At 34.2% G+C, this 69,614-nt stretch overlaps 3 protein-coding genes, 3 long non-coding RNA genes and 1 pseudogene across 8 annotated transcripts; 3 read left to right on the forward strand and 4 right to left on the reverse strand.

Moving 5' to 3' along the window:
• Positions 1–2,574: 2,574 nt before the first annotated feature.
• On the reverse strand, positions 2,575–3,901 carry LOC145609032 (uncharacterized). The gene is made up of 3 exons (XM_081664606.1): positions 3,788–3,901; positions 3,071–3,441; positions 2,575–2,963 (listed from the first exon to the last, which is right to left on the reverse strand). The coding sequence occupies exons 2-3, from the start codon at positions 3,431–3,433 to the stop codon at positions 2,805–2,807; spliced, it is 522 nt and encodes a 173-aa protein (XP_081520732.1). The 5' UTR covers positions 3,434–3,441; positions 3,788–3,901; the 3' UTR covers positions 2,575–2,804.
• Positions 3,902–5,999: 2,098 nt separating this feature from the next.
• Positions 6,000–14,638, reverse strand: LOC145606799 (putative methyltransferase PMT7; annotated as a pseudogene). The gene is made up of 7 exons (XR_014105436.1): positions 14,371–14,638; positions 11,377–11,782; positions 9,999–10,288; positions 8,991–9,374; positions 7,670–7,916; positions 7,431–7,569; positions 6,000–6,412 (listed from the first exon to the last, which is right to left on the reverse strand). The product of XR_014105436.1 is annotated as a putative methyltransferase PMT7 (transcript).
• Positions 14,639–18,030: 3,392 nt separating this feature from the next.
• Positions 18,031–18,390, reverse strand: LOC145609619 (uncharacterized). The gene has a single exon (XM_081665068.1). The coding sequence runs from the start codon at positions 18,388–18,390 to the stop codon at positions 18,031–18,033; it is 360 nt and encodes a 119-aa protein (XP_081521194.1).
• Positions 18,391–22,531: 4,141 nt separating this feature from the next.
• LOC145609620 (uncharacterized) lies at positions 22,532–24,256 on the forward strand. Its single transcript, XM_081665069.1, has one exon. The coding sequence runs from the start codon at positions 22,532–22,534 to the stop codon at positions 24,254–24,256; it is 1,725 nt and encodes a 574-aa protein (XP_081521195.1).
• Positions 24,257–37,891: 13,635 nt separating this feature from the next.
• On the reverse strand, positions 37,892–40,124 carry LOC145609224 (uncharacterized). 2 transcript variants are annotated; one of them, XR_014105988.1, is made up of 7 exons: positions 39,697–40,124; positions 39,453–39,539; positions 39,312–39,373; positions 38,890–39,011; positions 38,637–38,732; positions 38,243–38,311; positions 37,892–38,126 (listed from the first exon to the last, which is right to left on the reverse strand). It is a non-coding gene; the product is annotated as an uncharacterized LOC145609224 (long non-coding RNA). The 2 variants fall into 2 exon arrangements; XR_014105989.1 differs by lacking the exon at positions 38,890–39,011.
• Positions 40,125–54,658: 14,534 nt separating this feature from the next.
• Positions 54,659–57,131, forward strand: LOC145608565 (uncharacterized). The gene is made up of 4 exons (XR_014105839.1): positions 54,659–55,269; positions 56,139–56,264; positions 56,758–56,819; positions 57,028–57,131. It is a non-coding gene; the product is annotated as an uncharacterized LOC145608565 (long non-coding RNA).
• A 1,113-nt stretch (positions 57,132–58,244) lies between these two features.
• LOC145608566 (uncharacterized) lies at positions 58,245–60,277 on the forward strand. Its single transcript, XR_014105840.1, has 3 exons — positions 58,245–58,439; positions 59,418–59,493; positions 59,962–60,277. It is a non-coding gene; the product is annotated as an uncharacterized LOC145608566 (long non-coding RNA).
• Positions 60,278–69,614: the final 9,337 nt, after the last annotated feature.

Consider the following 69,614-nt stretch of genomic DNA (forward strand, 5'->3'; position numbering starts at 1 on the left):
TAACCAGGTTATGACAAGTGTCATTTCTGGTTTCGCCTTTAGTATAGGTATATTGATTCTTCTTTTTTATTAATTTTTGAAAATTATGTAATATCATTCAATTAATATATTTCTTTGTGCTATTTACATGATTATGATTAATTGTTTACTTTTTTTTTTAGAAAGTGATTAATTGTTTACTTGCTTAATATGTTTATTTATTTAATAATTTTGGGTAATTTTTAATTTATTGAATGGACCTTTAGGACCAAATGTTAGGGTTATATGCTACTTAATATGAGAATTGTAGTTTTTGTTATTGATAACGGTTAAATCATGAAATCAAAAACATTAGATTTTTGGAAAAATATTTTTACAAAAAGTTAATAATCAACAAGAAGAGGGTCTTTTCTACAATGAATATCGTCAAAACTCAACTAAGGAGTAAAATGGAGGATTATTTTCTTAAAGATGTTTTGGTTGTATACATAGAACAAAATATCGTAGATTTTAGTGTTTAATCTTTGATTGATGATTTTGCTACTATGAAAAATCATCGAGTATGATTTAAATTAGCTAATGTTTTTTGGTGACAATAAAATATTAGTACACTTTAATTTTTTCCATCAATCTGTTGTCTAATAAGTCCGGCCCCCGGGACTTGAAAATCCTGGCTTCGCCCTTGGGTCTAAGACTGGATCAACCCAGATCGGACCAAAGATCGAAAATTAGAATTTTAAGAATCGAAGACCGTACCGATTTAGCTAGGATCGAACTCGGTCTGGACCACTTTGGACCTATTTAAAAATCTTTAAAAAAAGAATACTAAACTTTTAATAAAGTTATGACAAACAAGAAAAAAGTAAAGGAAAAACTATATTTTAACGTCATTATTTTTAAGTCTTTTTTTTTATTTATATTTAGCACAAAAAAACTTATAAGCTTAAAGTTTTCTAAGCTTATTAAGGATAATTTTAACCATTATTTAAGATTTCACGCATATTTTTAAGGAAATTTTGTGGACAACTACCATTTAAATGACCACTTTTGAGAACAACTACCATTTAAAATTTTCTTTTGAAAAAACTACCACAAAAACACAAAAAGTTTGAGTAGCACTACCATATTTATTGTTTCCGGCAAGAATATCCGTTTTTGGGGCATATTTTATTAAATTTCTCTCAAAAAACCCAAATAAAATGACAATATTTCACTACATTAACCCTTAATTGGATTATACACTTCATTTGCCCCAATTCCTCCAATTTCGTAAAGTCCTAAATTCAATTTTTTGACCATAAACCCTAATTTTAAGATTTAATTGAGAAATTAAATAAACTATAATGCAAAATTAAAGATAATTGACCTATAATTGTGTTTTACATCGAAATCTCTTGTTTTCTATACCATAATTGATTGAAATTTTATAAACTAGGCTTTTTCAATCGGAAATTTTTGCCGGAAAATAAAACGTGGTAGTGCTACTCAAAGTTTTTGTGACTTTGTGGTAGATTTTTTTACAGAAAATTTTAAATGGTAGTTGTTCTCAAAAGTGGTCATTTAAAGGGGAGTTGTTAGCAAAATTTCCTATTTTAAAAAAAAAATCAGTCCGTCTCAAGAATGGTTTTTATAGGGTTTTGGATCGGACCGGACCTAAGACCGGAAAAATGAATTTCAAGACCCGAACACCGGATCGATTAATTCGGTTCAGTCCGGGGTGGTCTGGTCCATTTTTTCGGTCCGGACCGATTTATGAACACCCCTTGTTGTATAAGCATTGGAAGAATATAAAAAGCTTGAGGCTTTTGTCTCTTAGAAGAGTTGATCAATGGTCCAATGGATAGGGGATAAATTGGGGTGATAATTGATACTTATTGATATCTCTTTTTTTTCCTTTCTTTTTTTTTTTCTTTTTTTTTCTGTAATAAAGACAGATTCATAGATAAAAAAAAAAAAAAAAACTTAACATTTACAATTTACAAAGAGCGAGGTTTATATGTAATAAATACATGACAATTGAATCAAATAAAACCATGTGTTTGGTTTAATTCTGGAATGGAATATCTCACTATTCTCTTCTTCTATTTGATACCTAAGGGAATGGAATGAGCCAAACCCACCTCCCCCCCCCCCAAGGTTTCTAAACCCCATACCTCATGGGTTTGAGGTATAGGTTTGAAATTCATATTTTTGACAACCAAACATATGGTATGAGTTTTAGTCATTCTAAACCCATACCTCATACCTATATTTCGTGAACCAAACACCCCCTAACTCAACAAAGCTATGATTGCCGTTATTGCAAATTGTATATTCTTAATACTCTATTTTATATCGTTGTGGTTTACTGCATTTTTTGACGAGGGGGTCTATCTGTCTGTTTTAGCCATGAAATTTTTTTTGTCTAATTAGTCTAATTGTAATTGAAGGATTAATTATAGTTGTAATTATTTTGTTAGATTCCTGTTGTAATATGTAATTAAATAAATGACTTAAACAGAGATTCATGTATATAGGGAGAGTGGTGCACGGAGGATATAAAATGACATCAAATGCCAGTTAACTATTCAAGTATATATGAAATCAAATACGGAGTACCAAGAAAATTAAGACAGTTTATTTCATATATGGATTGTCTAGATGACATATACATTACAACCATAAACAACCATACATTATTGGAATACTAGATGCATAATAGCATCATTACTTTTTATTGCACAATTAAAATGCACTTATTTAAAAAGCAAGGAAAGTAAGGATTGTAGTTCTTGATTAACTGCAACAGCAATGCAGCTAACTAATTAACCTAGCTAGCATGCTAGCTAATAGAGAGTTGATATTGCTTGGAGACCAGTAATCCTAGCAGTGATCTTGCCTCCAAGAATAGGATCAACATACTCGCAACTGCTTCCAGACGCATTCAACTTAACTTCAACTACGTTCCAGTCAACTGGACCTGTAGGTCCGGCTTCACAATATGCCTAAAACACATATGATTGGAAAAAATTAGTTAAGGTAAATACATATTCCTGGACTTCAACCATCAGCTTAAGATTTTGGTTGAGATGAGTAACATTGTTTAATTTACCTTGCCAGCAGCGGAATCAAAAGCAGCTACCCACTTACGAGCAGTGGAGTCAGTACCAGAAGCGTAGCAATAGCCCCACTTGACACCTCGAGGAAGAGGTCCTTTCTGCCTAAAATAGTAAGTTGTGAATCTGTTCATATCAGGAAAGCTAGTGAGCGTATATCCAGACCAAAAATGAACGTCGAGTTTCGTGAGCTTGCTATCGGTGAAGTTGGTGGTAGGGCTGGTCAGTTCCACATCTCCAGCAAGTAGCCGAGCATTATCGGCCTCGGCCTGGCCCTTAACCTCCAACTCTTTCATCAGCTTCTCATAGTGAGCTTCTGGATCCTGCAAATTCACCACAATTGGCTCGATGGCTGCCATGTTCAATCCTGCAAAACCAAGCGTGTGCGCGCGCTATGTTTTAGTAACAACACTTAAACAAGATGAGTAGAATCATACATAAATTAAATCAAATACGTACTAACTACTAAAATGAATCACGATGATATAATCTACTAGTAGATTATACCTTTATTTAAAAAGAAATGTATGTTCAAGCTTATTTAATCTTGTGGTGTTATTCGGATCACTAGATTTGATTTGATTGGTTTAGTTTGGGTTTGAGTGATGCATGTTTGAATATAATTATAGATATCACGTAGATTATTACTTGAAAGAAGAGGGAAATATTATTGAAGTGAGAGAGAGAGAGAGAGAGAGAGAGAGAAGGATTACCTGAAAACAAATATTCTTGAGTTACGTTGTATTGTTGGGAAGTATGGAGAAGGAAAATTTTATTTGGTTATTTATAGGCAAGATGAGGTAAATTTTTTTTATTTTTCAAAAAAAAAATAAATTAAGGGGACTGTTAAACGAACCGTTTATCGAATTTACAAAATAAAAAGAAATAGATATATTTGAGAAAAGAAAAACACGTTTTTTTTAGTTACTTATCCTTTTGTATACCTAATACTTGGACTTATCTCTCCTTTTGTCATCTTCAATTCTGAATTTGCCCAAACAAAAGGAAAAAAATAAAAATAAATTTGTCGTCCATAACTTTTGTTGTATCTAAGCTACGAGTGTAAATGAATTGAGCCGAATAATACTTTATACAATTCATTTAATTTAGGCGAGTCTGAACATGATCCGAGCTTTCAAGCGAACTCAAAAATCTGTTCAAGCTCAGCTCATTTAGTATAATATATGTTCACGAACGGTTCGTGAACGACTCGTTTACTAAACGAGTTGATAAACGAGTGTTTCATGAACAACTTAAACGAGCTTCACTAATAAGCGAGCTTTGTACTTTTGTCATTTGAAAATCTCAACATTAGCATAATAACTAAATCCTAATTACAGACCTAAAAATTAATCTTAATATTAAAAAACTTAAGAGTCAAATTAACAATAATTGTGAATAAATCAATAATTTATGAATATAAATAAACGAGTAGCTCGCAAACATAAATAAACGGGTTGTTCATGAACTTATTTGAACGAGCATATCTATGTTTGTGTTCAAGCTCATTTATTAAACGATTTTCAAAATTTATTCAAGCACGGCTCATTTATCAAATAAACGAATATGAACGAGCTTCAACCGAGCTCAAATCCAAATAGTATTGCGATCGGCTTGGTTCATAACTCCATTTACACCCCTTTTGTATCCTAGCTAGCTTTCTTTCTCTCAATAGGTATTAATCGATAACAATTTGGTACGGAAGCACTATATTGGTAGCATCAAGTTGAGCTGTATTGGATGTTGATAATGTTACTACGTACGACGACCCAACTTCAAATTGTACTAAGAATAGTCATATACTACCTCCGTTAACATTTACTTACAACTTTGGGGTATTATTTGAGAGACATAAAATATTCCAAAGTTGCAAGTATATGTTAACAGAGGTAGTATAACACATGTATAATATGATACCCACTTGCATATTTCTATGGTCATATGAAAGGGAGCCTAATTGGCACATAAATGGTCCTAGTACGATTTGTTGTCAATAGGATGAGATTATATGTCTTGTTCTCTTGTTGTATAGCTTTTACGGAGTACTATTTAGAGTGCTGTACTTGTAAGAAGAAAATTCCTCACAAGTATTTTTATTTTTCCCCACGAGGAAATCCAAATTTCCTCGCTTTATAAGGAAAATAGGAATGTGATTCATAGTTGACTGGACCACCCACAGCTGCAAATCTATTGCAATAATTCCTTATCCTAGCATGACTTCCTCTTAAAACTTATCATGATTTTTTGGGTGTTTGGAGAGCCCTTAGGGCGAGTGATGGGAATCGATCCCAAGATCACCTGACACCTGAAAGAGAGTTCTAACCAATTGTGCTTTCCCTCACTATCTGATAACTAGAGACAACAATTTAGTCGGGATTCGACCCTACTTTGCCCGATTCGAGGAAAAAAATTCGCTCTGAGTCCAACTCTGTTAAAATAATATGACTCCAAGTCAAAGGAGGGTCGGAGTCGAATCCTACAAAAAATTCGTGAAAAAAAATCCAACTATTGTCCGACTCCTACCCTGATGGATTGTGGATTTGGGTGTGGATCGTGGTGGTAGTAGGTTTGGGTTGCGAGGAACCAAATAGCTCAATTTGTCAAAGTATATTGAGAAAAAAAAAAAAAAAAAAAAAAAAAAAGAAAAAAAAACTCAAAGTCGGCTCATTTCGGAGTTGGAGGTTGGTTATTGAAGTTGGGTCGAAGTCAAAGTTGGGTGTCAGATTTAGCCTCTGACTTCCTCTAGGGTCAGAGTCGGATTTAGTATAATCCGCTTCAAGTACGACCCATTGCAATCTTTACTTATAACTTACCATGATCAATGGTCTTGACTTACCATGTCATTGCTCATATGCACCAAGTCATACTAGGGTAAGGATACCACATGTTGTACCTTTGAGACAAATTGTAAATGAATATAGATCTAGACATAGATTAAGCGAAGGCAAAAGTCTTGTTTACAATATTGATCTTCTTACCTAGATTGCCTTGATTTATGTAAAGAGGAAAGATAAATTAATTAAATGTTATTCATACACCCAATTACAAAATGCTTCTTTGTCTACTCTTCCTTAATCCCAAATCTCACACCTATTATATACTTCGACTTGAAATATCCAGGGCGTTCTGGGGAGTATTTGTATTAACGACCAGTCCGTATTTCGTTTAACACAAATCTTTCAAACAATTGCCCAGAATTTTTTCTGGCAAACGAGTACAGATTCGTTTTCATTTTGTTTGTTTTGCATCTGGTATGAACTCACATCCCAAAGGAACTTCGGTGCAAGATCCTTTATTCTCGAAATGATTAATTCTCCATCCCTGATAATTATAAATCCCTGCATATAAAACATTCCACTTCAGGACTTGAGTTGGTAACAAAATCTAAAGGATGTTTGTGTAGTTATGCTTTCTTCCCATCATCAATATATATTCTTTCCCCTAAATGACATATCAAGCCCTAAACGCCTTACAAATTGTCTACCCACAAGAATGGACACAAAACAGATTGCCCTGAGCAAAGTTTGGCATGAAATAGGCTAACTAACTGTACACAAGACCAGCCTATTTCTGTACTGTACATACAAAACACATTGCTATAGAAGTGCATAAACAATGAGTGTAAAAGCCCTCGGTTCAATGTTGAAGGTGAGAGGATATTTTCAATAGACCCCCTAAAAGATACAAGTACAATCAACAGAAAGAAGATATTACATGTTCTTTGACTTGAGTATTTAGAATGATGCTCAATACCCAGCTGGGCATGCTCAAAGATTTCTCAAGTGTGTGCTTTTGGTCGGGAAGGGTTTGGTTTGTGAGTTCTCCTTTTTACAGAATTGTAAAGGACCCCCATCTTCTCTAATATGTCTGGTAACCAAAAAATAGATTCTTATTGAATTGCAATTTCATTTTTATAGAAAACAAAATGTTATCCTCCGACCCAAACACTGGACCCTGCAGGATTTTTAAATCTATCCTGTCAAGCCAACATAGATGAGATTTCACTTGATGAGCACCCAGGATCTTTATGGCTTGGTACAAGTATTTTGTTTGTAGGTGTCATGTCCAAGGGAAGGTGGAATATTTGAACAGTCTTATACGTCTTTAATCACCAAACCATGTTACTTGTATGTGCTATGCATGCTTTATTAGGATCAGTTACATGTTTGAGCAATCTCATAAGACCGTCACTAATCACTAAACCATGTTACTTGTATGTGCTATGCATGCTTTATTTTGTAAAAAGTTATGATCATAGGACCTTTTATGACGCGTGTATAACTCACTTTCAGAAAGGTGTACCAGAAAATTAAAGTGGAGAATATTGTAAAAATTGAGACAATAATTAAATGGTACCTCAGGTCTCAGAATACGATCCATCTCCAGCATGATATCCTCAAGCAAACAATTCTTGTTGTGATCTTTGTAATGAGAGAAAAGATAACTCGAGTGCAAAAGATCATAAGATCGAGGATAAGTTGAAAATGGCTCACACCTAAACAAAAAGCATTTATAAACTTTGGTTAAAAATTGCTGATCTACAAACTCACCATTGAGTTGATAACAACAGCAGATGTAGTATACTAGTTTCTTACCAATCATGAAAAGCACCGAGCAAACCTCTACTGTAAATAGCAGTCAACGTATCATCCGCGGTTGAAGGAACCACATTCATAACCCAAACAGGATATGAGTTTAAAGCTGCAGCAAAACCACCCCAGAGGGCATTCATATCCATGACATTTCGAATCTGTGTCTTGCTAACATTCATCAACATCCAATACTGCTCAACTTGATTCTTCCAAAATACTGAGTCCATAGTAAATTGCTCTCGATTAACACCTATTGAAGTCATGCAAAAGGGGTCAAGTCACCCATACACATACATAGATGATGACTTGTCCTAATTACCAAGAAAGAAAATGGTTATCTATATAACTACAATTTTTCACTGGGAAGTTTTTATTGCTACTAGCCCTATTTCTTGTACATTGTTAGAAATATTTGGCAGTCACGAAAAAAAAAATAATAAGTAAACAAACAAAATCAATCAATCAAAGCCTTAATTCCATAATAAATAAACAAAAAATAAAGGAAATTTTTTTATTAGACCTGTATCTGTTAAAACAAAGTTGCAATATTTGTTATATTTTGTTAAAAAATGTTAAATGAGTATCATCTAAGGCTTTGTTCTCTTAGTCTAAAATAAGGTGTACTGAATTTTCTAAAGTCTTGTCTGCTCTGGTTTGAACTTTTGTAATCTGTTCTGGTCTAGTCTAATCTGATTGTCTAATATGACTGAACTTTGACCTTAGTTGTACATCAAAGTGTAAGAAAAATTATCATCAATTGGGATCTTGTTAGATTCGTCTCAATGTGTATTTTTCAAATATCTAATATCTTTCTATAATTTTTACAAATACAAAAATGAAGATGTTATTTTTAAGCAAACCGAAATAAGATCTGGTCCGGTCTAGTTTGACGTTTTCTGGTAATTTATACAGTTATCAAAAAGAGATGATTTAGTTGCATGAGAAAAAGTACACAAGTTAATTATACTTTACACCCTAATCCACTGAAAAATGTAAAGAAATCAATTAAGTCATTCAATATATCTTAACAAAATGGGCTTTAAAAACTGCACCAAGTAATTCAAGCTATTTCTTTATATCTAGCTACCTGATACACCTGATAGGTCTTCATACACGGTGTGGTAAGATTCTCCAGTCTAGTCTGCCTTACAACTTAACCAATGCAAGCATTCATTTATTTCTACGATATCACCCTAGTTAATTTATTCCAAAAGTTGACAAAAAAATTTAGGAAGCACATTTTTTTGAGACATTAACTGAGAAAAGCAAGACATCATTAATTTATTCGATTTTAATAGATTATAGAATTAGATGAATAACATACCTAGTCTACTGAGACTCTCAGAATACACAGAAAGACGCTCTGGCTGTGGAGGAAGTTTATCAGAATTTGCTAGTTCACCACTCAAGGTTACACAATTCTTCAGTGGTTTATTCCATTATGGCTTTGAATCATTGGTTGTGTCACATATTTGTACCAGGTTTTGTTCCGCATTCTGCTGGACACATGTTTGATCCCCTGGTTTAACCCAGATTGCTGTTTGAACCTTTTTAGCTATGAGTTTCCAACACATGGCTGTTGTTATATTCACCAACTTATCCCATATCATGGGGTAATCTTTATCTTTTCTGTATGCTGGTGGGGCAGAGTATACAAAGTATCCATTTGGCCTTAAAAGGCGGTCAACTTCTCTCAGCAGGATGCCATCTGCATATATTGTACAAAGTAAATTATTTCATTGTATTGTGAAAGCATAGTTAGGATAATAAATTGGCACAACAAAATTTCAGTAAATAAAACGCTTTACAATTGTATCTACCACAGTTAAACATTCATTATATAACACGCTTGCTCCAACAAAGACAAAATGATATGAATTACCAAGACAACATGGTTTATTCTTGTTCTGTCACTAGGCACTAGGCAGGGATTGGAATCATGGGATACTTTTAGTAAATGAGAGAGTTAAGTGATTCTAGTTGAGGGTGTAAGAGCATAAACAACCTTGACAAGCCTAACATACTACACCAAAAACCAAAAATCTAAAAGAATTTTACAAAAAAAGCAAAGAATTCAGCACTCACTAACAGGCCCAACATCTTTCATAAGAAACAAATAGAGAACTTCACGTAATGTTATTGAAATATTGAACAAAGAAGATCAACGAATATCTTCCACTTCTTTCACCAAAAATTAATCCGCTAGATACCACTTATTGACAACGGAATACAATCTAACTACATGTATGTATGACGTGATTCCATACATAGACATCAGATATATGTCTCAAAAGAAATGTGAGAGCCAGAAAAGAAATATTAAGTAACTAACCATTTTCATGCCAATCAACACGGCATCTTGAACAATGTATCATTTCGAATGAGCTTGTGGGATAAGGAAGTTGTTTTGTAGATATGGCAGCAATCATTGCACCAATTCCTCGTTCTAAAGCAAACTGAATCTGGTTCTCATGCCCATCTTTGGGGGCAAAGGACATTGTTTGTATATCTAATGGCAGTAGATATGCTCCAAAGCTGGCAACACCACAGCCAACATCTAGAACCTGAAACACCCCTGCATTACGGAGATCACCTGTCTCATTAGTGGTCATATTTCCTAACCTGCATAAAGAATTAAGTCAGCAGATCAATTATCTGCAAGACAGCACTGAAGGCCTTAAACCATTACATAGTCATGGTGCGGAGGTCTTGGCAGATGAAGCACTAGAAATATAAGGACATGAACAAAAATTGACAGTAAAACCATAATAAACAATTTCTATACCCAATACTAGGCCTATTCAACTAGGTGGGTCAGGGGACGGGCACATAGGGGCAGACCTTGATAAACATTAGTATGGAGTTATGGACTGAGGCAAGATATCTGACCCAGGCTTGCTTGAACTTAAAGGGCCACCCAAATAAATACAAACAAGGGATATGTCAGCACTTAAATGGGCCCTAATATACTATTTTCAAGGTTCATGCTCCTCACCACCGTCCACCGATAAATTCAAGAATCTCTTTGACCATCTTCTCTCTCTCTCTCTCTCTCTTCTTTCTTTCTTTCTTTTTTTTTTTTTCCCCGCTTTCTCATATTTCCAACGGCTCCATTTTTGCTCTCCTCCTATACTCTTCATAGTTTACCCCCTTCCTTCAGTAATATCCAGGATTCTTTAAGTCACCTAACTTCTCTCTGATTCTGAGTATGAGAGAGAGTGAGTTGAAGACTTCTATACATTCATCTAAACATCTGTACAAAATGAGATATTGATGAAATTGGCTTATGAATATGTGTAGATTCATGAGTTTATAATGTTTGTCCCTCAATTTTAATTTTTTTAGATTTTGAGTTGATATGTTGATTTGTTCTGGATGAATAAGAAAAGCTACGGGTTCAAGGGAAAGAAGGCAAGGTTGCCCTGGGAAACATACATAAAGAAGTTACCCTTTAACAACCCGCCCCAACCTATTGAAGGCCCCGTCACCAGCCCGACCCTTTTACAGGATATTTCGGCTCCAATCAGTTTAAATATTGGGACGGGGCAGAGTCTTAATGGGCCATAGTCAGTTGAACAGCTCTACCCAAAAGCCAAAACCATGATGGATAAGCTACCAAGCACAGGGCATGATTGCTATAACCCACAAAGACTAATATTTACAATGTATCTATCCTAGAGTAAAGATGATGTAAAGTTGTGGATGTTCACCTTTGAATGTATTCAACAGCTCCATGCTTGAAATGAGTACCACCACCGGGAAACCACCACAACTGCCCCTTCTCATGAACCCAATTTTGACCTCCTTTCACTTCTGCAAGGTGAGTATGATTCACATTACTCCGCCAGACATAATCCCTGCTGAGTGGCCACCTGATTGGTATTTTATAATCCTTAGGGGGTGGTATCAAATAGAATAAGCGCTTGTCAAGAGGAGGGCAGTGCCTCTCCAGTTCCTCTTTCCTCGAAAGATCTAGAGATGGGAGCAAATCTTTCACATAAGAAGGATCGTGGCGAGGTATATGTTCATTTAAGTTGATTGGGCATACATTCATCCCTGATTGAGAGATCAACAATGGTGTCCTTCAATAACTAAGAACAACTCTATTTGTAAAGCCTGAGGAATCAGCAACATATGTAGTAGTGTCAATTGCACAATATCTAGATCAATGAAGCTATCAAATAAATAAGGAAGAAAAAAAAAAAAGAGAAAACAAAAGCTGATATTGCAATTAATATATTATCATTTGTGCACTACCTAACAATCTACTACGTATCTTCAAAATGCGTACAGTATAGTGCACTCCTGGTAATTACCACAGTAAACATGGTCTCTTAATTATATTTTGCTAGATTTGGATTCCATAGCTGTTCTTCAAAAGTGATGAAAGAACTGTGGAAAGTTATACAAATCAGATAAAAAACTATTTTCATTACATTTGCAGAACAACATTTCAAACAAGTGAAAATCAAAGATTTCCATACACTTCTATAATATTACTTTTCTATTGATTTCTGTAGTTTTATAATTGGCTTCTAAGCAGAGCTTTAGCCTTTCAAAAGATAATGGTACTGAATCAAGTGGATGTTATGAGGAAAAGACTCATTGGCCATTGCTGCTCTTGGACAGTGCAAGAACCCAAAACTTTTATGATATTGTGGTCATTTACTAGTCGGGGGAAAGTGATACAAGATGTTAAAAGACTCTGTCATCATAGGGTTCACTTTGAGGCCAAGTCGCTTCTCCAATCCTTTGGCATGTGGCTAATTTCAGTTCAACCATCCTGTCACTATCTCAATTAGTCCTTTTGATTAAAGAACAACGCCTTAACTCTTCGACAACATGACTAACTTAAGTCTTAACCACACCAAACACCACTAGAAAAATACAAGAAAAACCCATACATTTACCATGAAAACCCACCAACCCCCTCCTAAAATTCATCCAACAACCACTACAGCCACCAGTCTATATCCTACCACCCAAACCCTTAGCAGACCCTCCATAGAAGACTCATGTCACAACTGAGAACGAGGACGTTAACGATGAGAGCACGGAGGAGACTTTTTAACCTTTTAACAGTCAAATTTAGTCCCAAGTGATAAATTCATAACCTCTGTTTGACTGTGACCACCAAGGAGTTATGGTGGTTCTAGACTTCTAGTAGTTCCAAGTAGTTAGTGGTGGGCTTGGTGGTAAAGGCAGTGGGTAAACAGAGAGACAATGGCGGTACTGGAATCAAAGAAGAAAGAGAAGGGCAGTGGTAATTGGTGAAAGTCTTTTTTATGTATAACAAACAGCATGAGAAATGAGGGGGTTTTCTTTGGCCCAAATGGTCAAACATATACACTCCCTAGTCCCATTTACAACAAATGGCTTATCATAATGTCTGTCACAAAACCAAGAATAAAAGAGGAGCAGTGAACAAGGAAGTTGACACACACTATACAATTTAATTTACCAAATCTACAATTGGAAGCTAGACTTGTTGATCATTGCTCTTGGACGCACATTTGATATTGAGGGGGTCAGCGGGTCACCCTTTTGTTATTGGCACAATAGGGGCCTACTTGACAGTGCTATATCCCTCTATTATTACTACCATGTTTCAAGCAAGATGCCAATGTTACATAAAAGAATCCACAACATCCCAATTCCCAAAGGTACAAAGCTTCTTCTGCAACCTTTTTTTATTTTTATTTTTTTTTCATTAACCTTTCCCAATCTAAATGCAAATCGTCCTATAGGTAAATAGTCACATGGGAAGAGTAGGAAGGATCCTGTAGACAGATTCAGCGGACATGGTCATTTCCTAGCCCTATGTACCCTCATAACAAAATTTATATAGCAACAAGTCTTCAAGGATTACATCAACAAGTTTAATGGTTTCCATAAATGCATAATCTCATACTATAGCAGTGTACTTTCTTCCTTCACCCAAAATATTGAGATCGATTTGTGGGGCACTGGGCATCAAGGGGATCGACTATTCCAGTCATGTTGCATACTATCGAAAAAATATCTACCTCACACTCTACTCAGCTAGGAGCAAAAATCAACAAAGCAATTGAGGGAGACACGACTCAATTTATCATAAGCTTGGAAGTGGAAACATTGCTTCAAGAAGCTGCCAAAATTTCAAATGCTATCCCAAATCGAAAAATATGGGGAAGCAAGTGGTTTCTACCCAGCTCTAAGATCCATAAAACACACCATGATCCACTGATCCACCTCCCTATACCCAATCTCTACATTTCAATTAATGCTTCACCTTCCAAGACATTGAAGTATATTGATGAAACAACAACCAATCTTCGACCCGCTACGCCCTGCCCAATAACCAGGCCTGCCAATCTACCACTAAGTATCATAATTACAAAGCTCAGAAATTCATTGCTTGAGCTAATCAACAATGTCTATTCCAAGGTTGCACAATATTCTTAACCAATTAAACAAATTGAACATTATAAAATCAAACTTATATCCATTAACTTTTCTACGGAGTACAATTAATTTTCTACTTAAGCTCATAACACAAACATCCAACAAAATCCCAGCAGCAAAATACAATAAACAACATACTAACATTAAATTAAATCAATTTACAGAAATATTGAACTTAAATGCAAGAAATATAAAAATTGAATCTTTAATGATAGAAAATTATAAAGATTGGATTTTTAAGCAAAAATTGAGAAAATTACCAGTAGAAAAGTTGGAGGAAGTGGGTATTTCCAAAAGAGGGGCATTATTGGCAAAGAGGGTGCCTCCATAAAAAGCGGCAGCAATCAAAATCAAACCCACCATCAACATTTGGCCCCCTTTGGAATCTGGAAACATCCTGTTAATTCCCATAATTTTCTGGGAAAATTCAGTGAGATCTGCAATTTGAGTGGGGGAAGAAGAGAGAGAAGGAAACAGTGTCAGAGAACAAGGGGAATTGGAGATACAAGAATTGTTTAAGGAAATTTAACAGTGTAAAATTAGGAAGAACATTAAAAACAGTATTTAGAATTGAGAAATTTGAATTAAATACGTGAAGTTGTTTGTGATATAGTAACTTGCTCTTTTATGTGGCTAGATACACCGTGTAGTTAGTTATTATGGAAATTATTTTGTCAATGTTATAGGGATTATTCAGTCAATATTTTAAGGGTTACTCGTTCAGCGTTATAGTTGTTATCTCGCCAGTGTTATAAGGGCTATGCGTTTTGTGTTATAGAGGTTACTCCGTCAATATTATAATGGGTTATTCTAGTGCCAACTGTTGGCTTGTCGGAAAAAAAAAAAAAAAAAAAAAACGTGTTGTCGCACAATATACATTATGCATATATTTTTTGTTTCGATGATTATTGAATTAATAATAAGGTAGTTAGCTGATTTTAAAAAATATAAATAAACAATTTGAAGAATTTTTAAAAAGGAAAATAGTGGAACTTATGGTGGCGATATTATTTTAAAAAAAGTGCACGTAATTTTGGAAAAAAAATGTGCAATTATTGTAATATTGGTGTTTCTAAAAAAAAATTGGACAACATAGGTAGTTTTTTGGGGTAGTGTGTGTAAGGAAAAATAATAATGGAAGTTTTTTTTGGAGGGTTTTTATTTTTTAAAAAAAAAAGACAGGTGGAAGTTATTTATAGGGCAAAAAAAAACAAAGGAAATGGAAAAATTTAAAAATAAAAATTAAAAAAAAAAAAAAAAAAAAAAGGGAGTGAATGAGAATTGAGAGATTGGATTTTGGAGTGTTGTGGTTAAAAGTTGGAAAAACCACTCTACAATTATAATGTAGATAGTATTCTCTTTTTGATGATTTTTCACCTTTTTTTTTTTTTTTTTTCTACTTTAACATCAATTCTCAATACTTTCTCTTTCCCAATTCCCAACCACTTTTTCTTTCTCTCTATCTCTCTCTCTATCTCTCTCTCTAACCCCATATGCATATTTATACTCACAATTATTAGTTTTAAGGAATCTTTAACTTTTTTGATTCCCGTGCAAAATGAGAAATAGACATGTAATAAAGGGACGGGGGAGTAAGATTTAAATTAAATTGAACTAAATTAAAATTAAAGTGTTGTTTAATTTTAATTTTATGTGTTGTACGACATTTTATCTTGAGTAAAGAAGTAATTTTAACATTACAAAAAAAAAAGAAATACGAAGTAGTTGATGCTAATATAAGCGGAGTCGATCAATAACAACTCAATAATTACAAAACAAAGCTTGGTTAATGAGGAACTCACCTTGTGACGTTGAGATCAAAAATTCGAGCCCCACCAACTGCAATTGCTTGGGGGTAGAGTGAAACCCGTACATCCCCCCCTCTACTATCAAGCGTTGACCTGTAGAGTTGGGGTAGTTAATTTGTGATAGGTATTGATTCAGTAGGGTCATTCATCTTATCTTAAAAAAAAATAACAACTCAATAATTGACTGATTTACTCCGTATTATTTTTGGATATTACTCAATGCTATTATTAAATGATCATGTTACATCTAACACCTAAGTACCTAACTCCTCTCCTACACCTACGGCCATGACGATCATCTTCCCCTCCACCGCCACCGCCACCTAGCTAATTGCCTCTACTTTTACAGATGCCGACCTCTCCCCCCCACCGAAAACCATCCCTATTCAGTGGCGGACTTTGAACAAATTTTCTTCGAGGCCCTACATTTTTTTTTTTTTTTTGTGAAAAGAGTGATATATTATGAGTTATACTTTTGTCTCAAATTAAATACAACTACAATATTGGCCATTGGAGAATCCTAGCCCTTGCTGGTCATAGAGAAGATTCGTTGTTGCTCTTTTCCCTCTCCGTTGTCGAAATCTACACCCTGAAAACCACCTCTTCAGCTCCCCCCACCGAAACCACCCCCTTCTCTCCCCCAACCATCAAAAACCACCCCTTTTCCCTTGCCCATTGCCCAATACCACCCGCCCCCCTCCCCACCATCCAAACTGATTGCCTTTTTTCTCCCACATGGCCAAATACGAAATACCTCCGCCTCTCCTCCCAAACCACCGAAACGCTCCTCACCCCACCATAAAATGATCCGTAGTGGTGGTCTCACTATCTCATAGTGTTGGGGGAGACAGACAAGGGTTCGTTGGTGTTGGTAGTAAAGAAAAAATAAAGTGGGAAAAAAAAAACCATTCATCTAGTCATTAGTCATCTTGGTTGTTTCAATATTTTAGGATAAACTAATCAAAGCTTGGTTCGTGGAGGCGGATGCTTCGTTCAGGCGGATGCACTGCACGGTTCGCATGATGCATCCGCTCCAAAATACAAAAAGGCGGAATATACATGCAGGTGTATACTAATGTGCATGGGCATATAAAAGAACATAGTGTTCATTTATAATGCACATGGACATATACATAAAAGAACATAGTGTTTATTTATAATGTACATTAGATTTTTGTGCAACAATTTTGTATATATTTTTTTTTTTTTTGAAAGAAATTTTGTATAATGACACTTTTTCTCTCCAAACAAAACTTCAAACCCATTTATGTTCCTCAAACCTCAAGCAAAATTTCAAGAAATTCGAAATTTTGAGTCCAAAATTGTTCAAGATGACATATAAAAACGAAAGGTAAGACCAAATTCGACATTCATACTTGTTTATTTTAAGTTTGAGTGTTTGTTCTTTATAAATTTGATTGAAAATTGTAATATTTGATTTTATTGGGAATTATATTGCGATTTTGATGAAATTTTGTTGTTGCAATGAGAAATAAAATGAAGTTCTTGAAGAAGAACGACCAATTAATACATTTTGAAAGAAGAAAGCAAGCAAATAGACAAATTTAGAAAAAGTTGTAGATCCAAATAATACAATGTACATTAAACTACAGTAAAATGTTCTTTTTCATATACTTATATGATCCAAATAATACAATGTATATTAAACATGTAACCAACATTATAAAACATACGAAGTATGTTCATTAGAATATATTACAATGTACATTATAATACAGTAAAATGTACTTTTTCATATACATACATGATCATTTATACCAAATGTACATGTACTATATGTACTATATGAATAATGTTCATTTAGGCAGGATTTTTTTAAAAAAAGTGACGGTAGATAAAGATGATGTTAGCATACTACAAGTATGTTTTAGTAACAATTAACACATATTTGTCAAAAAAAAAAAAAACAAAACAATTAATACATAGATTAATTTATTTTGCTTATCTCGTTATTCCTTGTTTTTGTTCGTTGCGGTTCGAGGTTCAAAACCCGGGCATAAGTCCCGAGGCTAAATCATGCTAACAATGTTGAGTCAATGACCCAACAAAAGTTACAAAACTTCAGGCCATGAATTGTAATTGTAACGATTATCAAGCCCAACTAATGAAAGGGGAAGCAGCCCAGATTTCTCCTGTAGATGTGAAATACAAAACACTCCTTGCTATAGTATGATCTACTGAGTGCAAGAGATAGCTAGTAATCATAGCATTGCACCTATCCCAAGCTTGTATCTCAGGACCAGAAATAGGCCTAGATAAACTTCCATAAACAAAACACAACTTATTCTTAGCTGAAAAAGCAATTATCATGCTTCTCCTCCATTCATTATAACAATCACCATTGAATTTCTCTATAACTAATGAATTAGCTGGATTCTCAGAAGGATGAATAAAATATACAGAAGAAGGATCATTCGTTAGAACAACAGGAGATCCAGAATCTCCGGCCATTATAGAATCAAAAAATGATTGCAGAAATCAAATTGAAGATGAACAAACAAATTCCAGAATTAACAAACAAAATGCAGGAGAGATCAAGCAATCAACAGGATGAAATCAAATGATTGAAGGACAAAAAATGAAGAAGTCAATCGAGTTGCAGATCCATACCCGTTCTGATACCATAAAGAAGTTGATGAAAAAATTCAATAATCAAACAGTGAAATTAAGCAAAACGGAACAACTTCATTGATTGAATCAATCGTTCTTACAAATTTGTGATGATTACATCATAAATCTATCAATAGAGAAAATTTGTCAAAAATAACACCACCTTTGGGCAGTCTTCCAATAATAGCACCACCTTTTGATTATTCCAGAATAACTCCACCTTTCACATGTATTTTCCAAAAATGAAAAAAACTGGTTGGTAACATGTTTTACTAGTGACACGTGTCACAATGTAATTGGTCAATTATTTTTATTAATTTTTTTAAAAAAACCTAAGTAATTAAAAGAAAGTTAAAATTAAAAAAAAAAACCCCACCACCTAGCCTCCCTGCCACCGCAGCCCCCACCCTCGCCGCCCTTGCCGCCGATCGACCTCCCCAGCTAGCCTTCCTCCTCCCTTGAACGACACCCTCCACTCATTCCCCCACCCTTAAACAACCCATCACCGAAACCCTAGCCTACGGAAATTAAGAGAGAAAGTCGAAATTGAAAAAGGAAGGAGCGAGGGAGGGGGCCGAAATCGGAAAAAGGGAAGAGGGGAAAGGGCCATAAAGGGGTAGGGAAGGGGAGAGGGTGGTGCAAAGGGGTCGAGAAGGGGAGGAGGGTGCCGAAAAGGGATAGGGAAGGGGAGGGGGTGACGGAAATGGGTTGGTAAAGGGGAGGGGGTGCTGGAAAGGGGGTTGGAAATTAGGACGGGGGCCGGGGAGAGGATTGTTTCAGGTGGATGGTTTTGGGTGTGGTTGGTGGATGCCGATGAAAGGTGGTGGATGCCAGTGAAAGTCGTGGGAAGGGTTTTTTTTTATTTTTTTGTTTTTTATAAAGTTATTTCAAAATCAAAAATTAAAATAAATAAAATGACCAATTTAACTAGAACACGTGTCCCAGGGTAACCTGTAAAATAGGTTACCGATTTTTTGTTTCATTTTTGGCAAATACATGTGAAGTGTGGTGTTATTCTTGAATAATCAAAAGGTGGTGCTAAGATTAGAATATCGTCCAAAGATATTGTTATTTTTGACAAATTTTTCTAACTTTTAAGCTTTTTTTGATCTAGTATTTGTGAGACAGATAATTGAAAACAAGGATAAGGTAAGAGGTTCCTTATCTTCAAGTAGAACGTGGAGTCGTGCGTGGGTCAATTTAAGAGGTTCCTTATTGTTTTCAAAAAAAATAAAAAAATAAAAAATAAAAAAATAACTATATCCTTATTACTTCATTTAAAGAAATAAACTACGAGTTGTTTTGCTGAAAGCAATGCTACACGTATTACAAAAATTAAGTGAGTGATTATAATTATTAGAAGCTTAAGTATTCTATAACGTGCAATTCGTTGGAGAAGATATTGTATACAATTATACAAGTATAAACAATACGAGTAGATAGCAAATGCAATTTCCTAGAAATCTGCAATCAGCCTTTCAATGCTTTTAATAGTTTAATTTAACGTTTTGCTTATTGGGATTTGATTGCGTATTAAAAATTGTGAAGTAACGAATACTAGTAATAGCATTGATCCACGCACGACTCCACGTACGTTCTACACCTTGCATGTGAGTCTCAAGACTCAAGTCATGGCTTGTCTATAAATACTGAATTGAAATGCTTAAACAGTACAACAACAAGCATTATATCCTCAAATCATCTAACTTAATTAGCAAGCTATACTCATTAAGGGTACTATATACTCTCTTCGATCTTTTCCTCTTCCTCCCTATGAGATCATACACTCTACTCCTTCAGTTTATTTTTATTAGTTTTATTTATTATATTTCAAGATCTAATATTTACTATCTAGCTATAGTCATATGAAAAGTTGTTATATTTGTCTCTATTTAATTTTAAAATATAATATTTTAATATTTTTTGTACGATACATTGCATCATGTGAAGAAAAAAAATTAAAAAGGACTGATAAAAAATTACTCCGTATATATAAATTATTAGTATATTAATATCAATGCTAAAGCTAATGATCGATGTTTTTTTTATTTTTTAGAACCACAAAGTATTATTACGGTTAGACTCTGCACTCTTCACCTTATTTTTGCAGAATTAAATATTTGTTGAACAACTAACTTTTATTAATAATAACATTTGCTTTTGTTACTGATTCTTATTGATTAAAAACACTTTTTGCTGAGGTAATTTTTTTTTTTTTAAAATTTTTGAGATTAAATTATTTTTATTAAACCTAATTTATTATATGTATGAATAATATTTGCATAGGTGAAGAGAACAAGGTTTTATTACTCTTTAATTTGAATAAAATGCTATTGTAGAACGAATTCCTATGCTTCTAATCTTCTATCCATGTTATATTAACGAACAATGAATAAAAATGTTGTTGTTTTCCAAATAGGACATAACAAAGGGGGTTGCCCAGTTAATCTTTATGATTAACAAACTTTGTCAATCTTTTATGCCATGTCAGAAGTTGGAGTAGGTGGATGTCGACTCAGCAGCCGAGTCAGAAGTAGAACAATACACATTGGCATATTATTTGTAAACGGCGCTAGCTGCTGTTACTTATAGGAGTTGTTCTTGATTGACGGTGGAAAATGACTTTATTTGCATGCATTTAATGTTGGTAGCCAATGGTAGGTGGTGTTTACTGCTTTGCTGTTTTCCAAGTGATGTAATAATTGTCTTCTTGCTTCATTCCAGTAGAATTTGACCCTCAAATTAAAATAAACTTTTGAATTTAAAACACAAAAAGTCAAAAATATAGAATTATGGTAAAAAATATACTCCCTGAGTCCCCTTTTGATAGTCCCTTATGAGCAAATTTTAGTCCCAAAATGTTCACCTCATTTGTTTTTTCCAACAATCATAAATATAGTTTTTTTACCAAAATTCCCTCCAATTTGCAACAATACTTGTGCAAATTTATACTTCGTATTTCCCATGTAAATTTTGTTTTCTCATGTACTTTTATTATTTTCTCTCTCTACTTTTTTGCATACTCAATGTCAATTTACTTTTTCAATGTACTTAATTAACTATTCTTATTTGTGTTTATTAATTCCCGTGAAAAATGCCCATAAGGGGCTATCAAAAGGGACGGAGGGAGTATATTGTCAAAAAAAACAAAAATATAGAATTATTGCAATAATTTCTATTTATTTGAATTTGATTAAAATATACAAACTACAAAATATTATACTCGTATTTGAATATTGTTTATTCGTTAAATTTGACTATCTTATGTAAATGTTTTATGCTTTTTTATTAAAATATAAATTTACTATTCGAAATATATACTTGTACTTTTTTTTTTTTTGAAATTTATATACTTGTACTTTTGTTTTTAATATATGTAACATACCCATTTTCACGGTATTTAAGAAAAATGTACTCGTACCTCACATGATTTAAAATATATATAGGGTTAAATGATTGATAAGAGTATGTGGGTCATGGGCTTTAAATAAAAAATTTTACAACTTAAAAAAATATATATACTCCCTCCGTCCCCTAATTTTGGTCACTTTTGCAAAAAAAACACGGGAATTAAGGAAAATTAAACAAAGTACATGGAAACTCAAACTCAATCATTTGTAAAACAAAAAAAAAAAGAGAGAAAATGCTGCATTAAAAAAGGGGCGGATTACAAGAGAAACCAATGGGTTTTTCTGTCTTTATTACACAGCCAATGAAACAATTGGATTTCATTACAAATCCATGTGATTATCTGTTAACCAATCAAATTAGAAGAAAAAATGTAGCCAGCCAATAAAATTAAAGTACATAGATTGCTGACTATACACATCAATAATCTACAATTATAAAAACCCTTTCCTCTCATTTTTTCAAATCATTTGAGAGGGAATTACACTGTGAATTTTACAGAGTGAACAACAAAAAAAATTTGGACAAAAAAAAAAATCGAACCCCAAAAAAACATCATTGCCTCCTAATCAAAATGGCTTCAGACTTCTTTTTCGATTTGAACGATGATTTGGCACAGGCTGCTGCTGCTTATGATGCTGAAATGGCAGATGTTTTTGAGTATGATCTTAACTTTGCTGATGAAGATAAGAGTGAAACAGAGAGGGAGTATGAACATCACATAACTGGTTCAACAGAGGCAGCTCAACAAACAGGCAACCAACATGAGACAGAGGATTTCAACCACACTCAGCAAGCAGCAGGAAATCAGCAACAACAAGATAACAACAACAACATTGAGCAAGGTCATCATCAGCTAAGGAGGCTCAGTAGTGGGGCCAGACTCAACATATTAATATGGCTGCTGACAAGGTCAAAAGATGGGAAACTTAAACATGGATCCATAAAAGAAGCATCCATTCATTTTAATCTGTGCACAAGAACAATTCTCAGAATCTGGAAGAAGGGAAAGCAACAAAGAGAAGCAAATCAGGACTACAACATGTCAACAGGATTTCACAACTGTGGAAGAAAGAGAATCATCTCAATTTCAAATGAAGACATCAGGGCAGTGGCAATGGGGAACAGATCATGCCAAAGGGACTTAGCCACAATGCTTAATGTGAGCAAAAGCACAATCCAAAGAATGATAAAAAGAGGGGAGATCAGACCACACACAAATGCATTGAAGTCAAAGCTTACACTTGCAAACAAACTTGAAAGGCTCAGATTCATTCTGAACAACATCATAGGTGATTCACCAGGCACAAAAAGAGTATACCATTCAATGTACAACACAGTTCACATTGATGAAAAGTGGTTTACTTTGACAAAGAAAACACACAGAGCATACTTAGCAAATGGGGAAAGAGGGCCACACAGAGTCATGCAATCATCCAAATTCATTCCCAAGTTCATGTTCCAAGGAGCAGTTGCAAAACCATGGTACAATGCAGAGAAAGAGGTCATTTGGGATGGAAAAATTGGAATGTTTCCTTTTGCAAAGAAAGAACCAGCATTAAGAAACTCAAAGAACAGGAAGAAAGGAGACATGGTGACTAAGATCATTGATCCAATCAACAGGGAAGTGTCAAGATGGATGTTAATTGAAAAAGTAATTCCAGCCATTATGGCAAAATGGCCACAAACAGGTCATCACAACACAATATACATTCAGCAAGATAATGCAAAGGCACATATCACTCAAGATGATCCTATTTGGCAAGAGAATTGTGAACAGCCAGGGTTCACTTTTATTTTAACTCAGCAGCCACCAAACAGTCCAGATTTGAATATTCTGGACTTGGGGTTTTTCAGAAGCATACAGTCACTTCAACACAAGAAAATGGCTAAAACTCCAGATCAGTTGATCAAGGCTGTGGAGGATGTATTTGAAGAGCTACCTCCAAATAGGCTGTTCAAGGTGTGGGTGACTTTGTGCCACACCATGAACCAAATTCTGAAAAACAGAGGTTCTAACAGGTTTGAGCCTCCTCATGTGAATAAGAAAAAACTTGAAAGAGAGGGTAGACTACAAGATGACATAGAAGCTCCTATGTGGGCTGTGATTGATGCATGGGAGAGAGTATACATGGATAAGCCAGATTCAGGTGATGAAGAAGACATTGAGGAGCACCACAGTGAGAACACACAGGCAAATGAAGAACATAACACACAACAAACTGGGAACACAGAGCCTTATAGGCCTGTTATGGCTAATGATCATGAGGTATCTACCTCAAATTTTAATGGAAACTAATGCATGGTGGAGCAAGTGTTTAGAGTTTATGGGAGTAATTTAAAGTATAGCAAATGTAAGGGGGTCACTTAAATGTAAGGGGGGTCACTTAAATGTAATTTGTAAGCAAGTCAAAATTAATGAAATGCAACATGCCTTTTGATTATGCAAAACTTAGTGCTCATAAAATGTCATTGCACTTTTTTTAACATAACTCAGACTGTCCCCAAGCATCATTGACAACTCAAACAAACAAGTTCACTAACATTCTATAGTCAGCAAAGGAAATAACTCAGTATGATGCTGAATTATCTTCTAAGGACAGCAGAATGAAAGGGCAGTTACAGTTTGGTGTCTCAACAAAAAAGACTCATCATAGTAAAAAAACAGAAGGGTCTCAGTGCTTAGTACAAATGTATATCATTGAAGGAACAAGGGAATAAAAGCTACAACAGTTACACATAAGATAATTCATCAACCCAACAGGAGAGTGCAGCACAATATAAAGAAACATGGCAAAAACAGAAGCCTTTTTTAACATCATACTCCCATCATTCATCACATACCACTACAAGTCCCACAAAACAACATAATATTCTCTTACCAAATGGAATACTTGTAAACTATTCAATGATCTAAACAGCTAAACAAGAATCCCATTTGCAAAAGAATACTAAGTCCTCAAAGGGACATTTTATTATAGATGAGGTCTTAGACTTTTTAATTCATTTCATTAAAGGCAGACTAAGCAGCCAAATGAAACTCATATCATGCAACACATTTCCTAAAGGGAGATGGTACCTTATGGTCATCATTATAAACACAATATCCCTAATTCCTTCTCAATTAACATAAGCTTTCATCATTGACCACATTATGCAACATAAGCAACAACCAACATATACAACCAACCAGAGCATGTGCAACAACCAGAACCAACATGTACAGCCAACCAGATCATGTGTCCAAAGTAAATAGGAAACCAGAGTATGACAACATATACAGCTAACCAGAGCATGTGCAACAACCAGAACCAACATGTACAGCCAACCAGAGCATGTGTCCAAAGTAAATAGGAAACCAGAGTATGACAACATATACAGCCAACCAGAGCATGTGCAACAACCAGTCATCAAATAAAAGGGCAACAACTACAAGTAATAGGAAATCCAAAGTAAATAGGCAATACAAAGTAATAAGCATTCCAAAGTAAACAAGAACCAACAACTTAAAACCATTACCAAATTATAATTTGTCCAAACAACTACAATGCAAAAGGTAAGAACCAACCATCAAGTTCAAATGGCTAAAAAGTAAGAAAAACAACCAATAAACAAACTAGCAATCTGTCCAACAACAAAGGCTAATAAAAAACTTAGCCTTTTGACTCAGCATCAGAATCCTTTTTAAGGGACAGCTTAGAAGGGGAGCAACCACCATCATCATCATTAGAGTATGAGAAATCAGACTCCCAATTGTCATAGGCTCTAGGCAAACCCTTCTTCCTTGCTTGTCTTCTGTACCAATTATGAGGCCAGTAGTCAGAGTCTGCAGGTGGCATGCCTTGTGGGACAATTCCAAACCCCAGTCTCAGAGTCTCATTGCTATAAATGTGCTCCCTATCACACCCACTGCCTAACTCACAGTCCCTATCAGTGCATTGGTAGGTCTCAGATGTGTAGTGTGATCTAGACAGAGCAAATTGTCTAGCATACAGCGAACTAGTTTGTTGTTCAAGAGGAATCCTGACAGGGGACTTGACAGGAGATTTGTGAGGAGTCTGAATTGGTGATTTGGGTGGAGGTTTGGCTGGAGATTTGGATGGTTTAGTAGTAGGTAGAGATTTGACAGGAGATTTAGAAGACAATTTGGATGGTTTATCAACCTCATCTCTAGCAGCCCTCTGCCTTCTATACATTTCATAGCTGTAGGTGTGATGAGAGTGTGATTCTTCTGAACCAGGGGACTCACTCATGGTCACAAGTAGCCTGAACACAAAACCAACCAAGGGACATAAACATAGGGTGACATAAACAATATTCATGCAAGCTTAAACAACAAAAAACCAACCAGCAAGCAAGCAACCAACACAACAAACAACCAGGCAACAAACCAGCATACAAACCACCTAAATCCCACCCAGAAAGGTATCAACCATCATACCAACCAACCAACAAGGACCAACAACACACAGTCAACCAACAGTCTACATACACAAATAATCCAAACTCACTGTCAAATACATGCATCATTTGTTTGTGCTTCAACCATGAAACATGCAAACAAAAAAACTCATGTTTTAACACTGTCACTACATTCAACCAACCCTAACTGAATTTGAATATCAAGGATAACTTAATCACTTGAACAATCAGCAAAATCCAACGCATTTAATCAACAGTGAACCCTATATCAAGTAACAGTTGAACCTCTACTCAAATGAACAGTATTGCGTGTGAACAGTGAAACCCTAGACCAGATAAAGAGAAGATACAAATCGGAACATGAAACATCAAAGTAAGCCACCATAATTAACAGATTCAACCTCTGATAATGAGCAAAATTAAACAGTGAAATAGATCGACAAATATAAAAGATCAAAATTGCGACATGAAAGCGAAGAACAGCACATGTACCCAATAACAGTAATCAACTCATGTATTCACCCAAACTAAATCAAATGACGGGAGTATGTTCAAAAAATTGAAAATTGCGAATTTTACATGAAATCTAAGAACAAAATTGATACTTATCACCTGAAAAAGGGGCGGATTACAAAATTTATAGAGGGCTTTGATCCGTTTGACAAAGTGAAGCACAGATCCACAATTTTTTCACAGATTTTCAACCTCAAACACGCCAAATCGAAGAGAGAGAATGAAGAAACTAGGGTTCTTCAATGGAAGAGTGTAGAAAATAAAAGAGAAATGATGAGAGAGAAACTAAGAGAGAGAAAATAACGTTACAAAAATGAGAGTCAGAGTACCAAAAACCAAGGCTGACCAAGAATTAAAGCAGGCACAAGAAACATGGCAAAAATAAGGGCATTTTAGGAAGCATAGGTAATAAAGACAAAAATAATGAGGATAAATATGTCATTTGGAATAGATAGATAACACTTGAAATTGTGAAATGTGACTAACATTTTGGGTTGCCAAAAATAGTAATAGTGACCATCAATAGGGGACGGAGGGAGTAATAATTAACAATAAAATTTAAATATGGTGTGTCGCAACTTACAAGTATTATAAATCTAATTTAGGAAAGTGTTACAAGTTTCTAAAAACACAGGTGTATTAAATTTATTAAAATATGCTCATGGTTAAAGTTTAATTATTTAGATTCAAGTATTCATATCAAATTTGATGAATTGAATGAAGATGAACCGACCAAAGACTTAAAAACGTAAAAAGAAATGAACAATTTTTTTTTAATTCCATCCGGTACACCTTTTGGGCTAATTCGGATTTGGAGATCAGTTTTGGGTGATTAGGTTCCAGTCCCATCCCAATTATTGTTACAAGTGACCGAACACGGGTTCTCCCTACCAAGTGCAGTCCCAATCTCCACTGCACCAACAACCAATTGGTTATTGTTGTTGCACATAATGCATAAGATAACAACTACTTGTAGTAAATGTTGCACATGATATGAAATGAATGTAATAAAATAATTTTTTTAAAATTTTTTTTTACCTAAGCTAGCTTTCATAAGATTTTGGAAAGACAGACAATAGCCGTATTATATTTATTAATCTTAATTATCTTTAAATTTTAAAAGTTGGATTTAGTGAAGACCATGAGACTATGAGAGGATATTGATATAATATTTGATGTAGGTTATTGCCAAAAAAATTATACTTCCTCCGTTTCTTATTATTAATTGACACGTTTCTTTAGTCACGTTTATTAATGCCCAATTTCAACCATTCATATCTTTAATTGCCGATAAACAAAAGTTATGAAAAGTTGATATTTTGAAAGTATATATTGTGACGAATCTAACAAAATCTCACATGACTATATTTTTCATTACGTATAAAGCACAAAACTCGGTCAAAGGGGAGTGTGTGAATAGTGCTAAAGTCAAAACGTGTCAACAAAAAAAAAACGGAGGTAGTATTTGACAGTGGGTAAAGATATAATAATTAACAAATAAATTAAATATGAGAGGAGACATTAGTGGGTAAAGAATAAAGATATATTATTACTCCCATTGTCCCTATATTTTTGCCCCATTTGACTGTACACAATCTCCAAGATGCATCTTAAAACGTCTAAATTTTCATTTTCATAGACGTAAAAATTATAAAAATGTGATATTAATAAAATATACAATGAGACGAATCTAACAAGACCAATTATCACATGACTATATAATCTTTTATGGATTAACGGTAATTTATGGTCAGAGCTTTTAAAGTTTGACCCAAAAAATGGCTACGGGGCAAAATTAAAAGGACGGAGGGAGTACATTACAAGTGGAGTCCCACCAGTCGCATAGTCCTTATGTGCAAAAATGCATATAGGAGGGCAAAAGTGGAAAAACACTAAATTTTGACATCTAGAGTGTTACTTTTAAAGTTTTAATGGTTTCCACGGTCAGTAGTGATACTTTTTTGTACTATTATGCATGTATATTGTACCATTATGTTTATTTTAGTACTTTAGTAGTACTATTATAGTATTATATCTCACAGTGTGACAGTGGTATGATATTTTGATGTACCATTTACATACTTATTTGTACTATTAGCATTATATTTAATTACTTATATCACTGCAAGTCTACAACATTAAAGATAGGGGTTGTGTTATGTGTGGTACGAAGTGAATACTCCCTCCATTTTAAATACTTGCTCCACCTTTCATTTTTGATGTTTTTAAATACTTGCTCTATTTTCTTTTTTTTGAAAAGTTTTTACTATATTTAAATCATTTCTCACACCTAGTGGACCCAACATAATACTCTCTCTCCTCTTATTTTTCCACTACTTTTTTTTTTTTTTTTTACAAGTTTTAATTTTCTCAACTACCCTACTACCTATATATATTATATTACTTTGGTCATGTTTGGTGAATAGTTTAAAAATTATTGTAACATTACAAAGTTTATAATGTAATTTTTCTTTTATGAAATAACTAATCCTTCAAAGCTAAATATGTCAATGTCCTTATTGGTCATTTTGCATACTTAAACAGCTAATCAGCTATTTACCAAGTACTTTTATACAATCGTATAATAAGTTAGTCAAATTGGTTAATAAAATCAGCTAACTCAATCAGCTTCAGCTTTCAGCTTTCCACCAAACCGGGCCCTTAAATTAGCTTATTTAATAGTCAATAAGGTAATGGTGGTCAAATAAGTTAATTCTGCTCAAATAAGCTGTTTACCAAATAGAGTCTTTATCTAATTTCTCCTAAAAATCCGCACATGGAGAAATGGAGCAAGTATTAAAAAACGGAGGGATTATTTGTTAAGGGAAAGGGACCTGTTATTTGAAATGTTAGAATATGTTTAGTTGTATTTAACAAACCTCTTATGCCTTACAAGAGTTACAACGGGTCTCTCCTATCCTTATTGTTTTTTTTTTTTTTTTTTTTTTTATTTTATAAATAATCTACTTTAATATCATCATCATGTTCTTATTTTAATGGAAAATTTTTTGGGAATAATCCCCCCTTTTGAGCGTCCGTCCGCTCAAAATAGTCTCGAGTGACCAGTAACCGGTTAAAGAGGTAATTTTTTTTTTTGTTAAGTTTATTATACACGTGTCTCAATTTAATTTGTCCAAAATTGAAAAAAAAATTTAAAAATAAAAAGAAAATCAAATTTAAAATAAAACCACCACCAACAAATAAGTTTCAGCCACCACCATCCCCACACACCACCCAAACCCAGACCTTGAAACCACCACCCATCCAACCCTGAAACCACTGTCACCAAGAACCACCGCAACGACGACCAGGATCCCACCCTAGTTAGCCCAACCCCTAAACCCCAAAGGTGGGATTTCGAAAAATCGAAACCCACCAAACCAGACCAAGAAAAGGCGTGAATCGAGGTCGGGGAAGACGACGCGATCGGATTGGAGTGAGGTGCCGGAATCGGGTAGGGGAGGGAGGCATGGTAGTGGTTTTGGCGGCCGGAATCGCGACAGTGGTTTAAATTGATGCTTGGGTTTCGCGGGGGAGGGAGGCGGGATGGTGGTTTGGACGGCTGGAATCCATTAACATTGCCTGGGTTTCTTGGGAGAGGGAGGCACTGAGGCAGGGTGGTGGTTTAGGAGAGGGGAGTCAGGCGTCGGCGCTGGGGTTGGGGGCTTAGGTGGCCGAAGCGACGGGCCAAGGGAGTTAGGGGCGGTGGGGTACGGTGGTTAAGGCTGGTGGGTGGTTTTGCAATTTTTTTATTTTTTTTTAAAAAATAATTTAACTTTTTTTAAAATTTATTTTATTTTTATTTTTTTGACCAATCACATGTCGCCACGTGTCATGTAACTAACAAGTTACATGACCGGTTGGGACTATTTTGAGAGGAATGGGTATAAAGGTGGGATTATTAATCGCGGGTGCTCAAAAGGTAGGATTATTCCCATCAATTTTTCCTTAAATTTTGAAATTTGAATTTATACACTTCATTTCAATGGCTGAAAAATGGTAATTTCATACTAAAAAAGTAAAAGTAACTAATACGAGTATATCAACAAAATCAACTCTTTGAAATTCCAACAATAAATGTAAACACTTATTGGCTTATTGCATATTTACAATTATAATTACAATCATATGACTTGAGTGCTCCATATTTGGTCTCTTCATTTGAGATGTCCTTGAACCAAATCTGGTATTATAAAAATCAAAGAATTAATCATAAAAACTACACAATGTAAAAAAATTGAAAAGAATACATAATTAAAAACAAATAAATAAGAAAAGCAAGTTATTAAAAAAAGAAAATGCATCGGATAGATTGAGCGAAGAAATTTAGGCGAAATTTAAGAGAAAAACTGAACTCATTCTTCTTCGCTTGAACACGGCAATATACATACAAATTTCATCAATAATACTGTATAACTTTAAACAAAATTAATTTTACCACACCTATTTAACCAGTTAAAAAATAAAGAACAAAATCCCAAAATAATCAATCATCCACCCCACAAAAACAAATCCACCATTCTTAGAGCAACCTAGAAAAACAAGACAAAAAAAGTAATAAAAAAAAAAAAAAAATTAAGAACTCCTTACAAAAAATAATAAACCGTGTGTTTCAATAATTTGCAAAAGTGAAGACGTGAGTACTAAAATATTTTGCAAAAACATAGTCAGTGCTCTAACATTTCTTGATTTGGAGTTGGAGGTTAGTTTTACTAGTTTCCTGTGATAACAAACAAATACAAAGGAGAGAGAAAATACAGAAGAGAGAGAGAGTTAAGTGTTTGACAGTGAAGACTTGACGTTAACAAACAGCGTCATACGGCGTTATCCCCAAACAACAATCAGTAATATTACGTGGATGCTTAGTCATTATAATTGGCCAAGTCAACACACGGAAGTTACCATTGCATCCTCATAGTAATAAGTTGAAATACCATAAATGCCCCTATATTAACAAAGTTCAGCAATCATGAAGATTAACTGGGATTTTCTCCATAACAAAGCAAGAAGAAGGAATCATGGCGGAAGAGAACACAGCCAAAGTTATGCAGTTGGAAAATCCGGAGGCTGATTACGAGACATTGAAAAAGGAGATGGAGGCGAACTCGAAGGCAAACGAGGATGATGTTGAGCTGAATGCAGATGAAGTGATATTAATGACACAATTCTTAAACCTTTCTAGGTTCAACATAAGTAGAATTGACAGGCATTTTTGGTCTGGTTCCGCAGTCACTGATAGTCCGTATCTACCTAGTGGCGGGTCTTACGCCGTTCTTACCCAGAAAGGCACTATCCGTGACGGCGTTAAGTGGGGCCAAGTTTGGGGCAGTGGTCCTGCCGATGATACTAGTGCTCGTAAGTGGGTTGTGGCTATAGATTCTGTTGCCGGAAAGGTAAATTTTAACCTACACTCTGTATAGTCAACTTTATTTAGCGGTTATATGTGTTAATGGACATATAATAGAAATTTTCATAAATCAACTTTTCATCACTTTAACTATTCAAAATTAAATTTCTTATATTAACGGTTAAAGTTATACACTAGTATCTATATCAGTTAAAATAATGCACTTATTTAGATAAAGAGCTGATGAGGGAGTATAATAATTTACACTCGTACACAAAATCAATATTTTTTTTTAGTTTATACTCGGTAGTATAATAAGTTATACTTTACTTTTTCTTATAAACTCTTTTTAGGTTTATGCTGAAGCAGGACCAATGGGTCCGGTTGATTGGAATGTAATTGAAGTGAAACTAGGTCTGTCTGGAAGTGATGTCGACTACAAGGACCCTATTCTTGGAGGCCAATCAGTTGTTACGATTAGTGGCCTCAAGGCATATGCACATTTCCGTTGATCGATAGTCCACTAAATAACGAAGTAGCTACTAAAATGTACTATGGTCTACGAAGTGTGTGTGATGTCACAACTTACAAGTTTGTTGTATTGCTTTAGCAGTTCAAAAACTACTATCGTTATTACTTTCCCTTTTTTTTTTCAAGTACTCTTGTGTAACAAATAATAATGATGCTAATGCATCTTGGTTCCAAATGATTTTTGTTAGTCAGATTATTCAGGCAAACAAACAATCTTTATATGGAATTAAGTGTTTTTTAGTTACTTGTAATTCTCAATTTCTATTTATTTACTTTTAAAGAGCAAGTTTTTAATTTCTTGGTTTAGTTTTCTTCAATGATTCCATTGATTCCGCTAGTCTTCGGAACAACTTGGTCGATCAATGGAAGTATGCTAATTACACCTATTCCGATCCACCCCAAATATGATTAATGAGCTTATTGAATTGGAATTCCTATTTCATCCTCCAGCCCTAATTACCTGATTTTGACACATGATTCGAGCAATTTTAAGCATTTAATGAGATAACAATGGATTTTCATTACGGATTTGATTGACAATTATCCCCAAAATTTACCATTACTCTTCATTTCGGAGTAACAATTAAGCTAGGGTTTTAAAACAAAACATTGTTGCATTATCAACTGTTGAAGCTGAATATGTGCCTGCTGTAGCTTGTTGCTCACTAGTACTTTGGATTAAACAATAATTAAGAGACTATGGTATGAAGTATAAATGTATTCCTATTATTATAATAATACTAATGGTATATATATCAAGTTTGACTATACTTTTTTCACTAACATTGTAAAATAAAACAAAATGTATCAAGAAATACATTGTTATATAACTGCTTTATTTGTCCGTTCAAAATGATCCTCTCATTCGACTGTACACATTTGACAACGCATTACTTTCATTATAAATATCTTTGATTTCATACGGTAAAGAAAATACAGCAATTGAATATTAATCAACTACTTATTGAGACAAATCAAACAAGAGTAATTTAGAAGATTCATTCCGCCATCTTATGAATAATGCCAAGATTCCAAATGAGAATGTCTCCATTGTGAAACTGAGGGAGTATTACAGTAATATAAAGTTTCATAATATCAACTTTTTAATAATATATTGACATGTGTGTCAAGTTTGATCAACGTATATTGACATGTAGCCAAATTGAGACTGTCATTAATAAAATAGTTAAGGATAGATTTCGTTAGAGTCGTCGCAATTTACTATTTCATAATATTATAAAAAAAATTATAATTTTTTACACATTGATAATTAAAGATTTTATTATTGAAATAATCCATTATTGACATACATGAAATGAACCGTGCGTCTTGTGTGCGGCTGGCCACAACATGGCCACTTGAAAATTAACAAAAAAGTAACCCCTATAACACTGACTGGGTAATTCTTATAATAATGATCGAGTAACCCCTATACTACTAGTGAAATAACCCATGTAAAACTGACCGAGTAATCCTTATAACACTGACGAAGTAACCTTTATAACTGTTGGTCAATCACACAATGTGGCCAGCCACATATAAAATTTTGTGTGAAATGAAATGCGTTGCAAGTTGAGAAAAAAAAGGAAGTACAAAGTATGTATTTACATTAATCTCATGAATTATGACAAAATTATATATGAAATAATTATCGATATATTTATAAAATCAATAACTATATACTAAAAATGAAACTAGAAATAACACTTGTCATTTTCTGATTAAATATTTTCTTGGCCTTTATATATATATATATATATATATATATATATATATATATATATATATATATATATATATATATATATATATATATATATATATATATATATATATATATATCTTTATATATATATATATATATATATATATATATTCTACTATATATACTAGGAAACTTTTAGTTAGAAAAATACTTACATCATAGATTAAAAATAAGTTATATATTGGAATATATTATTATCCAAGATTACTATAATATTATCAAAATTTATCTCCAACTTTTATCATTTGACGATAAAATTTATTTTAATAAAAAACAGGCAAACGTATATGAGTTTGTATATGGGTACTAACCTAAGCTAATATTTTCATTCTCTTATATAAACCCTATACCTTCTAAATTTCTATTACTATTTTGTACAATCCAATTCAATAACCTTTACGTATTTGGTATTGGTATAAATTAAAATTCAAGTTATTTGTTACAAATACTATTTTTGGATAAATTATTGTTGAAATAACCCCCTTTATTAATAATTTATTTGTTGTAAACTTTAAGTATGACCGTGCATGGCATGGGACTTATGGCCTGTTCACTTAAGCTTAATTTCAGTTCAGTTCCAATTAGTTCAGTTCTGTTCAGCTCCTAATTTCTTTCTCTCATAAAATATTCATTTCAGTCTATTCAGTTCAGTTCAGTTCAGCTCAGCTCCAATTAATTCAGCTCAGTTCAGTTTCTAATTTCTTCTCTCATAAAACAATCATTTCAGCTCTATTCAGTTCAGTTAGCTCCAATCAATTCAATTCCGTTTAGTTCAGTTCAGCTCAGTTCAGTAAATGTGAAAAGACCATCAACTTGGTTATGAGGTTGAGATCCACACCAAATTAAAATATTACGTTTATAATATTTCATATCTCCAAGATATTTTTATCTAGATACAAGGGTATTTGCGTATTTCTCCTTTGGATATGGATCTGTAATTCTCAATTGTCAGTTGTCTCTTTAATGGAGCTTTAATTATATAATTATGAACGACAAATAATTGCCTTTTTTAGTCTGAATGCGAATAAAATCTTTTCTAATTATAGTTTAAGAGGAGAAAATTACTCAACATGGACTACATCCAATAATATATGCCTCGTGGGCTTCGCGGCACAAGATCAATTAGAGCACGTTTCACAATAATTTATATACGACTAGCTTAATTGTATTATTAATTAGGCTAAGTCAGCAGATTAAAGTATATATTAATTACCTTTCAAAAATAAAAAATTATATATTAATTAATATGTTAGCAAGTAGCAACACTAGGTTCAATAGATCCATAAAAAAGTACTCCATCCGTTTCTTATTTCTTACAACAAAGGGGGGTTGCACGGTTCCCAAGTCAAAAGTTTTTAAGCATAATTATTAAAAAGTAAGGGCATGTAAATAATGTAATTAAGGAGAGAGGGTGAATAATTAATTAAACAATTAAAAGTTCAATACCACCACCGATGAACGCACACCCCACCAGAACCACCAGCAACGAAAAGCTACCACCAGGATCCACCAATGAAACCACCTGAAACCACCTAAAACCACCCGAAATCACCCAACGAAACCACTTCTACCCGAAACCACCCAAATCTAGAACCCACGCCACCCACAACTACCACCCAGACCAACCACACCAAACCCACAAAACCACCAAAATCCCTCCTCCACCCCTGCGAAACCACCGACACCACTGACACTACCAGATCTAGACCCACCGACACCACCAACACCATCGAAAACGACCAGCTCAAGACCCACGCCACCAACCCCACGACCTTCCTCCACCCCTGCGAAACCACAAACCACAAAAACCACCTTTACCACCGAACCACAAAAACCCATCGACGACCCACCAGAACCACCCACGACACCACCAGAATCACCGACGACCTACCAGAACCACCCACGACACCACCTGCAAAATCATCAATGAACCACCAAACTCACCAATAATCAGATCTGAAACCACTAAAAGGGTGGTTTGGAATTTGATTATGAAAGATGAAGATGATGAAATGATAGATGGAGGAGAGAGAAAGATAATGGGTTTGATTATTTGGGTGTGATTTCATAGATAATTAATTTAGATTAAGGTTATAATGGATTGTTATTATGTGTAGCATTATGTGTTAAAAAATTTTAAGTAAGGGTATATGGGTCATTTTGACAGAAAAAAGTCTCCAAATAAGGAAAAAAATAAGTTTGTTGCAAGAAATGTAAACCACCCCAAAATGGCAAATGTTGCAAGAAATAAGAAACGGAGGGAGTATATATTTATCACAGTGTCGACCATCAATTATCAATTATTTTTTTTAATTTTTTTTTTGGTATTTTATTTAGAGAGTCATAAAGGTGGGTGATTAAAATCGATCCCAAAATCTTCTTAAAATTGAGAGGGAAGCTCTAACTAATTGAGCTATCCCTCACATTCGACATTTCATTATTTGATGTCATAACTCACAACGTAATACTTCGTAGGTGTTAATACGTGTAGCTAGATTAAAGGAACACGAGAATCTAGCAACTTTTGTTATATGCAATTGGTTTTTTTTTTTATTTATTTTTTTATTTATCTTCTTATTTATTTATTTATTTTATTATTTTTTTTTATTTTATTTTTTTTTATTTTTTTTTGGGAGTTACACACTACCTCCGTCCCCTTTTGATAGTCCCTTATGGGCATTTTTCACGGGAATTAATACGAAGTAACACACAAATAAAAATAGTTAAAGTACATTGAAAAAGTAAATTGACATTGGGTATGCAAAAAAGTAGAGAGAGAAAGTAATAAAAGTACATGGGAAAACAAAATTTACATTGAAAATATAAATTTGCACAAGTCACTACAAGAAATAAGATCAAAGAGGGCAACTTTAATCGCCCTCTTAGAGCCAAATTTCGCCTTCTTAGGCAAAGAGGGCGACTTTTAAATCGCCCTAAAGTTGCCCTCTTAGCATCGTTGTATTAGCTTCGGAGGACAATTTAGATGTTTCGCCCTCTTTGTATGAGATCAAAGAGGGCAAAAAATTTCGCCCTCTTTGAATGAGATCAGAGAGGGCGAAATTTTTTGCCCTCTTTGACTGATTCAAGCAGGGCAACTAGTTTTTTCGCCCTATGAAATCAACTCAAACAGGGCACCTTAGTCGTCCTCTTTGTCCATTATCAAGAAGGGCAAATCAAAAAATCGCCCTGTTTGTTGTTTTTTTTTTTAAAAAAAAATTAGTTCTCTAATACAGGGCATATATAAAGTAATACAATAATTTATATAATTATGTAATCAACATTATTTATTAGCAAAAAGTATATTACAAGAGAATGTCTTTACAATAAAAAACAAAAACCAAAAAAAAAAAAAAAAAAAAAAAAAAAAAACTATTTTCATAAACATGCTACTTGTACAACAAACATAATTAAGCTAACATAATGCACAACTGCAATATAATTTTCACTCCATTGCTAGTGAAGCTGAAATTTATGGTTCGAGTGTCCTTGGACTTGTCTTCACTTGTCTTCCACAATAGAGTTGCAATTAATCATCAGAATTCAGTTTTACTCTTCAATTCAATTATTCCTGTAATGTTGTTACTCCATTTTCTGAAGGAATCAAAGAATTGAAAGTTTAACAGAAGAGGGTAAATAGTGAGAGAAAAAAAAATAAAGATGTTATAGGTTATTAATACATACAAAAGCATCAGAAATTCAGAACTGACCTTGCCCAACAAGTATTGCAGAATAGATGTCTACAAAGTTATCTATTCAAAGTTATCCCACAAAGTAATCTGTCCAACAAAACTCAAGCTCAGCTCATAGGAGGTTTTCAACAATGAAAAAATTATTGACTCCCGGAAAAGTGTGCAACACATAATCAAGCTTGCCAAGGAAAGATGTATTAGTATGATGATCAGATCATTCTATCAGGAACCTAATTAACCCTATTAAAGATATGAAATGTTTCTGCATTATAATCATTAATTTTAATGCTAATCTGTGGAATTATTCCTCAATCAGTAGTTACTTAGCTTGTTCACTGTGTAATCTTTGAAGCAAAACAAGTTGGAATAGATGAATAGAGGTGCATATTGGGACTTTTCACTGTGTAAGTACCTCTTGGAGTAGCTTTGGGGCATAGATTGCAGTTGATGGTATTTGTTCTGCACTCTTCAAAACAATTGTATACCTGCATGCTAAGGTAGTCGCAACCTTCCACACAAACATGAATATAGGGAAATTCAATGAGAAATTCCACACAAACTAAAGACACTTCATCTCATTAGATAGACACACATTGGAGAATTAGACATTCAGGAAAAGAAAAAAAAGAGGCAATGCTAACACCTTAGCCTGTTTCAATACTCACCTGCATAATATCTCATTAGACGAACACACATTGGTAATTCGGCTTTAGCAGCTTACTCATAAGGCTTGCCATTGTCCCAAGTCTCAAGGGCAGCTATCTCATCAGTATGCTACTAAATGACTCTAGAGCAGTTGAAGATATAACACTTTAGCCAGTTCAGAATTTGCAATTTATACACATCAATTTTCAAATCTCAAGACCAATATTAACAAGAAATATGCTGCTTAAAATTTGAATTGTTAAACTCAACCAAACTGATAGAAAATTGGTCATTCATAACCAATTTGTTGTATAAAAGCAGATCACAATTATAAAAAAAAAAATAAAAAATAATGCAGCTGAACAAATATCAGATAATAGACATGTATAATGAAAAAATTAAACAATTAATTAAAAAAAACAACAAATTATTCAAATAATACCAGAATTTAGTGACTTGACTAAGGAATTTGAGCAGCGAACCAAACTAATTGTGCTTCAAACCCTAAATTAAATATAATGAGACAATTAATTAGCAGTAATTCTAGATTGTGAAATTGCAATTTGATAATTTAACACATTACCTAAGAAGGTGCTTTAATAGAGGAAATTGCTTCAGCAGAGGAAAAAGCTCAGAGGCTGCTTCAATGGAGGAGAAAGCTCAGAACTCGCTGCAATAACGACAATCAGAAGCTTAACTCCATAAATTTCGCATGATCTGCAACAAATTTTGAATCCTAGCAACAATTTCTAAAAATTCGAACAAATTAACTAGTGTTAAACCCTAGATTTTGAAATTGATATTTTCGATAAATTAACAAATACTACCTGATAAATTGGTTTGATGGAGGAGCTATTTCAATTGGAGGAGAAAGCTCAGAAGCTGCTTCAATGGTGAAGAAAGCTCGAAAATCGCTTCAATGGAGAAGAAAGCTCAAAATCCGCTTAAATGGAGAATACGAAGTATGAATGCTCATATTGTGAGGAGAGAGAAAGATTTTACAATTTTATATTTCTGGGTTTGCCTTACTCCACAGTGTTTTACTAAGTACTCCGTACTCGTCTTTGTTATTTGTGCGAGAAAGGAGCCAAAGAAGACAAATGTTTACAATCCGTCCTCTTTGTTTATCAAGGATGGCGATTTTTAAGGTCGCCCTATTTAAAAAAGGGCGATTGTTTAATTCGTCCTTGTTGTCTGATCAAAGAGGGCGAATTTAGTTCTATCGCCCTTATTGATCAAGTATAAGACAACGACTTGTTTTTCGCCCTCTTTGATAACAATAAAATAGGGCGAGTTACGTATGCCCTGCTTGATGCTTTATAAGAAGACAAACTTCAAATTGCCCTCTTTGCCAAAATAAAATCGCCCTCCTTGAACTGTTTTCTTGTAGTGAGTATTGTTGCAAATTGGAGGGAATTTTGGTAAAAAAATTAATATGTATGATTGTTGGAAAAAGCAAATGGGGTGAATATTTTGGGACTAAAATTTGCCTATAAGAGACTATCAAAAGGGGACAGAGGGAGTATTACAATCCGTTCAAAAAATCCATAAATGGGTAAATCTCTTACAGATAGACAATGAAAATGTGAATTAGTGAGCCAAGTCACACCCAGTATCGCCTTTTGCTTTAAGAAAATCATGATATAATGTATGCAAGGGAGATTATATACTAAGTAATTAAATGATACTTGTACATCTTTATTTTAGCTTACTTAGCCCTCCCGACCATTTCTCTAAATGTTGTGGATGAGCTAGATGAGAGTTCTAATTTAATTTCGGATTTTAAAAAAGGAAATTTAACTTTTATCATCTCTGAAAAACGACTTATTTACCTTTATACTTACATAATTTAAAGTTTTATAAAAAATAAAGTTGGCTTCTCCCACCAAAACCCAACTCTAGTGGCGGAAAAGAGATGTGGGGCCCGCTTATTTTCATTTCCCTTCAAATCATATGCCAAAGCCTCTCTCTCTCTCTCTTCCTTTTCTCACCTTCCCTATTCAATTGCTTTCAATTTCTCACCTTCCTCCATTAAAATTGCTAAAATTTTCATCTCTCTCCTCTCATTTTCCTTCTTTCTTTCTGTAAAAGTGAAACCTTGGTTCTCACCTTCATCTTTTACTTTCTTTCGCATCTAGGTAGGTTAAGAAGAGGTAGCATACATTTACACTTATGGAAGACATTTCCTTCTGCAATTCACAACCAACATAATCAATATTAGTTCTAATTGAACACAATTATCATTCTCTAAGCCTAATTATATTAACCAATTACGATTTCAAAAAACCCCAAATTAAATTTTACTAACATGAATCCTAATTTTTAAAATCTGAAATCAGGGCTCAATTCATAAGTCATATCAACAATTCCAATGATACATAACAATTAAAACATAATCACAACATGAATTGCGAAATTATACCTAATAATTCATGGTATTTGCAAATTAAGTGAAATGCGTATCTTCTTTTAATTTCCCTTAAAGCTGACTTTGTTAAACGAGCACAAATCTGGAACAATTGGATGCTAAGATTGTTAGGGTAGAGCAAATATGAGGATTTGGGAAGAAATTTGCAAAGTTTAAGCTCAATTAAACGATCTTATTGGAGAAATGAATAAGGTGAGTTTAAATAAACAAGGAAATCGAGAGAAATTAAGAAAAATTTAAAAAACTAACCGTTTTTGTGAGCCACACATCCCTTTTTCGTCACCAGAGTTGAGTTTTGATGGGAAAAGCCAACTTTATTTTTTTATGTAGTGATAAAATAAAACTTTAAATTATTTAGGTGGTAAAAGTAAATAAATCGTTTTTTGAAGATAATAAAAGTCAAAATTTCCTTTAAAAAATTGATCAATTACAAACACAATTTTGTTAATTACTTGTACATTCATTAGGAGAGCGCTTCAATGAAGTAATATATAAACTCGGATGTGCTATACACCCATATTCCATATAATAACTTTTTTTTGGTAGTATAACATGAGTAATTAAAAAGGTTTAACTTTTTAGAAAATTAAAATAGAATATTATTCACCGCGTGTAATTATATTTGATAGATCAGATTAATCTCAAGGAAAAATTGTCTAAAATAATCCGAACTTTGTCTCATTCGTCCAAAATAATCCCAACTATCGATTTTTTTTCAATAATCCAAACTTTGATATGCATTTGCTTTAAATGGTCCCAACCAGTCGTTAACTTGTTATAGCAAGTTATCTGACAAGTGTTGGCATGTGATAGGTCATAAAAAATTAAATCAAAAAAATAAAAAACAGCCTTTGCCATCGGCATCCCTTCTCATTTCCAGACCCCTCCCGTTCCCCTACCCGATTTTCGAACCCCCTTCCCCTCCCGCACCTGAAACCACCCTCACCACCCAAACCCAAACCCCAACCCCCACCTAAATCGCAATTACGCCCTCACCACTCAATTCTCTCTCCTCCAATGTCTTCTACTCTTCTCCATGCCACACCTTTCCTACTTCCCATTCCCAAAATTCTAATTTGCAACTAACCTCAAATTTTGAAGATGAAGATGAAGATGAAGAACAAGTAATTGGGGATTGTTTCCTTAAAAAAAAAGGTAATTAGGGATTGTTTCCTTGAAAAAAAACAAAGGTAATTGGGGATTGTTTGATTTTTGAAGATGGGGTTTTTCAGGTTAGGATGAGGGTCTGGTTGGGTGGGGGTGGTGGTTTCGGGTCTGGGTTTGGGTGGGAGTGGTGGTTTCGGGTCTGAGTGACGATGGGAGTGGAGATGTTGGTTGCTGAGGTGGTGGTGATTTTTTTTTTTCATTTATTTATTTTTTTTTTGTGATTAATTTTTTGTTTAATATTTGTTTTTTTTTTCCCTTTTCATTTTGACCTGTTTAGCCGGTTCCAAGTCACTTGGGACTTTTTAAAACTAAAAAGTTATAAAGTTGGGATTATTATAAAATAATCAAAAGTTGGGATTATTTTGGGTGAATGAGACAAAGTTTGGATTATTCTTAGCAATTTTTCTTTATCTCAATGACTAGTGTCAACTTTCAATAATTAAATTTTTATAATTTTTGTCACAACATATTGATATGTTATTATGCGTATAATTTTTTATTTTTTTTTTATTACCTAATAAAGAATATACATAAAGAATTTTTTTTACATATAGTTAGTTATTATTGACTTATTGTACTTTTTTACTTTTTTTGAAGGAATATTGACTTATTGTACTTAAAACATAGATAGTACTTTGTAATTATTTATTTATTTATTTAAATTTTTTAATTATTTTTTATTCATTTTTTTTTTAGAAAAGAAAGGTGGACCGAAGCTAAGGTACTTTTGTTTCAATACTACTCCAAGAACTCCATATTAAAATTAGACAATTTTCTGAGAACAATGATACAAATAGTAGAGTGATTTCCCACAATAATGTAAAAAAGAGAATAAATTCCTTTTATACATCATTTTGAAAATAAATTCCCCAAACATCGTCCACGTAGGATTGGTGTGGGATTTTATTTTGGTTCACCATAAACCACTAATAAAAACAGCGGTTTTTGTTTTAGAACCGGTGCTCGTATTAGCGGTTTTGAAAGAGACCGCCTTTTATTAGTAATAGTTCTCTTTCCTTCCTTAAATGCATTGAAGTGCAAAAAGAGACCACATTTTGAAATAACAGGTTTATATTCTTTTGAGAAAAAACAAACCCCAACTGACAAACCCGCTTTACTTGGGTGTAGCCGTGTAGGTGTCCTTTTCATGATATTAAAAACAAAGAGACCTGTTTTTTCTAACAACGGGTCTCTTTGTATTTTTTTTTTTTTTTAAAAAAACCGCTAATGTCATTAGCGGTTTTATTAATAAACCGCTAACCTTGGGAATTTATTTTTAAACCAATGTATAATGGGAATTAATTTTTGATCCAACTATATTGAGGAAATTAAAATCACTCCAAATTTTACAAAATAAACCGAGTGATTAACTGATTATTATTATTATTAAATGTCGAATTGTTCTATAACGTGCAATTCGTTGATGAAGATATTATATACAGGTATGAACAAAATTACAGAAGTAGCTAGCAATTTCCAAGAAATCTGAAATTAGCCTTCGACTGCGGTGATATTTATCAAGCTGTCGCCCGTTCATAGTTTAATATATCTTTGAATGGATAAGCATGCTAACTGGGTCTTGATTGAATATTAAAAACAATTGCAGATTTCGGATATTGATATTTGATGCGGTGATATTTATCAAGCTGTCGCCCGTTCATAGTTTAATATACCTTGCATGTTAATTAATTATTCTCAAGTCCTAGCTTGTCTATAAAATTGGATTGAAATGCTTGTTTAAGCAGTACAACAAAAAGCATTATATCCTCAAATCATAAACTTAGCAGCCTATACTTGTAAAGGGTACTTACTACTCTTTTCTATCTTTTCCTCTTCCTCCCCTACGAGATCACATCTCTCTATTCCCTCCGTGTTTTTTTTTATTGCTTGTAGTTTTTTAATTTGTTGATATTTCATTATAGATGAAATCTAATATTTTAACGTAGTTATGTTGGACGTTTGTCTTTATTTTTACAAATATAAATATTACCTCTGTTACATATTATGAGCAACTTTTGAATTTTTTTATCTCACAAATAATACTCAGAAATTGCACATAACGTATAACAGAGGTAGTATTTGATTTTTAATAGTACTATTTTCTTTTTGAGGAAATGTTTTCTAAAACTATACACAGAAGAGTATTAGTATTCATAGTACGGATATTAATATCAATGCTAATGGTGTTTAAATATTACTACAAAGTATTACTATTACATTCTATATCTAAACTTGAATTGTATAGTAGAACTAACTCGTATGCTTCGAACCATTTTATACTAACCAAAATGATTTTTTATTATTGTTTTTTAAGGACAAAGTAAGATAATAAGGAACCATGGCAGAGGAGATCACAGCCAAAGCAGTGCAATTGGAAAACCCTGATGCTGATTATGAGACTTTGAAGAAGGAGATGGACGCCAAGGCAAAGGCCGACGACGACAATGTTGAGTTGAGTGCTGATGAAGTGGTATTGAGGACTCAATTCTTAAACCTTGCCAAGCAAAAAATACTTAGACTTGAGAGGCATTTTTGGTCTGGTTCCGCTATCAGTGATATCCCGTATCTTCATAACGGAACTTATGTCTATCTTCGTCAGAAAGGCACTAAGCCTGAAGGTGTTAAGTGGGGCCAAGTCTGGGCCACTGGTGCTGCTGATGACACTACTGCTCGTAAATGGGTTGTGGCTTTTGATACCGCCGCCGGCAAGGTAAAAACATACACTTCTATGTAAACTGTAAACTTTAGGCCCTATTCACTTTACCTTAAAATAGTAATATTCAATAAATATAAGTTTAGTTTAGTAAAAATAAGTTCATTTCAGCAAAGATAAATTTAGTTTAGTAAAAATAATTTTAATTCAGTATTAATAACTCTAAAGAAAAAATATAAAAAAGAATCGGTTCAATATTTTTAGTTCAACAAAATAATTTCAATTCATTAAAAATAATTCAAAATCAGTAAAAAAAAAATTAAAGTTCAGCAAAAAATAAGGTGATGTGAACGGAGCTTATCTAGTGGTTGTTGAATTGGTTGGATGTACAACATAAACAAATTTGTTTTTAACCTTGCCTAAAAACATATTTACAGGCTTATGCTGAAGCAGGACCAATGGGTCCGGTTGATTGGAATGTAGTTGAGGTGAAACTGGGTATGTCCGGAAGCAAAACTGAGCACGTTGACCCCATTCTTGGAGGCAACGTACTGGCTACAATTGATGGTCTCCTAGCATATGCACATTTCCGTTGATTAATAGCTTGCTTAGCTAGCTACAGAAATCTTCTACGGCCGAATGTGCTGCGCGCGCTACAAGTTTGTTGTATGAGCTGTAGCTTTGAATCAAGAATTACCATCGTTTTTACCTTCCTTTTATTTATTTCAAGTACTTTATGTAACAAATAATAATGATGCAGCTACATATGCATCTAACTTCTCCTTGTAATTTAAGCTGTTGAGATCACTCAGGCCAACAAAACAATCTATGATAAAGTTAAGTGCTTTTAGTTAATTATTGTAATTCCTAATCCTATGGTAATTTAAATTACATTAAATAGTATTTCATTTTATTCCATCCTCTACATCTCTAATAATCTGACGAACATTTTGTCAAATTGAGCTTGTAGAAGGGTCAACATGTGATAAAATAATCTTACACGATTCAATTACTTAACCAAAATGATCTCAAAGTCTTAATAAATAATCCTAATATCCCCTACATAGTGCTCTCTCTAATCTCGCACGCGATACACACGGTAATTGTTTTGCCTTATTTAATTTTTTTTTGATTTTTTTTAGGAAACCGTCAAGACGTCAACCATAATTGCATAATTCAGGGGAATAATTTCGGTACGTAGGGTCTGTTCAGATTGACTGAATTGAGCTGAACTGAACTAAACATATTGGAGCTTAATTGAACCGAATATTTTATGAGAGAAGGAAATTAAGATAAAAACTGAACTTATTGGAGCTGAACTAAACCGAAATGAACTGAACTGAAAATAAGCTGAAGAGAACAAGCCCTTAGACTCATGTCATCAATTTACAATCAATTAATTTAACCAATATGAATTTAATATGTATAAAATAGGAAACAAAAACCAAGTTAAAAGTGGAATACATTCAATATGGGTAGATCTTTTTCCTTAACAGTTTACTTTTATTTTTAGAAGATTCTAAGTAGTGATAAACTGAATAATTTTTACACCACAAACTTTTTAAAAACTCTAATAAATACTAGTTATTGGCTCAGGTGATGGCCCAAGTTATTATAAATTTATTACTTTAATCGAACTCGCTATATATATTTTGGCTTGTTGTCACTGCGAGCTTAAGTGGTGGAGTTTTTTGTTTTTTATTTATTGAAAAATGATAGCTTAAGTAGTTTATTGTTTGTATGATCTGGGTTGACTATAAAACTAATTTTTTTGCACTAATAAATATAGGGTAAATGATAAATCAAATCCATTGTGAAAAAAAAAATTGATAAAAAAATCGAGTAATTTTTATTTCTTATAAATTTTATTACTGTGCATTAAGGAGTTACATTCCAAGGGAAATTTAAATAAGGTATTATGGATATGAAGAAATTTTCAATAATTAAACTACTAAACATTAATACATGGAGGTTAATGCATGAAGTTTTTTAATCATTAAAGGACTGGTATAATGGTAAAATTGGTAAAATTGGTGACACATCATAAAATAGCCTGTCTTGCCATTAATTTAATAATAATATATTGATAAGGATATAGATTTTTACATCCATTGTAAAGTTTTTATACAATAATTAAACGTTAAAACATTATTATTAAAAATGTCACCGCAATATAAGTTAAAGGAAAAATTGATTTTTATAATCCAACTTTTGCCGAGTTTCTTTAACTAATCCTAACTTTCGATTATTCTAGGAGTAACCCCAACTTATGGATGCGTTTTTTAGCAGTCTTAATAACCGGCGACGTGATGAATTACGTTAATTTTTCATAAATTTCACAAGTTATTTGGTTAAAAAACAAATAAACAAATAATAATTACAATAAGAAAGAACCCAACCCTACTAAGCCTCCTAACCCCTCCTCTTCGCCCACTGGCCGACCACCCCACCCTACCCCTAAAACTAGCCGACCGCCTCACCCCGTCACCCACGCCTATAAACTCCCATCCACACACCTCCAAAATCGACCGGCCACCCCAGCCCATGAAACTGCCCCTTTCCTTCCCCAGGTTTGAATGTGGGGTGGAAAGGATATGTGGCAAAAGATGTTTGGTTGCACGGTTGTTTAATATTATTGTGTTGTTGTTCCGTGTTGTAGCTTGAGAAATTAGTAGTGTGGTATGGTGAAATTGGTGTTGGCGATGTGTTGGTAATCGATTTGAATTTTGGCGGGTTGCAACATGGTGGTGAGGGATGTGTTAGTGAGTTTAATTATTGCGTAGGGGTTGTGAGGTGATCCATATGGTGGTTAAAATTTAATGGAGGTCTGGTGGTTCATTTGGTGCGGATTAAGAGGTGAGGGAAGGAAGGGGGGTCGTTTTTTGGGGTGGAGGAAGGGATGGGGGTTTTCTTGTAGGGGAAATAAAAGGAGGGGGTAGGGTTGGGGTAGTTTGGTGGGGAAAAAGGTTGGGCTAGGATTTTCCTAACTTTTTTTAGACCAATCAAAGCTTGACACATGTTTTTTTAAAGTGTTATAAAATGTTATTCAATTTTTGTTGATCGGTGAGGACGTACTGTTAGAAAAAACCGCATCCGGCATTAAAGTCAGAATTATTCCAAATTTTCAGCATGAGGCCGGTGGCCTTGGCAGTAGGCATGCCATTGAAGGAGTTGCTATTGGGATGCAATAAAATTAGGCAGATAGGAAGATAATTTTTTTATGTAATTTAGGTATTTTTCATATAAGTTTAATTTAACAAATTTATTTATTAAATGTATAAAAAAACAATTACTTGTATGTTTTTTATAGTATTATTTTATCAACCTAATAAAAAAATGTTTCCCATTTACACAATTTTTTGTCAAAAATAACGCCATCTTTGGACGGTCTTCCCATAATAACACCACCTTTTGATTATTCCAGAATAACACCACCTTTCACATGTAGTTGCCAAAAATGAAACAAAACCGGTTGGTAACCTGTAAAACGTGTCACAATGTCATTGGTCAATTTTTTTATTTAATTTTTTTTTAAAAAAACCTAAGTAATTAAAAAACAAAGTTAAAATTTTAAAAAAAACCACCACCTAGCCCCCTGCCAGCCCTCCCTGCCTAGCCCCCACCCCTCCCCACCCTCGCCGCCGCCCCTCCCCCTCCCCACCCTTGCCGCCGATCGGCTTCCCCAGCCTTCCCCCTCCCCTGAACGACACCCTTCCATCCATTCCCCTGCTCTAAAACAACCCACCATCGCTTGTGAACAACCCTCTTACCCTTCCCTCTCCCGGATATGAACCCCTACCCCTTCCTCCACTGCAAATCAGTGCCCCCTCCTTAAACCACAACTAAACGACATGAAAACCAAACCTGACCCTAAACCCGATCCCAAACCACCTTCCCAAAACACTAGCCTACGGAAATTAAGGAAATAAAGCCGAAATTGAAAAGAGAAGGAGGGAGGGGGCTGAAATCGAAAAAGGGAAAAGGGGAAAGGGTCAGAAAGGGGTAGGGAAGGGGAGAGGGTAGTGCAAAGAGGTCGAGAAGGGGAGGAGGGTGCCGAAAGGGGTAGGAAGAGGGTGGTTTCAGGTGGATGGTCTTGGTGGGGGTGGTGGATGCCGATGAAAGGGGGTGGACAGAGGGGCTGGGAAAGTGGGAAGGGGGCTTTACTTTTTTTTTTTAATTTTTTTTTGTTTTTTTGTTTTTTTTAAGTTTTTTCAAAATCAAAAATAAAAATAAATAAATAAATTGACCAATCAAACTAGAACACGTGTCCCAGGGTTACCTTTAAAGTAGGTTACCGGTTTTTTGTTTCATTTTTGGCAAATACATGTGGAAGGTGGTGTTATTCTGGAATAATCAAACGGTGGTGCTATTATTGAAAGACCGCCTAAAGGTGGTGTTATTTATGGCAAATTTTCCATAGGTTTATTGTATTATACATAACCTTAAGAATTAAAACTCGTTCCCGTTAGCCTACACTTTACATCTTTACACGAATTATTATATGCACAAAGTACTCAAAAGCTTGAGTTTGCTGTATTTCAGGGAAACTTAGTCTTATTTGATGCGTGCGTTACACATGTCATATACTTTTGTCGATCCTTAAAAATTGACATGTTTTTATTATTGACACTATTCACAAATAATGCTTTAACTAGTTTTTGTGATTTTTAGTTACAACAAAGCATAGTCATGTGGAATGTTATTAAATTGTCTCAATATATATTTTTATAAATACTAGGGTGGCTAAATCGCGCGTTATAACTAGGCATATTGGGAAATTTCTTTTGGTCTGACCTTATGCCATAACTTTAATAATTAGAAGCATTAGTGAAGAAAAAATAAAATTAAACAAATATTTATAAGGGTATAAATATCCACACATTATTCTTAAGAATATTTTTTTTAAAAAAATATAAAGAATAAAAAGACCATTTATATAATGAAGGCAAATAAATAAATAAACATTTTAGTGTATATATAATTTACTAAACAGAAATTAAGTTTGCCAAACTAAAATTATGTTTAGTGAATACAATTATATTTATTGAATATTATTTTTTTAAGGTGAATAAAAAAAATTTCTAACCCTTTTAAACCTTAAATTTATACTTCCTTCGTTTCAAATTAGATGCCTCGTTTCTTTTATCACGTTTTCTAATGTAATTAAAAGTTCAATAAAAAATATCTTTAATTATATTATTGTAAAATATAATATAAATTAAATTTTAATTGAGTACACATGTTAGTTTAGATGAACTATTATGAGAGGGGGTATGAATCATAGTAGGTTCCAATTAGGTTTTGCAAAACTTAAAAACAAAACATAAAAGGAACTTAAAGAACACAACAAGTTTTACGAGAAAACTTTCCAAGGCCCAACTAGAAGTAAAACCTCGGCTCTTCTCGGGATTTTCACACAAACTTCACTATAATAGGACAACTCCTAGTTACAACCTATTACACATAGACCTTTCTCACAAGTTCCTCAGTGGACTACTTGCTACCTGATAGGACCCTATCCTACCCAACCTAAGTCCCACTTAGGTTCACTCAGCACTCTCGGAGTGCCTACAATAGTGGAAGCTCACTCACTGTGCACTCACAACTACCACATGAATTTTAGAGACTTCAAACTCTTAAACTCAAACGAAATTTAGAGAATTCAAACTCCTAAACTCAAACGTGAATTATCAAGAATTCACACACACCCCAAAATCTAATTACTTCACAAAGACTCACTCTAACATATAAGTGAAAAGCTACACATGAAACCCGAAATCAAAATGATAAAGCTTCAACCTTTTTGGCAAACTTACTCTTAAGCACTATGTGGTTTTCATGCTTAAAACTCTCACTTTGCTTCGGAGTACAACTTCTCTATTTATAGAAGTTGTCAACTCACAAAGTAGGGTTTTGGTAAAATGAGAAGTTAAAGATAAAACAAAAATTCAGACTTATCATTTAAAAACCGAAATAAAAACAAACTTAATTTCGAGTTTAGGAAAATCTTTTTCAGTCAAATTAGTTTTCACAAAAGATAGAGTTTACAATGAAAAAGATAAAACCATGTAAACCAGATTTTAAAAGATAAAATCAATTAAATACCTTTTTCATAAACTCAAGATTATCTTTTACGAATTAATTATCTTGTCAAGTTTTATTTGATTTCTAATAAGTCTCATGCATATTCACCAGTTATATATTTATATCAACCAAGAAGACAAACTTATCTTTAATACAACCAAAGTTATGAAGCTCATCCTTTTCAGTTGATATCTCCTTGATTCTTGAGGTCATGCATGTTCCAGCAATACACTGGAACTAGGTCGTTACAACCTGTCGTTGTTTTCCAATATTACACTGGAATTTGATATGAACCTGTTAAGTAATACCTTGTGGTTCCATCTAGCTTTACTTGTCATCCTTGGTTTTTTAAGGTTTCTCTGTTCCATTCCTCACTTCAACTCCCAGAGTTTACTTATCCTACAAATATCACAACACTAGAAAACCCTTATTAATTAACCAGAAGTTTGCTTAGTCATCAACATCATCCTCAAAACGTCATAAGGGTCAACAACTCATTAAAATGAATTTAACAAGATCCAACATGACTATATTTTTTTGTACCAATAAATCTCAAATGTAATAGTCAAACCAAAGTTAATGAATAGTGTTAAAAGTCAAAACATATCATCTGCTTTAAAATAGAGGAAGTATAATCTTGTAAAGAACATGCCAATTAATAATATATGAATACTGAATTATCAAGCTCTCTAGGTAAAACTAACATACAGTATTGTTAATCCAAGGATAACCTCCATCAAGCCATACCTCATCATAAAAACGCGAAACCGCTCCCTTACCTAACTAGGCGTTGAGCGCAGCTCTTTATAATCTTAATAAATCAAGAAGGTACAAGATACACAGTCAAAAGCATTACAAGAGCTATGGGGTGTTCAAAAATCGGTCTGGACCAAAAAAAATGACTCGTATCAGACCGAACCAACCTTGAACCGCACCAAATTAACCGGTCCAGTCCTTGGGATAACAAATATATTTTTTCAGTTTTCGGTCCGGTCCAGTCCAAAACCCCATAAAAATCGATCTCGAACCAGACATATTTTTTTTCCTTTAATTTATGCATAAAATCTTGGATAATAGTTAAGGTTAGTCTTAAAAACCTTTAACAACTTTAATATTATGAGCTTTTTTGTATTTAACATACAGAAAAAAAAGACGCTAAAGTAGAGTTTTTCCTATACTTTTTTTTTGAGTTTTCCATAATATTATTAAAAATTTAGCATTTTAAAAATCGATCCAAAGCGGTTCAATCCTGGTTTTGGACCGATTTTTACGATGGTCCGAGTTCGGTCATAGCTTAATTGATCCGATCTTCGGTTCTTGTAATTAAAATTTTCGGTCTTCAGTTTGGTCTAGGTCAATCTGATCCGATCCGGTCTTTGATGGATGAATAGCCCTAATAAGAGCAAGTAGCATTACTTGACTGTTTCTCTAAAGTTCTTTTCTAAGGTAATTTAATTAGGCAACAAATAATTATATTAACTAGTGTGTGTCTCGAGTGATGCCTTGAGTTGCTAGTTTGTGTATTTCTATAAATTTATAATTATGTTCAACTATTTGTATATAGTGTATGGTTCAAGCATTGTCTCAGTTGTCACTTTTTTTTTTCACTTCATATGTATTTATATATTCTAGTATTGTGAAAAATAATGAATCATATTACCTAGTTTATTTAATAAATGAATGAAATATATAATATTATATGAAATTGAAAATATTAATTAAAGTTGGTTGAGATGGTAAATGTATTACCTTTATGTATCGGAGGTTTTGGGTTCGAATCTAGCCTAAAGCGTGTTTTACATATTTTATTTTGTTAAATGAGAAATGACAAGTTTACGTGGCGCATATAGTTTGGATAGTGATGTGACATTATGACATGCCATACATATTGTGAAGAGTGCCACACAGCACCGTTCCTTTTAAAGAAACGCCTTTTAATATATAGTATAGATTGTCTAAGCATCTCCTTTAATAATCACTAGGTTAGCACCCGTGCGATGCGATGCACGGGTTATCAATTTTGTTGTTGTAAAAAAAACAAAAAAAAAAACAAAAATTATGCTAATAACTCCTAAAAAGACTCCAACAACCTAATATCAACATAAATTAGCAAAATAATAGATTCCTTTTTTAAATTAATTACCTAAAAAATAGTAATTATCTATTTAAAATTAATAAGCATTTTGTTTCATTAAAAAAAAAAAGAAGCAAAAAGCATTTGAGCGGGAAATCTTTTCTTAAGATAGCGCCACGTATACAACTTTGGAAAAAGATGACATCAGCGGTTGGTACTTTAGTATAAGTTATAGATTCATCTTTACCACTCCATATAATCTCAGCAATCCAACTCCTATGCCAATATCATTGATAAATAAAATATGTCGTAATTATTTATATATTTCCCATAGATTATATGCCAAATTACAAGATTATATTTTATTTTTTATTTTTCTATTTTTTTATTTTTTGTTTTTTTTTAAATAGATTACAAGATTATATAGTCAAACTCGTGTTAGAAGTGTGAATAAACCAAATTATAAAACTAGAAAATATTCTGTATCATGTGTCTTCATATATATATATATATATATATATATATATATATATATATCCATAACCATTATAAAAATGCAAAAGTTGCTACTATTCCTTATGAATAGTATTTTTTGGTGTTATTACATAGCTGCCCTTAATTTTAAGGAACTACCGAAATTGCCCTTTCTTAGCCAATTGCATTATGTATCACAGCTGTAATTTCCCTTGCTTCTCACCGACTTCCCTCTCTGTTTTCATCTCAGAAGGAACAAAAATTCTTGGTCTTAGACCACTCTCATTCATGGGTGAAAAAAAATGCCATTATCTCTCTACCCACTTTCTCACTCCTCTTTTCCACTTTTCCTCATGGGCATTTTATTTTTATAACTTCTCACACACTCATGGGCTAAAATAAAACCCCACACCACTCTCTCTCCTACTTTTTCTCTCTCCTACCCATTATCATCATCATCTAATTATTTATATTATTATGAATGTTAACCATAAATTGTACATTGTGTATGCTAATGATGTTATTATTTTATTCAATTGATCGACTTTTACATATCAAACAATAAAGCATTAACATTACATATTTTTTTAAATTAAAAAAAAGAATCATATATTTTCATTTTTCCTAATAATTAAACACAAGCTTATTGATGCTCAGGACCAAAATTTGCCAAATATGCTCGATAATTAAACACAAGCAACGACTCCTTTTTACATTTTCAAGTTTTGTTATTCTTTTTTTTTTATAATTAAACATGGAGGGCCCACCTTCACTGTAACTTTTACAATTAGCCATAGCTATGGGCATTTGCCATTTTCCTCACGGTCATAATTTTTATTGCCCATGAATGTGGAGCTATAATTCTCATTTTTTCCCCTTAATTCTCCTCATGGGCAAAATTATGCCCATGAGTGAGAGTGCTCTTAGGGTCAGAGCATTTCTTAGGTGAAACAAGGAGAGAGAAACCTAGCTAGAGAGAGAAAACTTCAGCAACTCAAGACCACCGATGATGGTGCTTCGAATTCTTCGAGTTTGAGGTTGTGAAAGACACTTTTCGGATCGTCATATTCATCAGGATCGATCTCGTTTCTCTTTCTCGATTTATAGTTTCAAATTTTTGGGCTTTACTTGTTCGATTGTCGTGGTTTTTTTGCATGTCTGTTCCTATTGATTTCGATATGTTTTCGAATTTTTTGGGTTAAATCTTTGTGGGTGTATTTGAGCGAAATCGTTTCATTTTTAATGGGGTTGAATCCTTTTTTGTGCTATGTTTTTTTGTGTAATTCTTCGTAATTCATAATCTGAATTTCGATTGAAATGTTTTTTTGGGTGATTCTTCTTAATTAATAATCTGAATTTCGATTGATAAATAGAAGGTAATTCTTCTTAATTAATTTTCTGAATTTCGATTGAAAAATCGAACTATTCTTGATGAAGGAGTGGTGATTTCACCCTTAGAAAGGAAAAAAGAGGAGAAAACTGCTGCTGAAGATACTTTGAATGCTTACAAAGCTGCTCAGGTTTGTGTGTTTGCTTTAATTTTTTTTTTGTTTTTGTATTGTTTTGGTTTTTGTTTTTGTTTTTTTTTTTTTTTGGTTTTTAGGGTTAAGATGTTCTATTTTGCGGAGATCTGTCTAAATTAAAGATTTTTGAGGTGTGATGAGCAAGATACAACGTTCATGGTTGCGGGTTCTCCGAGTAGGTTAGACATAAGCTTCTGGAAGGCAATATATTCTGTATCATATTATAAGTAGAAAATTGGTGTTTAAGCGTAATCTTTATCATTCATTAGTGTGATTTAATTAAAAGTCTTCTAAAAAGGAAGTGATGTGTTTTAGATAGCAAAGTTAGCTTTAGTATTATAGAGTAAAATTATTAAATTAGTAATCGGATCAAGCTATGCCTCAGGTTGTTGCGTGTAGTTTGTGACTAAGATTAGTTGCATACAGTTGGAGTCTAATATTATATTATAAGTATCATTTAGAATTTATGTTTTTCAGGCATAATTGACATGGGTATTGCCTAATTTTTAGAGTGATTTATTTGATGAATCGAGAACTGGATTCTTCGTTTTCACTTTTTAAGAATTTCCTTAAATTCTAAACTATACACTGAGCTAATAAATTGATGTATTCTGTTGAATAAAAAACAATTTGGTACCTTAGCACGAAAATATTGGTTGGGATATGAAAATACCTATTGTTTTATTTCTGTCTTCTCACGTTAGTGCCCTTTTTTTTTTTTTTTTTTTTTTAAAATGGTGTAAATAGTACTATGTTGTAGGTCTTGTAGCACAGTGACTTAGTAACGTATTACTATGTCCGGATTTTTTTTATGAAGATTTGTTCCACTCCCCGGCCCTTATCTGTTTTTTTCCCCTTGATCACAGGGCCTTGGTCATAAGGGCATACAGTGCCTTTTAGGACTTAAGAAAACTGTTGGGACAATTTCAGATGCACTTCCACCTCCAAGATCAACTCTCCTCTCATCTTTTGCATTGCCGCATAAATCAAATGTATGGATAGTTAATTATGGTTTTCCTCTTACGTTCATCCATTTTACATGTACTGTATTATTTAGGTTTCAACTTGTATTGATAATGATGTTAATCATAAGAGCAGAGCTAAAGGTCCTTGATGCTGTATATAGGTTTTATACATATATGAAAAGGATTTTTATTTCTTCAATAGCATTATTTCTCCCTCTTAAGAGAAAGACTATATCTGATACATCGAAGTATCTGACAGGTTAATGGTCGAAATAGTTTGGCTATCCAACAGTTACTGTCTGATAAGCCAGAAACTTTGAATATGTTAACAAAAGGATTAAAGGACCTCCTGAATTTTGATCACACTATGATATTTGTATGCGTTTTTGTGGTTTGATGTGTCCATCGACTATAAATTTGTAAATCTTAAATCTGCCTGTATATTTTGATCAATGCTGCATATTAATCGATTTCTTGGTTGACTCGAGATTAAAGGTTGCACCTTGACTGAAGGTGCCAGGGCATTGACTAAGCATGTCAATAGATGCAGCAGTAATTATTGGGGCAAAGTGGAAGGAAATGGTGAGTACAATTTGCATGTGACTTTGTCTACATTTTGATTACATAAATCTTATATAGAAGTTAGGTTCAGAATTATGGTTTGAATGTTGGATCTTCCGGTTCATCCTTATGTCTAACCTGTATACTTTTGTGAACCTGAAAAATGTTCACTTTCTGAACCTGCCTCAAACAAGCAGTCCATAATTACGAATTCTTCTTTTACTATCAGATTTCAATAAGAACCAGCTTGCCAATGAGGTCATAACACGTATCATAAGTCATTCTCAATGGTTGAATGTGCATATTGTCCAACCACATGGTGCTATTTTAGAAATACGAAATTCTCAAGGTTATGGTGCCCGGTGGTCTGCAGACGGTACCAAGGTAATACTTTCGTAGTGGTACCAAGGTAATACTTTCATAGTTTCATTCATTTTCTTGTATACAATTATTAAGAATATGGAGCTGGATTGTGGGATGAGCCAAATTATGGCTTATGCATTCCATAATTAAGTCAATCCACTTGTCATCACATAAACCTCATTCGACTAAAACTTCTTGGAAATTCTTGAAGGATGTATGTTAGACTATTAAAGGTGGCACCGACTTTAAAATTTCCAGACAAAATTCAGTATTCTTCCTCTATTGACTTTACATTTTCCTGCTTGGTCGCATGAGAAAAGTCTACACCACAACCCGACTGTGGCAATTGCCACATTCCACAACCTACCTGTGGACTGTGTGGAGTACACTGATTTGGCAATGCAAAGCCATAAAAGTTGTCATTATACCAATATTATATCCTTTTCTCTGTAAACCTTCATTGAAAGAATGGCAATCTGAAAATCCTAATTTAAAAACACATTTTTTTGTTCATCGATCTCTAATCAGCTTTGAATGCTTAATGATTGCACTTAAGGAATTATGAGTTATGTATTGAGGAATTATGGGTTAATTATGCTGAAATTTTGTTAATGGCATTTGGCAGAGTTGAATTTAATTTTAGTATGGAAGCAATTGATTAACACTTACAATTATTTTGTGGGTATTACTTTTTTGTGTGTGTGTGTGTGTGTGTGTGTGTGTCGTGTGTTTGGTTTCTATCTATGCTTAGGAATTATTTTTATTTCAAAAGTATAGTTGTTCTAATTGCATGCTATCATAATAATTTTACAAACATATACATGTTTAATTTTTCGAGGCTTATTATATATGATTTCTATTTAAAGTTGATGCAATTGAGTTAGTCTTAGTATTGAACCTTAATTTTATGAACTTGGAGAATTTCTGCTCTGTTTAGCTTCTGTGCAAGTATCATGATGATTGCTGTCACGTGTTGATTCTTACACTTTAAAAGTACTAGATCATAAGACTCATATGCTCTATGACTTATATGATCTATGCCTTAAAGGCTTGAATCTTCCGAAATTTTCTTATGGCAGGGGATAAAAGGAAGGATGTGGCTCCGAACTGTGCTGATTCTTCAGGGAAAACTCCTCTTATCCTTGCTGTGATAATCCTTCTTGACTCGCAACTATACTTGTTATGATGTGTGCTATTTGGTTCTGCAGGAACACAAAGTATTCTTTAGAACTGCAGCTCATGACTACCCTTCTGCATCAGGTTGGATCCCCCCTAAAGGTATTATCATGTTGAATGTGGACGCTAATAATTTGGTCTCTGGATCACATATTGGGTTGGGGGTGGTTACAAAAAACAAGCTTGCAATTAGGTAGTGTTGCTTGCTTCAGTTAAGAGGTGTGGTGGTTTTTTTGGGTTGAATTTGAGTGATGTATCGTTTTTTTGGGTTGATTTTTTATATTGTTAGTAGCATTATTGTCTGATTTGTAATAGAATTGTTGATCTACAAGTGCAATTCTATCTCCCCTTTCTCTTTTTTGTTCTAATTGGTTCAATTTTCATCTAACCTTTAATATGAATAGCTTACTTGTTATTTTTTCCCTATCTTTCCATTTTCTCCCAATATTTTCTCTTTTTAATTTGCTTATAAGCATATCGTGTTTGCTGCCAAAATTTATGTCGTCAAGTTAGATATTGCTGTTGTGAGTGACTATAGAGGGTAGCTGTTGTTTCACGCTCTTGCTGCTGTTATTCTGGTGCTGCCTGTTACTGCTGTTCTGTTCGTCCAAAAATATCGACCTAAAGTTGTTTTTAGCTCATAGTCCCTTCATCAATGTTTTAGATCTTGAAAAGTTATTCAATCTAGGCTCAAGAATTTCTCGATTTGGAGTTGTGTGCTAGGAGTTGTGCCTTTTGGAATTTACCGCGGTCTGCTACCCTGGTTCTATTGCAGCGGGCTGTTATTGCTCATTTGATGTCTATGTGGTGTTGTTGTGTTAAGTTGGTTGGGGTGCTAACTCTTATTTATTTTGTCTTCCCTTCTTCCATTTATTTACACATTAGTTATAAATTTAAAATGTGGCCAATTTTGATTAATGACTATTTGGATAATGACTAATTGATAATTTGCCAAAGTGATGAGGATTAATGTATATGTAAAAAATAGAGATTTGATTTTTCAGCATTCTAAAGCTAGGGCCTTATTTATTTTTTTGATTAAGATCGTTAAATGTATAAGTGATTATTTTCTTAATGAAGGTTGCTAGACAATTTGCTCTCACAAGCAAAGGAGTCAAGAACCCTCGCGTTACCATCTTGGAGCTGTTGCTCTTCGGTAAATTTTCATTTAAAAAAAAGATGACTCTAATATTTTTTTTATTAAAATATTGTATGATTTCAAAATTGAACTAATTGTTTTGAATTATCTTCAATGATTAAACCTTTATAACACACTCTTGATCCAAAATGGACACCATGTATTACTTTATTATAAATTATAAGCAGAGTGCTCAACGATCCGTATAATTTCATATGTAGTTTATGTAATTGTAAACTTGAAATCCTGTATATAATATTACTACACTTTATGCTTTTGATTAGGGATCAATAAATGTCTGTTAACAGACAAACCAATGAGGTATGTTTGTAAAAACAAGAAAACTATCTCAGTATTGATCTAAGCTTGTAACATACTATTCCGTATTAACTTTGTGGTAGAAGTTATATGATGACACTACAAGTGTGATATCAAGAATTCCTTTTCAACTAATATATTTGGTTTTGGTTAATTGGAGTCTTTCAGGTTAATACTCTAAGGTACCAACTGCAACTCATTGCATCAAGCATATATCGATGACAATTATGACTTCAAATGCAACAGGTTGCTTTTCTTTATCTTGTCGTTCAGGCAAAACAAAATGTGTGCTTCAAAAGAGTTCACTGATATGTAGTACGGAGTAGTAATATTGAGCTTCATAGCTTTTTGGCTTGTTCTTTTACACATTTTGAGATTCATTTTTTATGTTCGAGAATTTTCTAGGCCCAAAATTCTATATTCTTTGTAAATTATCTACTGATCGTGTGCTCTATATAGCTTGGTTTGATTCTTCTTTTGGATACATGTATAATCTATGAATATAATCAATTTGTTTTGTTCTGGATAATTTGGAGTGGAAGTTGTTGCATGTTAAATTGTTAATTGGTTGTACATTATGCTCTGTTTTTTTTTTCAATAGTTGTACATTAAACTATTGAAGGTGAAAAAAAGAGAGATGAGCCAGGAGGAGGGAGAGAGAGAGTCTTGGAGAAAAAGAGAGAGATAAGGGTCAGAAGAGAAAGAAATAAAGCAAATAAGAGAATGAGGGGCAGGGAGAAAGAGATAGAGTGATAAAGAGGGGGATGAGTCAGGAAAAAGAGAAGGGTCGGGAGAGAATAAGAAAGAGAGGGAGGCTTACTAAACCGTTTGAGCTATAATATTAAAGTGGATAGGTTAGAGAAAAAAGGAACAAGAATGTGAAAGAAAGCAAGGATGAATAGAAAAGAGAAATGAGATAGAGTGATAAAGAGAGAGATGAGTCGGGAAAGTGAGAAGGGTCGGGAGAGAATAAGAGAGAGAGAGAGACTTACTAAACAATTCCAACTATACAAGAGAGTGGATAGAACAAGAAGGTGAAAGAAAGCAAGGATGAATAGAAAAGGGAAATGAGATAAGAGAGGAAGAAATATAAGAGACGGTATATATGAAGGAAGAAAAGATAGGAAGAACTTAAAATCAAGTTAGTGACTACCACACAAATAAGATCTCGTAAACATCAATTTATCATGTTAATAACACCCCAAGTTATGAAACGCGATCACAACCACGAATATTATATATCATACCATCGGGGAGGCACGCGCGTAGTGTGTGCTCCAGCGACTATAATCTTAAATATAAAAAGTGTAAAGCTATTCCCTCCCAACATATAATTGTACATATAAAAATTTATAAATAAATGACCGGTACACAAATCATATTTCTCCGAACCACTTGAAAATTTTCTACTTCAAAAAGTCTAATAAACTAATATACAATTCTATCCTATATTTTACATTTAAAATAATATCTACAACAATAGTATAGTTTTTTTAAACAAAAATCATTAAATTATAACAAATTCTAGATAACTTCACTTATAACAGTTGTTTTCCCATAGATATTTCCCAATAAAAACTTTATCACTACTCCTTGTTAGTACTTAATTCATGTATCTTTGCTATTACAAAACCCGAACAACAACCACAAATATCACAAAAATAAAGACAACCACGAGTTCTACTTATCTTACCGTTGGGGGAGCACGCGCGTGTTCCAACGACTAGTATATATAAAACAGCTCCTTTTTTATTAATTTTTGTCCTGCAATTCTCAGTCATATGTTTCTATAATGGACCTTTGATCAATTGTATTATAAGATCAATTGTATTATTAAAACAAAAAAAAATTAACTCTTAATTATTATGATAATAACATCCTTTTAATTTTACTAAAAGTAATAATTTTTACGGAGAAAATAAGTCAACGTGGACTACATTCAGTACATGCCTCGTGGCTCAAGGTCAGAGCACGTGTCTCTCTCCTTATCATATTTTCAAGGGACAATAATGCAATTCATTATTTCATTATTATTATTATTATTATGAGAGAACAATAATAACTAAAAGTATTACAAATATTAATAGAGTTTGGATATGATTTAGAACTATCCTTAGTTGATAACGTGCATATCGTTGAAGAAGATATTATGTACAATTATACAAACAAGTATGAATCAATATCAGAATTTGCAATTTCCAAGAAATCTGAAATTAGGCCTTTGAATGCGTTGATATTTATCAAATTGTCGCTGTTGTATTTTAACTTATCTTTTATGTTTGATTGCTTAATTTTAAATTCATACACGTACTACATCATGCATCTTAGTCTGATCTTGATAAAGTCTAGGCCTCTCTATAAATACTGAAATTAATAAGCTAATACAGTAAAACAACAAGCATTATTCCCTCTAATCATCAAACTTAGCAGGCAATAATACTCATTAAGGGTACTACTCTCTTCGATCTTTCCTTTCCCTTCCCTTCCTTTCCTTTCCCTTTGAGATCATGATACTCCCTCTATTTTACTTTTATTATTATTGGATACTCAGTAATTAATTTGCAATACTTAAAAGTGGAATTAGCTAATACAGTAATACTTAAATAAACATAAAAATATACGGAGAATAGGTACTTGAAAGCATAGTCATGCATGAGATGTTATATTTGTTTTTGTAATACGTGATTAAATATATTGCCATTGTAATATTGTACATTATTGCTAAATGCTAATTTAAGTAATGTTTAGAGTTCAAAAAAAAAAAGTAATATTTAAGCAAGTCGTAAGTCCTATGCTTCTATCTATAGTATACCTACTTAACAAAAGTTGTTGATTTTGAAGGACGTACAAAGTAAGAACAAAAACTATGGCAGAGAAAATCATAGCCAAAGTAGTGAAATTTGAGAATCCGGACGCTGAATTTGAGACTTTGAAGAAGGAGTTGATGGCCAAGGCAAAGCCTGACGACGAGGTTGATCGTGATGTTGCCTTGAGTGCCGCTGGTGAAATTGTATTGGCGGATACTCATTTCGTAAATCCTTCACAGAAAAATCAAAAGGATCAAACTCAATATACACAGAATTATCAGAGGTAAATTTACGAACTGAAATAAGGTTCTTTATGAGTTTAGGTGCTAAGAGGACATCACGAAGGACAAGAGGTGTTTTAGTATGGGGAAGGGTGCTATGACCATAACCTGTTACTGGAATACGATGACCATTACCAACTAAAGTATGATTTTTAGTGCTTAAATTAATTAGTGGTAAGAGATTACCAGCATTATTCGTCATGTGAGATGTGGCACCCGAATCCACGTACCACTGATGGTTGGGATTTGGAAGAGTCATTGTTGAGAACGAAGCTGCCAAGTCCGTAGGGGTCATGGGCTGACCGAATTGGGCTGCATAGGCATGCTGAGACTTGGGCTGGCCCAAGATTGATTGCTTCTGAACAGGGAATGGCGCAGGGGGCCTAGCCCATGTGGCTTGCTGAGCCCACTGCTGGAAGCTGGCCCAGAGTTGCTGCTGCGTTGGGCCAGATTGGTTTGGAGTGGCGGATTGGGCCTGGGCTTGCTGTTGGGTCTGCTGCTGGCCACGACCCCTGCCCTTTGGCTTGGACTTTCCACCCCGGCCTTTGTTGTTGCGCCCACTGCCACCACCCCTGCCCTGTTGTTGCGATGGCTGCTGCTGTTGCTGAGCGGCTGCCGCGGTGGTGGTGGTGTTGTTGTTTGCCTGAGAGACAAACGCTTGGCCCGAATTGTCCTTGGCAGATTTGCGGGACTCCTCTAGAAAGATTCTTGATCGTGCTTCATCAAACCCGAGAAGAGGTCGAATTTGAGTGATGGATTGAGCCACCCCATCGTAGTCGGAGTCAATTAAACCGGCACACAGTCAATTAAATCGTAGTTGGTCTTTTAATTCCTTCAATTTCTGACAGTAGGAAGATACATCCGGAAAATTTTCAACAAAGAGATTGTTAAATTGATTTTCAAGATAAATAGCACGAATTTCACCGTTATCTTGGAATATATTAGCGAGTCTATCCCAGGTTTCCTGTGTCGTAGCGTTCTTGTACAACACCGTGCTCCGTAGGTCTGCAGAAATTGTAATATAAATCCACTTTTTCACAATTGAGTCAAGGCGGTTTTACTGCGCCGAGGTGAGGTCCGTAGGACGAGGTGATTTGGGATCTATATGATCGATAACATTGCAGGAATGACAATGAATCTCCAAGAGTTTAACCCAACTACCATAAGTCCCTTTGTCACGGACAAGAATTTCTGGAACTTCGTTCCTGATATTGCTGATGGAGTTTGCAAGGTGGTAGTCATTTGAGGGAGGAGGCGTGGGAGGTTGATCATCATCCTTGGCCATTGCTAAGAAAACCGAACAAAAGCACTACAGTAAACCAAATGACTAATTAAAAGGCTTGATGCAGCAGCAAAGTGGACAAAAAAGGTAGCAATATTAGTTGATGAAATTACCACGAGAGATTAGAGATAGCGGAAGAAAGAAAAGGATCGGATTTTTTAGAAAAAAATTAATTTTGTGGAACCCTAAAAAATCTTGGCTGTGATACCATGTTAGATTTCGGGAAAACTCCTTGGGTTGGAGTGTGTACCATTGAATAATATATATAGAGTTACAATACTAGTCCTAATCTTGTTAGGAATCCTAGTACGATAAGAATACAAACTATATCACAAATATATACAAATATATCCTACTCTGCGAAAAATATTATAATAATCCTATAATATCTATCATAATTGACAAGCAATTTTGGTCTGGTTCCTTAATCAATGAGGTCCCATATCTTGGACCCGAAACTTATGTCCGTCTTTACTCTTTACCAGAAAGGTGCTACGGTTGAGGGTGTCAAGTGGAGAGTAGCATGGGCTAATGGTAATGACTCTACTGCTCGCAAGAGGGGGGGTCAATTGTATTGTAGAGGAAATAGGGTAATTTTTGCGGAATTTATAAAATATTGCTAAAAGAAACTTAGAGTGTAAAGAGAGATTTTACGTGGAAAACTCCTTAACCCTAATCAAGAAGAAAAACCACGGCCACAAGGGATTTTAAAATTCAACTCTTAATGTTAATAGGGAAAACAACCTATTACAATAAAAGAATCTAACTCAAGTTCCTCAACAAACTCGAGTTTCCCTTTCAACTAATTCCTCAACCAGTTGAACTCTCTCTTTCTCCTTGCTTCACTCAAAGCAATAAACACTTTAGAGTTCACTCAAATTCTAACCCAATACAACTCAAGATTAAACTCTAATATTAAGTACAAAAACACTCAAGGACTCAACGTGGATTTCGACTTTCTTTTTAAAACAAGAAAATTGTAATGCTCAAGTGTGTTTTGACAACTAAAAACCATCTATATTTAGATAGGTAGTTAATTTTTCCATTGCTTATGCCCCAGTAAGTTGCGACTTTCTTAAGAATAGGAAGTGCAGTTAGTGGGAGCTTGGGCAGCAAGCGAAATCCACTTCCCTAATTTTAAATGGAAGTGTTTTACCACTTCCTTAATAATCTCAACTAAATTTGACTGAGTAAAACACACGCTTAAAAATCTTTTCCAAAACTGATTTTCCAAAAGATAAGTGAAATTATTAAACAGAAAATCTTTTAACTTAAAAAGATATTTTATCAAAAAGATATTTTCTAAAATATTCCATAAATTAAATGTCCAAGTTTAAGATATGGAAAATAAAAATTTGTCATATAAAATAGAAATCCTCTTGAATCCTAATTAACATCAATGTACTTAACATGAGCATAAGAACCCTAAAATGAACAGGAAATAAATTAGGCTCCTCGAACTCTTCTCTAGAAACTTTGATTCAAAAGCTTTTGTTCCTTACTCAAGGAACTCGACCGACCTCTTATTGTATTCATTACTATCCTTAACTTTAATTTATAAGATGCCTTCAAACATTGTTATATGATCCCTCCTACTCTGGATCATCCTAGCAAATAACCTAATCCTACTTAGAACCTGTCATCTACACAATTCAAATAGAAAGTTCAGTCTTTATGAGTTTGCTTAAGTTCCTTCAAGTCATCATCAAAACATAGGGTCAACATGGTAATTGAAATTCAAATTAAATGTAGAAGTGTCAAGAAAAAATGTGCATAATAACAAACAATTAAACAATAAAGTTCTTAGGCAAATTAATAATATCTCTGTAAAAATTTAATTCAAAATAAAAAAAAGAATAAAGTAAAGTTTAGGAGGGAAAATTGTTCAAACATAGGAGACTTACCATTGATTTTGGGTGAGTTTTGCATATAGAATTTCGACCAGAAGTCGAATCTTAAGTCCATACCGCCGAGGTTAATGCCACAAAAGTCCATGCTACTGACAGTAGATGGCATCCCTACAATTCAAGAGAAAACAAGCCTAGGAGATAATTCTCTAATTTGGGAATGACTCTCAAAGATGCTTTCAACAGGCTCCGTACATAAGGAATCGTCATACCAATAGGCCTAATTAAGGACCCAACATCCGAAGAGAGTCCCAAGAGGTGAAACTCGAATGCATACTGCAAGTAGCATCAAGGTAACGGCGGGCACCTTACTAATGAATGCATTACTCTGCAACACAAGCTCTAGGACCTTATTGAAGGGGGCTTACTTCCACTCCCAAAATTAATTTTGTTAGAGGGTGATGGACAATTAAGCAATTTTAACATTTTTAGTAGTTTTGTTGGTTTCCTAAAAATGGCCTGAAAAGCTTGTTCGGCATAGTTAAAATTTACGGATTTTGGGCAAGCATTTGTGTGCGGTTCAAACCTTGGCCTAATCCATCACGGTTTAATGGATTGAATTTCTAACCTTGATCATGCTTGAACCTAACCCTCCGCGTCTCGTCCCGATCCATAATCACCTCTATTTTACCGGTATAACTTGTCATCTGAAGCCTTGTTCTTTTGAGCTGTTGTGGTTTGTTTTGCTGAAATCTGCTCTGCTCTACTAAACTCTGCTCTACTTAGTATTAATAATATGTTCAGCTCTTAAGCTCAAAAGATTAGGGCCTTACATGTGTACCTTTCAAAAAATTTATTAACATTACATTTTTTGAATATGAAGAAACCTTGGCCTAATACCAATAATCCAATTTAAAATTATTAGATCCTCCAGTGTAAATAGAGCATAAATGATAATATTTCTCAATTTAACATATTACTACAAACAATCAATTAAATATTACCACATTTTAATTTCTATGGGATACACTACGACATTTTGGGTTCCCTCCGTATCGGGTTCACATTTTACAACATTGTGTCACCACAGTTTCGTATCAGATCCTGGTGAATGGTTCGCCTTCCCAGCCTTTTATTCCTAAATGTGGTTTACGCTAGGGGGATCCTTTATCCCCTTATCTGTTTGTCCTCTGCATGGAAGTCTTCTCCCTTATGCTACGTCATGATGAATAAAGAGGCCTATTATAGGGGCTGCGTGTTTCTCGTCGAGCCCCTTCTGTCTCTCATCTTTTCTTTGCGGATGATGCTTTATTATTCTTCCGTTTATCTCCGTCTTCTTGTGACTAGGTTCTTTCGGTCACAAATGAATTTTGCTCGGTATCAGGTCAGATGATTAATTTATATAAATCGTTTGTCATGTTTAGCTCTAACACTCCTGATGACTACCTTAATTACTTGTCTTCCTGCCTTAAAATGAAGACTAGTCCTTCCAATGGGGAATACTTAGGACTCCCGGTTGATTTAGGCCGTGGAAAATGCAAGGAATTTCAATTTATGATTGACAAAGGGGTTAAGCGACTTTCTTCGTTTTCTTAGCTTCCTTCAATCATATTCTTTCAGTCTTCAAGGTTCCTTCTACTGTTTGTGACCGGATTGATTCGTTGCTCTCCCAGTTTGGTGGAGTTCTGGTAAGGATTCTAAGGGTTTAGCCTTAGCCCCATCTACGGTGTTGCATCTTCCCAAAGGTCTGGGGGGCTTGGGTATCCGTCACTTTTGTTCCTTTAATTTGGCTTTGTTAGCCAAACAAGCATGGACGTTGCATCATAATCCGCAGCTTTTGGCCTCTCGAGTCCTCAAAGCTAAGTATCCTTCCCTGTTATCTTTCAACCCTACTATTAAATCTGCAAGGCCTTCTTGGGGTAGTCGTGGTTTAGCAGAAGGAGGTGGCGTCTTATTAAAGGGCATTGCTTGGAAGATTGCTTCGGGGGCCAAGGTTAGTATTCTTAATGACTGCTGGTTGCCCAATGTTACAGTTACCTTTAAGGACTCTATTCCAGAGATGGACCGCCCTTCTCTGGTGTCCGAGTTGATGATTCCTGATTCGTGTGCTTGGAATGTTTCTTTGGTCTGGCATCTTTTTCCTACCCCTGTTGCTTCGGCAAGTCTAGGTTTGGACCGTCCGTTACAGTTGATCAATGACTTTGTTTACTGGAAATTCACTCGGGATGGATCCTTCTCTACCAAATCGGCTTACACTCAATTACTTTCTCAAAACTTTCACCTTCCCGTAATCTACCTCCTCCTCCATGGTGGAAACGTTTGTGGGGTTTACCTATCTTTCCAAAATGGAAACTCTTAGCTTGGAAGGTCTTACATAATTCACTCCCTACGGCGACTTTGCTTGTTATCAGAGGATTTCCAATAGACTCGGCTTGCATTTTTTGTCAAGATTATGTGGAGTCAGTGGATCATTTGTTCCGGGATTATTCCTTTACTCGACATCTTTGGGCTTCGTTCCCATGGGATGCTGGCCTCAAGCCAGATGATCCTATTCATTTCTATGTTTGGTTCTCCGAGATTATTTCACACTATGCTACTTTCAAGAACTAGCTTGCCCTTGATCGTTTCTTCGGGATATGTTGGGCCATCTGGTTAACTCGGAACAATGGTCGTTTTCGATCGGCGGTTTATTCTCCGAAGTCTGTTCTTGACTTAGCTTTCGATTGGTGTGATATGAGTCAAAAGTCTCAGGAGTTCGGAGTTTCTCAAGATTGTGTTCCTCCTGGGTTCTCCTCCCCCCCCCCCCCCCGAGCCTCGTTCTTCGGCGTAATCTTCACACAACTTGTGATATCTTATTGGTTTTTTATGGTGCTAGGGAACACGAAAGCTCTAATGCTGGTACAGGTTGGTGTTTTAAAGAAATTTCTTCTTCCCGGATCTGGGAAGTGGTGCCAGGGCTTGTAGGGCCTCTTCTGCTCTTCATTCTGAATTGTTAGCTCGTCTTCTTAGCCCTATCATGCTCGGCAACAGGGTTTTACTCGGATTCGCTTGCACACTGATTGTGTGAGGATTTCTCAGTTATTGTCGGAGTTTAGGTCTACAGATATTTCAGTTGTTTGGGTTTTGCAGGAGATTCGGGCCATTTTATTGTCTTTTGATACGTTTCTTATTTAGAAGGTTTCGCGATCTTCGATTTAGGAGGATCATGCTCTTGCCATTGCTGCTAGGCGTCGGGAGTTACTTTTTTATGCTTTCTAGTTGTCTTTTGTAGTTCCCTTTGTCAAAAAAAAAAACAAAAAAAAAAATCAATTTAATATTTACAGTCATCTAATCCTTATGAGTAGAAACTGAATTTTACTAGCTTGACGTCAAGAGGGTAGGCTGGCTACATTTCCAGCAAACCATTAAAAAGTGTTGAGGAAGGGATTGTAAGGGCCTTGCCGCACTAGCTGGGATTACTCCATTCGTCCATTATCTACATGCTTACTTTCCTTTTTAGGGATTTCAAAACTACATATCTATTTCTATTTAAATAATATACTTTTTTGACAATATTCCCTCTTTTTGATGAGTTGTCACTACTTTTGTTTTATTTTTTTTGTGC

This window comes from Chenopodium album, chromosome 23, assembly GCF_948465745.1.
Source record: "Chenopodium album chromosome 23, dcCheAlbu1.1, whole genome shotgun sequence".
Classification (NCBI taxonomy): Eukaryota; Viridiplantae; Streptophyta; class Magnoliopsida; order Caryophyllales; family Amaranthaceae; genus Chenopodium; species Chenopodium album.

What these genes read in the sequence shown, in the direction of transcription:
- LOC145609032 (XM_081664606.1), bottom strand. Translation starts at nt 3,433, where the DNA reads ATGGCAGCCATCGAGCCAATTGTGGTGAATTTGCAGGATCCAGAAGCT. An exon ending in TTGATTCCGCTGCTGGCAAG is followed by an intron (nt 2,964 to 3,070) that starts GTAAATTAAACA and finishes TATGTGTTTTAG; the next exon opens with GCATATTGTGAAGCCGGACC.
- LOC145609619 (XM_081665068.1), bottom strand. Translation starts at nt 18,390, where the DNA reads ATGGCCGGAGATTCTGGATCTCCTGTTGTTCTAACGAATGATCCTTCT.
- LOC145609620 (XM_081665069.1), top strand. Translation starts at nt 22,532, where the DNA reads ATGGCTTCAGACTTCTTTTTCGATTTGAACGATGATTTGGCACAGGCT.